Genomic DNA, 72,089 nt, shown 5'->3' on the forward strand with positions numbered 1-72,089 from the left:
AAGTTCAAGGAATCACGATTTAATCGTGATGGGATTATCAAAGTGAAGACTTTGACATAAGCCAAATAAAAGGTGATTTAATATCACAAGTTAATCTCTCTTAACACACATTATGGGATAATGTGTGGTTGGATAAAAATTCAAACGCTATTCGATATGGTTTGGACTTCAATCAAGTTACTTTGAGTTACTTGATCCTTTTGGGGATTTTATCATTTTGTCTAAATTATTTTTCCACTAAATCTAAAACGAGTCATATGAGATATGATATGGTAGGATACCATGCTTGTAAGTTTTCACAAGAAACAAATGCTCATTTTTCTCTTTCAATTATCACGAGTACGACGGGTTTGCGGCTCGTGAAGCTGTCTTTCTAAAATACAAGTTTATTTCTAGAAGACAGAGTGGGAGAAATTATTCAAGAGCCACAAAGAATGTTATGTCGCAAAAAACTGGCCTTTCTTGGCTACATGAGACGTTTTGTGTAAGACATTGTTTCTTTAAAACCTAGGAGGTTAAATTCGTCACTTGTTGAAAATGATGAATTCATGCTACTTTTAAGAAAGTAAAGAGCTTATAACTTATAAAAGAAATTGATTGATTCAAGTTGATTACTTCTGGAAAGTAATGAACATATGACTTACATGAGAGTGTTTAAGTCACAACTCAATACAAGGCTTAGAGCCATGAAAATCCGAAATTAAAAGGCTTGATTGGTGGCAAAGAGTTTTGCACTGGTTGAAATGCTTAAGTCTATTTGGATCTTCTTAGGGATTGTGTTTCATTATTATGAAATACATAGCGAGTGAATCTAAAACCCACTTCTTCAATTAGAAGGAATGTATTCAATACATGTCTTGAGTTTTGTAGATTCTTGCAATCCTAAGATAATGTGAAACTTAAGAGAGAATCTTAAGTAGGACATAAATGAGTTGGAATCAATGTTTTGATCATGTTATAAAACTTTTCTCGATAAGTCGAGAAGTTGTGTTTATACATGGAGTTTAGTGGGAGTTACGGAAATTTTAATTAGTCTTATATGTGGATGACATATTGATCATTGAGAATGATTTAAGACTTTTGGAGTATTATAATACATCTTTAATATCTAGATTTATGTAGATAAATCCACATGATATTAGCGTCAATAAGAAGTCTTATGTTGATAAGATTCATGACTAGTTCAATTAAATTGAACATATTTGATTGATTTCATTTGCTTCCGCTGCCGAATCAATTAAATAGGAAATGATGTATAACACTTCATATACTTTGAGTATGATGAATTATTTCAAAATCGAATTTAAGTAATAAGTTACCAAGTAAGCCATAAAGATTACCCTTAAGTGCTTGCAAAAGCATTAAGGATATAATGCAAAGTGTTTTTGATGCAATTTTGTGTAAGGGTGTTACACAAGTGACAATTGACAATTGAGATTGTGCATGGCTTCCGACAAAGCCATAATCGAAACACATTAGGATGGTTAAGATACCATTGTGGCTATGTTATTTAAGAAATAGATTTTCTAGAATAGTTCTAGGCAATAAAGAACAATGAGAAATATTTATAACGAAGTTGAGTACACTTGCAATCATGGGATGTGCAAGAAAGATGAGTCCCGCACACTGTGAAAACAATGGGAGCTATTCTAAGGCTAGAGGGCCTATGTCTTGATTGGATCTCGACACGTACTCATAAAGTTTTGTAATGCAAATATATACATTACAAAGGAAAACGAGTATGTAGTAAGGTTGAGTAAGGTACAAGAAGTTGATAAAACCTACTAACCAAAGCCTTCTCATGGGCTTAACATGGTGAGTCATGTCATATGTCATTTTAATTGAATTGAGATGAACAACTACATATAAGATGAAAATGGATTATAAAAATATGAAGTAGTAATCAGGTATTTACTATTCATATGAGATAATCACATTTGTCGTTCGAGTTTTTAAATCTGAAAACTCCTTTTATACCTTGTTACATCCAAACGGGTTGTAGAGACAATTGAACCCCGTTAAAGTGAACACGGATTAACATAGTATTCGCCCATAGTCACTTATATGAGGTGACGTCTCGAAGTGACTAGAGTGTGATGCGATTGATGGCAAGTTCAGTGCCATACAGTCATGTGAGATGACTAGTCGATCACATAGGCAGACTGTTAGGAACACTTTGTCGGGCCTTATGACCGCTTATAGAGTTCTGGCAAATTTATATATAGCCTGGTCGTGGCGAGAGCTACTATAGTATTCTAATGAGTCGATTCTTTTGACTAAAGATTGTTCGCCTAAGATGGCACAGTTTCAGATTAACTTTGATTTGTGTTACTACGACCTTCGTAAATGGGGTCAAATGGGCATATTTTGGGTTATGATTGCTGTGGCTAGTCAAAGTGAATAAGTGCGATAGGAATTGTCCACCCCCTTGTCAGGGTTAAAACAATATCTCAGGGCCACTCGAGGAGTAATGAACTGGAAATGCGTGGCCACGCTCGGAATGTATCCATGGTGGATAAATCCGGTCAATCAGTTATTCTCCAGATCGAGGAAACCACTCTCGATATGATCACTTGCAAGTACGACCTGAAAGACACCTTGCATTGAGTGGGAGATAGTAATAGGACAAGAGAATTGGTGACGCATACTTGTCGAGGACAAGTGGGAGATTGTTGGAATATGTGTCCTCCGACAATAATGCGATCACAACTGTCGATTATGATGATCACATGTTTAAGTCTCATTTTAAGAATACATGTGGGATGTAAATATTTTACAGTCAACTGGTCCACACATATCGGTAATGATTGGCTGACTAGAGTTTGACATTACTGTCGTGCGACGGTGGTGATCAGTTGATCCCCTTAGGTCATACCTAATGGGAAATACTCTTAATTGATTATTTAATTAATCGTATACCGATACGAGTTAATTAAATTACTTAAAATTGACGGATGATTTTGTGAGTATAATTTACGTATCTTATTGTAATATGATTAATTGAGATACGGTCTAAGTAATCGAATTGTTTTATTACTTAGATGAAATTATTGTTTACAGAAACAATTGAAACGGAATGAATAAATTATTATAAATACAGAATGTTGTAGTTTATAATTCGGGAACACTTTTGGTACAAGTAATTTCAAATTACTAGTCGATTTTGTAAATGACATATTTTATGAGTATGTTGATTTTTAATATGTTAAAAATACATTACATTGTGACATGTCATGTAACATGTTACATATGACAAAATTGACAAATGACAAAATAAAATGAACCTCCCATTTTATCTACATGTGCCGAAATATGGAGGGTGTTTAGGATAAAAATTGTGTTGATTATTTTAAGTAGAAAACACAATTATTACCTATAGTCTTAGCCATGCATGCCTATCTTTTCTTGGGTAGAAAAACTAGCCCATGCATTGGACACACCTCTCTCACCCAACCGGTTTTACCAAGGCAATTGAGTGTGTTTCCTCTACCATTATTCATTCACATCTTTCATATTTTTCTAGTGTAAGAAAAATGTACACTCTCTACAATCTTACAAAATTCTAGAGATATAAACCTCACAAATGCACTCTCTTGACCGAAATATTCAACAGGTAAAATATAATTTATTTTGTGTCAATTTTATAGTAAAACTAATATTATTACTAGATCTAAATAGTATTGGTTATTATGAGTTTTCCTTGGGTATATGCTTTTGGGAGGGATTCTATTCTTGAATCCTTGTTCTTCCATTTGGAGAGCTCAAGAACAAGTGAGTAGGAGAACTCACTTGTGCCCATAAACCGAAATATCAATGTAAGATAAAGATTTCTTCTTTAAATTATTTATAGTTTGCATGCATAAGATCACCAATTAATTTTATGATTAAATTAACATAAAACATATATGAATATGTTAGTAAAGAGATCTAGATTTCTAACATGAGGAGCGGGAATGCTATCGTCCGGCTCGCAAACTTGAGTGGGCATTCTATAACAATGACTCTTCAAGACTCTGGTTTGATCACGATGATCAGCGGGTAGGCCCATATTTATGGGTTGCAAATGAATCTGACCGTCTCCTACTACTTCTGATTCTGCACCGCCAAGGTCGCATTGCCGAGCAAGGGACAGTGCCGTTGGAATGGGAAAACGACTATGTGGATTGGGCTGAAGGTGAAAGAGACATATATGGTGATATTTTCTCTGAATTCCAGAGGATGGGGTAACAAAAACATACTCCCTCCATTCAACTTCACACTACACATTTGCTTTTTCACGTTTGTCAACGCTTGTTTTACGCGATAAATATCTTTAGCTTGATATTTTAATGTACTCCTAAAAACCTAAGTCATTATAATAAAAGTTACATATTTTTCTGGTGATATTGTCTCTGAATTCCAGAGGATGGGGTAACAAAAAACGTAACAAAAAACATAAATAATTAAACTTTAATTCAAACAACCACTATAATCCAAATACAACTTACAATGCCAGATAATAATTAAAGACTTAATTATTAGAATCTGATGAAGTATTAGGATACTTATCATGAATTTCGGTATAGAGCAAGTCGTAGATCGACTCTTCATTATCACCGGGAAGCGCAAGTGGAATGGCCTCTTTCTCCCATGACATAGGCACGGTGGCAAGAATGTGATGCTTCCTGCAATGTTTCAGCAGATGATGATCAAGATGGGTCGCAACCCATAGATAAGGGCCTTGTTGTTTATCATCCGAATAGAAGTCCTCTTTCCCAGCATCTTCCCCCACAAATCTAGCCCCTAATTTTATTGCCTGACGAAAACTATCATGGTAGTTGGCTTCGTCAAACACGATAAAAGCGAAGCCTACAAAACCTTGCTTGTTTGTAGACACGGGGTACACTTTTTAACCGTGGTGAAACCGGAGTCATGAAGCATTTGCGTCAACCACCCAAAATTAGGGTTTAAACCCTTTCCATTCACACCATAATGAACCGGGAGATTATGGAGAATGCAAGTAAAAGCTGTGCGTAACGAGAATGTGATTGTAGCTCCGATACACCAGCCATATTTTTTTTAGAGAGAAATTAAAGAGTAAATGTTTGATAACTTAGAATTTGACCTAAAACATTATGAAGACATATTTATAGAATTATTTTCGTCAAATTGAATATTATTGGTCAAATTCAATATTTATTAAAGTTCTGATAAAGTTTTGAATGCAGTAGTCAAACTGAAAAATCTAATCAAATACTGACAACGGTTGAACTGAAAAACCGTTATTTCATAATAGAAAATAATAACGGTTACAAAAACTCCGTAGCTATAACATAACAACGGGTAACAAAAACCGTTGCTGGTGTTAATTTAGTAACAGTTTTCGAAATGCCGATTTCTTAAACTGGTAATGGTTTTCTAACAACCGTTGATAAGAGTGATTCTATAACGAGTTTTTGGAAACCGTTAAATATTTTTGACAACGGTTTGTTAAGCAACCGTTGTCAAATTATAATAACAACGGTTTTCGAGGGAAACCGTTATTCCTATTAGCGCGGTCTAGGTTTCCGCCAATATTTGGAAAACGATAATCTAAGTATCGTTATTAAATGCATTATACCGTTGTTATACGCTCCTTATTGATTGCCAGATTTGGCGTAGTGTGTATATGTATATAAATACCCTCTTATAATGGAACTATATAAGACAGTTCTCTCTCTCTCTCTCTCTCTCCTAATTAAGTACGAGACTTTGATCAAATTGAAATGGGAAATCATCTATTATTCAAATCTGATAAACAGAAGGTTCTTATAAGATCTTATTGTATTATTTAGCTGATTCAGGTACATTTTATATAATTTATTTAATAAAATAATGTTTGATTCATAAAATTTTTAAACGACTCTAACCTACTTAAGCAAACGAAAAAATTTCTTCCATTTGAATAATAAAAGTGAATAATAAAAGATCGATTCGTCTACAAAATTATCGTAGCATATATATAATTCGTTGACTAATGTACTTTTCTGTTATAATTGTGTACCGCATAAAAGGTATGGCTAATGCAGCAATTGATTTATAAATTCCAAGATTGTCATCATGAGAAATGCATGTTTCACTACTACATATAGAGGCTATAACAATGGGTAAAAACCGTTGTTAAAACAAAAAGCGGGCGTTGTTAAAGCAGCCGTTGTAACAGGTATTTACAACGGTTAGGTTATTTACTAAAACCGTTGTGAAAATTATTCACAACGGTTAAAAGCCGTTGTTGTTGCGAGTAAGTCGTTGTGGAAAGTTTGACAAAATTTTGGTGGGAAAGATATAACAACGGTTATAATATAAAAAACCGTTGTTGTATCTTTGCCACCAAAATTGTGAAGACTTTTAACTAGGGTTATATTTAAAAAAACCGTTGTTAAAAGTAATAACAACGGTTATATGTTAAAAAAACCGTTGTTAAAATTGACTATTAACAACGGTTTTTTTGGCATATAACTGTTGTTATTGATGTTTATTATTTTTTTTAAAAATTTACAAAATTAGTGCATTAAAAATCCTGTATCAACAACAGCAGCAGTATCAATATACAACAAAAGCTCACTTTAAATTGATTAACCCAAAATTAAACACCTGCAAAGTTTTATGCACTAGCACAACTATTTTCTCAAAATATTAATACCACAATTCAAACATCCATTTACATCCGAGAGTTACGACTCCACTACTACGCATGCACATTTTAGTGAATAAAATATTCAACAATACAACTCCAACAAACTTACATCAATCTCGCATCACATCCAACATAACAATAACATCTTAGTGAATAGACTATTCAATATTACGTATTCCCTAAATAGTTGGTAAGCCTACACCTCATTAACATCCCTCATCTCCTCAATTGACACTCTCAAATTTAAATCTGCAATGATATATTTAAGTTAAGATGATGGAAATAAAAAAGGGAAACCTACGTAGATATGAGAAGTGGATGGAAGCAATAAGTTGAGGAAAAACAAAGGAGGAAGATACCTGAGGAAAATATATGAAAATCACAAAAAAACAAACCTACAAACAACATAAAATGAATGTTTACTAGCAAAAATCAAGGAATAAAGCAGAAATTAAAAATGAAGGAGAAATCAAAAAGAAGAAAGTGAGGTAGCACAACATAGAAATTTCACAACTTTAGCCAAAAATGAGCAGATATTGCATCTTTAGCCATAAAACTAAAAGTCATGAACCCAAACACTTGAAACTGAAGTAACACAAACAACATTGATCCATCTTAACTTCATAAAATTTGGAAGAAAATTCAAACCATAATGGATATTGTGGGTGGACTAAATTACCGAGTCAAATTAGTTATAGTTGAAAGACTTGTTGATATGCAGAAAATAAATTAAACAGTTCTATAACATTCCAAAGACAAAATATTCTGAGTCTTGTGAATCCTTAGCAATTAAAAACTTTGCACTATATGTAAACTATATATGAACAACATAATTTCTAGTGGAAAAAAGTAGTGATAATTACCAAACGAAGTGGCTTTCGTCCTGCTTTGTCAGTCAGAGTTGCTCCGGCAGCAGTGATTACTACCTGCAGGATCAATTTCTCTAAAGAAGCGGTCAATTTAAGATGTTAACCTGAATAAGAGCATATATTACAATCCCAATGCTAGGTAATACCGATGAAATGGGGAAAATAAAGAGGTCACAGGTTAGTATCTTCGTGAAAAGGAAGGAATACATACCATTTCACGCACCTCTGAAATTAATAATCTATAATCGAACAATACTATACAAAGAAGCATCATGTCCACTAAACAATATGATCATTAAATAAGGAGCCCATATATTGAGCAAGATTACCTGACAAGAAAGACGGTAAAAGACCACAATGTACAAACTTCCACCATGTTTGACCTTCTAAATCAGCTGAGCATATTAGCATACTACCTCCAAGACTCCAAGACTACAATGTAAAAATTTCCAAGTATAAGAATAATGCGAGACGGTAAAAAAAGTACAAATATCAAACGAAACCTAAAATTCAACAAGGCACCAGAGATTTTAAAATCAAAATACGCGAAGCAATTATGGTTAGAAAGAATACCTCTAGATCTGAATCCCTTCATGGATACTCTGAAAGATGAGATCCTTATGAAATCAAACAAAACCCTAAAATTTAATAGGGTAATTGATAGTGTAAAATGAATAATTGATAAAGGGGAGAGTGATGTCGATGGTGAGATAAAGAAGGGTTAGTCAAACAACAGTAAAATGGGAAATAAAATAGAGGTGCAATTATTAAGATTTTGTGTTGATAAATAAATCGAGTAGGTTAGTATTTCATACCTAACAATCGAAGTAATAAGGCGAAAATCAAACCAAAAAATCAATTTCTTGCTCTCGTATTTTTAAAACCCTAGGTTTCTAAAAGTCGATTTTGAGTGATTTTGGTAGTTTTTAAGGTTGAAAAATGGGATATAAGTATGTAATAAATTGAGTTAGGGAGAATTTTTGAGTGTTTTGGGGGTGATTTGGTGGGTTTTGGGTGAGTATTGTGTGAGAGGTTTTGTTTTTTTGTGTGAGAGAGATGAAGATGCAAAGGTTGAAGATGAATAAAGAATAGAAAGGGAAAGAAACATAAGGGATCCGGTTTGTCCCACAATGAAAATATTTTGGTGCGAAGGTAATAACAAGGGTTATATGTAAAAAAACCGTTGTTAAAAGTAATAACAACGGTTATATGTAAAAAAACCGTTGTTAAAAGTAATAACAACGGTTATATGTAAAAAACCGTTGTTAAAAGTAATAACAACGGTTATATGTAAAAAACCGTTGTTAAAAGTAATAACAACGGTTATATGCAAAAAAACCGTTGTTAAAAGTAATAACAACGGTTTTAAATAAATAACTGTTGTTATAACTTTTCAACTATTAACAACGGTTCTAAAATGAAAACCGTTGTGATTACAAATAACAACGGTTTTAAAGAAATAACCGTTGTTATTACTTTTCATAGAATTGCGCCAAAATATACTAACCTGATTAACAACGGTATTACATATAATGTGTTAATATGCGTTGTTAATGGGGCATTGTTATTGCCTATATTTGTAGTAGTGTTTGGTATGACGGCTTCTACCAATTTGTTTTTCACAAATTCTCATTTGTGACGGAGATACCCGTCGCAAGCTTAAGACGAGTCAAATATATACCATATTGCTTGTATTTGGTACCGGTTTCATTTGTCAAGTGACTAACAACACAATTAATCTAGACGGCTGATATAGAAGAGTGTGTTGTACTCTTTGTTTTATTTAATGGGCAATACGTACTTGCAACATTAATTAATGCCAATAATTAGCCATAAACTCAATATGCATTTAATACTCTCAAATTTATTATGCCATTCATCATCAACATCATCTCCATGTTTTGCTTCCAAGCTTAAACATCTACTCATATTTTTCATCCATTTTCTACCATTTTGCAATTTAACATTCCCAAAATAAAAAAAAAAATGGCGGATGTTCATCAATCTTTGACGGAAATGGTAGCTGATGGTGCCATAATTGATCAAACAATGGACGTAAATGATGATGGTGGGATAATTCATCAATCTTTGACGGAAAAGACGATGAGTATAGGTATGTATTCTTAGGGCATTTATGTTGTCGAGAACTTAGAGCATATTATATTTCAATCAATGGACGTAAATGAGAATTTGTGATTATCAGTATGATTATTATTATTATTATTACTATTATCATACCTTAACACAAATCAAAGAATAAGATTTTTTATGATATTATTATTGCATGTTATTGATATTTTTTTATGGTATTATTGCATGTTATTGATGTTGTCATCTCATGGAGTATAAAGTTTGATTTGTGTAAAATTTTATCATTGTTAACTTGAATATTGGTGAATAGGTTTTGAGTGTAGTATATATGTTTGAATATACGTATGTATGTTTGAATATAATGGATGTTTATAATTTTTGTGTTAATGTCACCGTGTCAACTATTTTTAGTTACAGATTATTTTAAGACTCATGTTATCGTATATTACATTAATATTTGTACTTTTAGTCCTAATGTCACCCTGTCAACTAGAGTGCAAAAAATTATTTAAAGGCGCATGTTGTTGTATATCTAGTTAAGGTTTACATTTTTCTTCCTAATGTCACTCACTCACCCTGTCAAGTATAAGAGGTCAGATTATTTGAAGGCACATGTTGTATATAGCTAAATGTGTCTACTTTTTGTCATAATGTGACCCCGTAACTAGAGTAGGACATATTATGTAAATGCACAATTGGTGATCTCATCAATGTCTTCACTTTTTGGGTTAATGTCACCCTATAAACTCATGAGGGTACAGATTATTCGAAGTCACTATTGGGAATAAAAGTACAAAAATGGGCACTTATTTACGAGATGTATAAGAAACAATCATATGCTTCTGATTTCAGCATTTGAAAAGCGAGATATTTAACATTTTGACATTTTGCAAACGACGACGCATCATTGTTGCTGCCACTTAGCCATTGGGCTTGGAAACACAACATTACTTTTTGCTTAGCTGAATACATGTGCTCAACTATTTGTCTCTCTCAAATAATTATTTGGCATTTGTAAATAATGTGGCGAGTTCTCATTTGGCATTGTACTTTACAAGTTATGTTGTCATTCTTGAACAATATGTTAGTATTTACAATTTGGTAACATTATTTTAAAAAACGAACTGTTTTCAAACATGTGATAAGAGAGACAATTTGTAATTACTAATATATATGCCCATTATGTTCACATTTTTTAACATAATGCCATTGCCACAATTTCATAGCAGGTTACATTATATCTGTTTACTAACATAAATAATTTGGGGTCATCGCCCTTATACTAAAAGAATAAGAGATCTCCAATATTTTTCCGCCTAAATGAAAACTACTCTATAATTGGGCTTCATTATGTCATATCTAAAATTGGGCCACATTGTTTAATTTCATATACGGAGTAATAAGTATATATTTCTAGCCCATTTAAAAGGGATAATATTTTTCAATTTGATTAGACATATTAATAGAATATTCTTATTCTGTTACATAAATAAAATTGTACTGATGATAAGTATGATGTGAAAATAATATTTTATTATTATTATTTTTAAAACTAAACTTGATGGCTACAATAATTACTTAACGGTTATATTACGCTTTTAGTGGATATAATAATATAATAACAATATTTTTTTAAAATAAAATTAACAAAATAGTTCGAGTAAAACCGACAATCTTATACGGATTAAAAGTGTTGAAACTATTCTTTTCTACCTTTTAATATAAAATATGACTATACTAATTTAAATTTTATAATTAAATGTCAACCGGAGTTAAATACTATTAATATAATTATTATTTTCTCTAATTTGCCCATCTACAAAACCGCGCATTCCCGCGAGATCTACACTAGTAAATGAATATGTGAACAATAGACATGTTATCATTCTTGAACAATATGTTAGCATTTACTATTTCGTAACAATATTGATAAAAATGTGAACAACTTTTTTCAAACATGTCCCAACTTTTTTCAAATATGTAAACGTTATTGATAAAAACGTGAACAACATTTTTGCTAACATAATAAATGAATATGTAAACTTTATTCAAACATGGTAATATTATATTTGTAATTACCTATATAAATGCCCACTATGTTCACATATTTGAATTACCATAAATAATTTGCATTACCAAAAATAATGTGAACAACTTTTTTCAAAAATGTGAACAATGGATATGTTGTCATTCTTGAACAATATGTTACACCATTTACAATTTGGTAACATTATTGATAAAAATGTGAAGAACTTTTGGCTAACATAATAAATGAATATGTAAACTTTTTTTCAAACATTGTAACATTATATTTGTAATTACCAGTATAAATGCCCACTATGTTCCCATTTTATAATAGTATGTTACCATATTTAGAAATGTAAACAACTTTGTACAACATGTGATCACTCAAACCAATTGTAATAACCAATATTCACATTCCATAACCGGTTAAATCTTGGCAGAATGTAGAGAGAATTGTTCAAAAGTACATGCCCAAGGCGATGTCCTAACTACTAATCGATGTAGTGAACACGCCTAACATAAACTAGCAAAGCATGACCTAACTACATAATTGATATCCAAAAGTGAACCATAAGTTTACAGACCACAAATCATGCTCAAAATAAGGCCATAAAAGACATCCAAAAAAAGGCCATACGCAAAGTCCCAAATAAACAGAACATTCACAAGGCTACGATGTCTTGGCAGCGAACCTTTTCCCCATGGTGCGGGTATTGGTCTCGCTGACCTTCGGATAGTCTGCCTCCTTATTTTGAACGCCAATATCATCAAGGCCCAGGTCAAAAAACAGCGGCTGCACCTTCTAACCTACCAACATTTGTAACCTACCTCCTCTTTTGCACCTTCTAACCTACCAACATTTGTAACCAATGTGTGAACATGTTAAATTTAGAAAGATACAAACAATCCACCCAAATTAACTCACTGTGTGACCATTTCACTTTTACAACAATGAACTCTAACATAGGGACATTATGAAATGTATGCAATAAGGTGAAAGATCAGCTTACATCATCATAGGAACACAAAACAAGTACCTATTTTATCAAACTATGTCACCTACCTACATTTTTTTTACCAAATTCACCACATATTAAGTAATGAAACATTTCAAAATTGTAAACAATTAAAGTCAATTTGTGTCCATTTCAATTATAAAACAATGAAGTCTAAAGTGGTTACAAATAACACATTGCCCAAATATATAACAAGCACCTATTTTATCAAACTGTGTTACCTACCTACATTTTAAACAAAATTCACCACATCTTAAGTTATGAAACATACAGACACTGTAAACATTTTAAGTCATTTTGCGACCATCTCACTTATACAACAATGAAGCCAAAAGTGGTTACAAATAACACATTGCCATAAACAGGAATAATCACTGCAAATCAAGAAAAAAATAGACCAACAAAAAGCCTTAACCCGACTCCAACAGGAAAAATAAAATAAAAAGATCAATGAAAATCAAAACATAAACGTGCATGTGTCAATGAAAATGAATTAAAATGACAAAAATAAATGAAAAAACCGCCATAAATATTAATCCAACAAAAATCCATGAATAATCCCACAAAAACCGCCTCAAACATGAATATTAATCCAACAAAAATTAATGAAAAAAAACCAAAAACAAACATGAATAATCCAACAAAACCAAAACAAACATGAAATCACTTGCATGTGTCCATTATACACCTAAATGGTTCACTTGGATGTATCCATTCTTAAACAAAAAACGATAAACTGAAAAAAAAATATATGAAAATGGGAAACTGAAAAAAATATACGAAACCCATTATATAGACCTGGCAAAATCAACCCGATCCGATTACCCCGACCCGAAAAGGCTAACCCGAGACCCGAAATTGACCCGAAATGCCGCACCCGAATGACATCCGAAACCCGAATGGACCCGACCCGAAAATAACCCGAGCTTTCATGGACCTGTAACAGACTCAACTCGAAATGACCCGATCTGAAACCACCCAACCCGAAAATGACCTGATAAAACATAACTTTAATTGGCCCAAAAAGACTTAAAATGCCTTTTTTCTCTTAATCGTTGACCCGAAAATTATGCGATCCGAAACAACCCGACCCGATTGACCCTAAAACTACCCGACAAACATACCCGAAACTGAAGAGTGGCTCAGTATGGTAAGTGTCTCATTAACAGAAGAGTTTAAGGAGTATGTGTCCCATTAACAGATGAGTGGCTCAGTATGGTAAGTGTCTCCCAGATAGCCATTGTGAGATGCTAACTACCCCAGTCACTGGTGCTGAGATTAAAGAAGCCATGTTCTCCATTCTTGAGAACAAGGCTCCTGGCCCAGATGGCTACAATAGCCAGTTTTTTAAAGACAATTGGGAGTTGGTTGGGGTGAGGTGATTGCAGCTGTTCAGAATGTGATTAATTCTGGAAAACTCTTTAAACAATACAACAATACTATCATCACTTTAGTCCCAAAGGTTACAGTTTCTGATACTGTATTACAATTCAGGCCCATTGCCTGTTGTAATACAGTTTACAAGTTCCTATCAGAAGTTTTATTTAATAGAATTGGCAAAGTTTTGCCTGATATTATCAGTCCCTCACAAGGAGCCTTCATTAAGGGAAGAGATATTGTTGGGAACATCTTAATTTGCCAGGATCTGATTAAGCTGTATAAGACGAAGAGTTGCACTCCTAGGGCTATGATGAAGATTGATCTCCAAAAAGCCTATGACTTAGTAGAGTGGGTTTTTGTGGGCAACATGATGGCAGCTCTGGGTTTTCCTTAGCAAATTTGCACTCTTGTAATGGAATGTATAACTACACCATCTTATTCAATTTCTCTCAATGGAGAGACTTTTGGGTTTTTCAAAGGCAAATGGGGCTCAGGCAGGGGGACCCTCTCTCCCCTCTCCTGTTTACTGTTTGTCTTGACTATCTAAGTAGGATGCTCATGGTGGTACAAAAGCACAAAATGTTTAGATTTCATCCTTTATGTAACAGGATCCAGCTCTCTCACCTATATTTTGCTGATGACCTCGTTTTATTTTGCAAAGGTGAGAGGGGCCCCATTGGATTAATGATGAAAGCCTTTGACGTATTTTCAAAAGCTACAGGACTGGTCATGAACATAAGCAAGTCCAGTTTATACTGTAATGGCATGGATGAGCAAATTATAAGGGATGTTGAACAAAACACTGGGATGAAGAGAGGGGTAGTGCCTTTCACATACTTAGGGCTCACTGTGTCTCATAAACGTCTCTCTGTTTTGGACTGTCAATGTCTGGTTGAAAAGGTGGTGGACAGAATTAGAGGACTTGGGTCCAGAAAATTATCCTATGCAGGGAGGATTGTGCTCATTAAGGTAGTGTTGAGCACTCTCCATTGCTACTGGGCAAGAATTTTCATTTTACCTAAGACTGTGATATCAAAAATTGAAGCTATTTGCAGGAAATATCTTTGGCATGGCAATGATCACAAGGAAAGTCCTTCTCTTATTTCCTAGGATCAAATTTGCCAACCCAGGAAGCAAGGAGGGTTGGGAGTCAAAGACTTACATGTTTGGAACATTGCTACTGTTGGAAAGTATGTGTGGTGGATTGCCAATAAAGAATATCACCTGTGGGTGAGGTGGGTGCATGCAGTATACATAAAAACCTCGTCCTGGGGGAATATGAACCTGGTACTGGCTGCAGTTGGACCTGGAGAAAGATATGCCAGGTGAAGCAAACTCTTAAACCTTATTTATTATCTATTCCTAGTCTGGAGCATTAATCTATCACAGCAAGTTATCAGTGGATCAAGCCTGATGGAGCAGTGGTCCCCTGGTATCCTTGGATGCTGAATGAGTGGATTATTCTAAAGCAGAAATTCATTTGTTAGTTGATAGCTCATCAGAGATTATTAACCCAAGATAGATTGATGAGAATGGGAATTGAAAGAGCAACAAGTGTTTTCTGTGTGGGTTGCAGGAGGAAAGCTTGGATCACCTCTTCTTTGCTTGTCCTTTTAGAAGCCAATGCAATAGCTTGGTAGGGGACTGTGTAGGGTACAGCTGCCTCTATAGAACAGTATCAGATGGTGGATTGAGCTCAGGCAGGCAACTGTCTGTAAGAAAAAAGTGATTGCAATGATTCTCGCAGGTTTGATGTACCATGTTTGGCAGTGTAGAAATAGGTGTCGAATTGATGGCTATGTTCTTAGGCCAAAATTTGTGTTAGCAAATGTTAAGAATGATGTAAAATTGCGACTAGCTCAATGTGATGTTAAGAGTAAAAGTGCTCTAGCCTTATCATGGGTGAATTATCTTAGGAGTCATTGAGTCTAGATAGTGAGGTTAGGAGCTTGGCTCTAAATTTGTTTGTATGGGACAATATTGGCTATTTTAATGAGAACTTACATTTTCCCAAAAAAACATACCCGAAACAGCCCGGAAACCCAAAAGGACCCTACCCGATCCGAACTAACCGATAATGTGACAAACCCAAACTGACCCGACCCGAATTGGCCTGACCCGAACCCGACCCGTTAACCCGTCATCATCGATTGTATTTGCCCCTCTTGTATTCTTCTTAGGTACTGCCTTTTTTGTTATTGTTTTCCTCACCACCATGGTACCAATATTTACGGAAATGTTATGGATTTTGGTTTATTTGTATGAAACATTTTAGTTGAGTGAGAGGGAGAGACTTTTGAAATGAGAGAAGTTGAAATGAGAGAGAAACAGAATGACGGTAAATGGTTAAAAAAATGAGAGAGAAGTTGGAAGGAAGTATTAAATCATGTGATTAAAAAACTGCCTTAGGAAAGCAAGAATTAAATATAATTGTTTAATACCAAGGAATCAAGTCACAAATTAATGACTCTAAAAATTCGTCACAATACAAAATAGTGGGCCTCATTTACCATTTTGATTTTATACGGTACTATCCGACTCATCGCAAGCTTGTGACGGATACCTCCGTCACAAGCAAGCCTGTTTGTTTATTTTTTTACATGATTCGGGCACGTTGTCATCATCAAACAATTTCATATACTTCTGAACTTAATTATGATGACCGTGTATTAGTGTATATTATTGTGGTATTACATAAAGAATGTAACAATTTTATAGTCATGTTTCCCATTGTAATATTAATGAGTCTTACCTATATATAATTATATATGAGAAACTTGTTGTGTCCTATGTTACATAATTTATCTGACCAGATATAAAAATTTTAACTTAAGTTTATATGATACAAATATTGTTAACCAGAATATTAGCATGAGAAATATAGTCAGCTAAAAATATGGCATATGATAAGTTAATTTTCGAAACACGGTCAATGCTTATGAAAGATTGCCATGGATTATGGGCAAACTAAGAAAGTTGACATAAAATGGTTAACATGTGATAGTTGAGGCCATTCGGGTCCCTATTATTGTAACACCCCCATCTACCAAGGAGCCTTAACAAGACCTTCCCTAGTAGATAAGGACGTTACCATCTCGGTTGCCCGAGGAACTGTAATAATCAAAAGTCGATAGAAGAACAATTATATTAAATTACAAGTGTTTAACCAAAATAAAAGATACATCTCGTGACAACTGTCAACTATGTGAAACTATCTCTGCCATGACTCGTGGTAGACTCGTCCCTCAAAGCACCCAGCTATGATCCAGACATCAACCTGCTAAGACCGACTGCTCACCATTGTGGATCACGGCAGACACAACACAAGAAGACAACACACCAACACCACACAAGGTCAGTAACTGAAGGAACACAACAAAAGCAGACACAACAAGACACACCAACATACAAACACCACCTCCTCCAATCACCCACACACCTCTGACTGCCCGAAGGTCCAGTCCTACCTGATTACCAATCGCAACTAGTAATCCACACCGCCACTGGGGGGCCGCAACCGTTCCCACCTAAGCCCCGGTCATCTAATCCGAGCGATAACCCATGTTCATTAATGTGCACATCCCCTTATGTGGCGGGTTCCATAGAGGGCGAATCAAGGACGTGAAGCCACTCCCGCAAGTGACTCCACTCAGCTGAGGGCGCACCTCGCGAACCAGAGACACACAAACAACAATGACCAACCACAACCAATCCATACTACCAACAATGATACGAAACCAAACAGACAACACAACCGATACACTAAACAACCAACAGTACTGAGTAGAAGAACCTACCTTTAGCAAACCGCAGCGATTCCGCGCACGATCATAAGACAACAAGCACTCACCATAACCACCTATAACAAACATTATAACCATCTATTACTACTACCATAATCACAACTGAAACCAAGGAAGACGATGATGATGATGACACATACCTATACATAGCATTCCGGTGACAAGACCGCTACCCGACTCAAGCATCCCATCCCCATGGTGTCTCCACCCTCCAAAGCTCCAAAAGGGTGACTTAAGGTGTAGGAGAAATGATATGACGGCATCTAGGTTTAGGAGAAAAGGAAAAGAAATGATTTGGGTTTCACGACATCACGAATTATATTTCCCCGCTGAACTCCCATTACTCGATCGAGTAAGCAACTTACTCGATCAAGTGGCCTCTACTCGATCGAGTGACAAAGCTACTCGATCGAGTAGCCTCCGCTAGATCGAGTTACCAGAACTCAAAGGGTTATAACGTCACAAGGTTAGCTCGTACGGTTTCTGAAGGTCTAGATAGGTGTCTATGGTCAGTCAACGACGGTCAACGGGTCTCTAAAAGGACGGGTATTAAAATTATACCTGTTTTGATAAGCATGAAGTTTATCCTAAGGAAAAAAATGAGTGCTGAAATTCTCTCATGTAGGATTTTATTAAAGGCAAGACATTACGCCGAGATTAAGTATATTTGATATTGGGATCTAACACTACTCGAAGTTGAATAAAGAACTTAAATATTCATGTATGGATTGACACTCTATTGAGTGACTTGTAGGCACATAATCATTTTTCTGAATAGTTTTATGAGTAGAAAATCACAATTTGATTATTATATGAAATCGTTGATTTCCTTAATTAGGCATTCTGATTCATCACATTAAAAATCCAACAACATTACATGTTACTCCCCGAAATGATATCAAAGTCTCATTATGATTTGAGAAATTAATGTCTAAGGTGGATATAATGATCTATTGGCCACAATGTATCTCGTATAGATAGTTTTTACCACCTTAGTGGGAGAATGATAAGGATAAAAGCCGGTAAAAACAAACAAGTATGTTATCCCAAACTGAATCTGAAGTTCAGCAATTAGTTTTCATTATGAAATACATCAAATAGAGGTTTACAGAATTATAAATGATGATATTATTTGATTATGAACATATATTATAATACCAATTTGATTACCTTATCAAAATGTGATATGCTAATAGATTGAAATTATCTATGATTTAATTGTAGACAGATTAACCCTATATGTGGTATAACGAGCTATAAATTAGTCATGGATGTAATACTACGGTTTTCTAAGTCTGTTACTCGGCCGAATATGGCTTACTCGGCCGAGTAATGCGTCGTGTATTTCTGGTCAGGCTACTGTCCAGGAATACTCGGCCGAGTATGGGAATACTCGACCGAGTAGGGGATACTCGGTCGAGTATACTCTATACTCGACCGAGTATATCCGGTCTGACGATGTTTATTTCCGCGGTTTGATTTAGAGGGGATTAGAGTTATATAAATGAGATTTACAGTTCTTAATCACTTTTACCAAAACCTAAACTTGCAACGTAACTCTAATCATCTCCAAATCTCTCTCAAGTTCGTGGATATTTCGTGAGTCTTGTTCATCCTTCTTTCGCATCGATTGTGTCGGTAAGTCTCTAGTTCTATGAGTTTTGTCAATTCGTCTCTTTGGGTTTTGCCCTAGTTTTATTATTTGGGGGAAGGGGTTGTTGTGCATGTTTGTGATTCAATTGTATGATTCTTGTTACGTGGAGACTTCGTAGAGGAGCCGTTTTAGCTTGCTTGATTACCTCGTGTCAGATTTGTGCTAAGGTAGGGTTACCCTAGTCGGTTTACTGTTTAATTGATTTAAGATATGTGTTGTAATTGATTGTACGATTGATATTGTGATTGATTGTTATTGGTGGATTGGAGTATGGGTGTTGGAGTTAAGATGATTGTTGGTGTTTGCGAGGTGAGTCCTCGGCTGAGTTGAGTCACTTGGGGGAGTGGCTTTACGCCCTTGATTCGCCCTGTGTGGAACCTGCCACAGGAGGGGATGTACACATTAATGAAAAGGGTTATCGCTCGTTGATAAGCGGGGCTTAGGTGGGCAAGGCTGTGGTCCCCCACTAGCAGGGCTACACACTTTAGTGTGTAGTCAGTTACGAGATGTGATTGGAAGTTGGAGGTGGATTGTGGAACAGTTGTTTATCTTTATCGTACTTGTCTTATCTTGATTATGCAGTGAACTAACCCCGTTGTTGTTTTGTAAAATCTATGGTGATCCATTCGGGGATGGTGAGCAGATTGTGACAGATGATGATGGTCTATAGCTTTGGGGACGAGATGGGGAGTCATCACTTCGAGTCTAGCTTCCGCTGTCATCATATTTACTGTTTAGATTCAATTGTTTTGAGTACTAGTGAACTTTTGTTTGGGTTTTGATTTTGGAACATGTAATCGTTAACTCTTTATACTTTAATAAACGTTTTGGAATGGTTACTTTTGATATACAAGCCTCGGAAAACCGAGATGGTAACAGTGTCTCATGCTAGGGTCATCCTGGTAGGCACCTTGGTATGTGAGGGTGTTACAAAGTGGTATCAGAGCGACGATTCTGGAACCTAAAACCAATGAACCTAATGAACATAGGAAGTCTAAATCAAATGAACCCGGGGAGAGTTGTTTGGAGCTACCGCAAAGACTTGGGAGATGTCCCGAAGTCGCATTGAGGCCCTTACAACTTTAAGCCGGTCACGACAGGGTGTCAAGGGATCGTTATCAGTTGTATGCCGTTAAGTGTATATTGGATGAAGTATATTTTTGGGTTGAATGGAAGTGATTGGAGTATATGTAATGTGATGTGGGGTATGTCTATATGATCATGATGATGTTAATGTTTGGTTTGTTGGTAGTAGCATGTGATTAAGGTCATGCGTCTATATATATGAATGTTGTGTTTAATTTATATATGGGTATGATAAAAGTTCACCGATGTACTGGTTTTTAGAAGTATTAAGTTGTTATTGTTTGCCTTATTCATATTCAAGTTGTTTGTTAAGAAAAATTGATTTGTATGAAAACCGATTATAGAAGGGCTGTCTTAAAACTGTCATAAGTCGAGTTCTAGAAATGATATTGCTGTAATTCTAATTGGAGGTGATAGCTTGTCCTCTTAATATTCTAACTATAGGTCACACGCCTAAAATGACCAAGTAACGAGTGAGATATGACCGTTTTACGAAAACTGAACGTTGCTGAGAACTGTACCGGTACTTGGCCGAGTAAGCCCTACTCGATCGAGTAACTCTCATTACTCGACCGAGTGTTCTGTTCTCGTCTGAGTACGTCATACACTCGACCGAGTACCTCTTGGGCGGTTTTTTTGAGTCGGCGGCTACGTTCTTTCATATGTTTTGAGTCGTAGGTTATGTGCACACGTATGATTTGGGTCTTAAAGCATTATTTTACATATGTGACGGTCTTGATACGTAAGTTACCAGATGCTATGATAGGGAGAATGCCGGCTTATGATGGATATGTGTTGGGTAGGGAGGAGATGAGTTATATGTGGTGGTGAGAGATAGTGGAAAAGGAAAGGGAAGATTGATGAGCTTATCGAGGCAGGGAGCATGTTGTGTGAGATGTGGTGAGTGATAGTGTTGAGTAATACAAAGTAAGTGTATATGGGCAACGGTGATGTAAGTATAAAGAAACGTGAGAATGCAAAGATTGAGATGAGGGATGCGAATAGTGGCAAATTGAGATGTGTAAGGATTTATGGAGGGAGACGGTTAGGATTGTGTTGGTTAAGGATATATGTGATGGAATATCGTTATAGAGGGATGGGAAAAAATGGTGTATAGTGAGATCGAGTTATGCCGCGATGTGTAGATAGTGGCCGAGTTTGGGAATTTGGATTATTAAGAGGTGAGCCAAGTGTGTAATTCTTTTGGCAATTAACGGTATGAGGTGAATTTTTGGTTTTTTAGGGATATAAGAGGGAGATACAACTAATTGAAGAGTAACTTGGTCGTGTGGACTTAATGATGAGATGTGTGATTGAGTAGCATGATGAGAGAGGATCAATGATAAAAAAGAATGAGAAGATATTGATATGAATTAATGGAATTTGAGTTGTGGTGTAACGAGACGGTAACCAGATTACTAAAGAGTTAGGTAGAAGGATGAAGGAAATGAACTATTAAGTGGTATTGTTGAGTGTAAAGGGAAAAGAAAGATGGAAGTAAGCTGAGAGAATGTTAACCGGAGTTAAGGAACATGAAAGTAAGGAATCGTGGAGATGTACGATAACATCATGAGAGGGTGTGAGTTAATGGTTATATAGGAGTTTCAGGACAACATGTTAGCCATGAGTTATGAGGAATTAAGGAAAGTAAAAATTTGGTAAAATATTTGCATGATATGAGATTTCAGTGCTGAGTTGGGTGATGATACAATTAAGGATAGAATTGGAATGAATGTTCAGGTAAATGTTGTTGACAGATTTGTTGTTTGATAATTGGGATGTTAACTGACATAGAAATGAATTGTTATGTTTATGGGTAAGTGAAAGATATTTGTTATACGAACAGGGGTGGTGTTGTGGTGTTGTCACTGGTGGTTAAGGGTGATGATAAATAGGAAAGACAGCCAATTAAAAGGAGGTTGATTTTGTAGAGTTCGGATTAGTTTGTATGGTTATGAGGGAGTATAAGATGTGATTATAGGAGATGATTGCTAGTAGTTGGGTATTAATGGTATGGTTACATTTGTCAGGAGGTGATAGTTATGTGAATGGGAGAATGTGATATGAGGGGCATACGAGTTAAGCTCGGGCGAGTGGTAACCTTTATTAGGTGGTAACTTACGTGATCAAGATTGGCTAGTTATATTCGATTATGGGTCCATGATATGTGTAAATGTTTGTGTGAGGTTCTGACCTCATGAGTAATGGTATGGCGTGATGGTTATAAGTCGTTATATAAGTGTTCCGCGTCATATGTTGTGTACGATAACCTAATAGGATGATATTCAAAAAGTTGTAATTTGGGTGATCTGGAATGGCTAGTTATACTTGCATGTGTATGTATGATATCTGCAAGTGATAGTCTGAGGTTCCGGCCTCATGAGTAATAGTATGAATGATATTCATAAGGTTATTATCCGTTATTCCATATAATATGTTGCGTTGTGATCTAGTAAAGCGGGTTTAAGGAAGTCTTTTGGTCAAGGAAGTTGTACTGAGTCAGTGTTTATGGGATTGTATAAGTTGCAATGACTATCGATGTGGTTATTGTGCCTCGGATGGCGATCCGGGAGTGGAACTTCGTGTTGTGATACGAGTATTTTTGCGTTGCGGTGCGGCTGTTGGTGGCGGTGTTGCGATGTCATCATCGGTTGTGGTGGAGTAGGCGGGATACTGATGAGACGAACTTTCAAAAGTATATATCAGTTATATAGATTGTTGTTTGTTTATTGTTGTTTCCTGTCAGTGTCGGTCTGGGCATATAGAGTGTTGTTTTGTTTATTAATGTTTCTTACCAGTTTTGGCTTGAGAGTGAGGGTAGAGTATGATATGGAAGAAAGTTGTGTATGTTTCCGTTGTTGTCATGGTATGATGATATTTTGTTTATGGGACACAGGTGTGAGAAGTTGTTAGAGTACTTTCGATCTTCTTTTTGATAAGGCATTGATTGACATAGTTGTGACAAGAGTTTTGTGGAATGTGTGCGCGCTGAGCTAGAAGCGGCAAGTGGTTCGTGATCTTTACTGGGACAGTGAGTATAGGGTGTTCGGAACTAGTATTAAGTTAAGTCATGGATGAGTTTTACGGTAATAAACAGGAGAACTTGAGGATCTAGTGTGAGTGTGTGTAACATTTGTGGATCGTGAGTTATGATTGCGGAGATAAGTGCACGTATAAAGAAGTATGTCGTTTTGCGGTAATGGTTATGCTAAGGATTTTGTGGTATAGGTTAGGTGGGGTGCCGAATGAATTGAGGTATGAGAACGACTAGAGTAAGAGAGCCTTGGATAAAGGAATGGATGTAGGTAGGTGTTGAGGCTATATGCGGTTATCGGTGACATGCGGTGGTGATGAAGATAGTGAGAAGATATAGCTAAGGATCTAGTGTTAGTGAGTTACGAGGACGTAACATTTATCTTAAGAAGAGTAGGATGCGACAAAGAGAGTTTGATGGTTATACATGTTGTAGTATAATTGGAAGTTTGAGAGTTGGTGTAGAATAAAGGATGGATTTGTGTTGTGGTTGATTTTATTACAGGTAATGGCAGTGAGTATGATGTTTATGAGTGTGAGTAAATTTCGATAGTGTTGATGGATTGGGTGATGATGTTTATGTGTATGAGTAAACTTCGAGGACGAAGTTCGTTTTAAGGGTGGTAGAATGTAACATTCCGTTTTGGTGTTGATCTTGTTTGGTGGATTGTCTTGGTATTGAGTTTGCTAGCGAGCGTTATGGAAGTAAGACAGAATTGGCAACACTTATGTTGTGGTTATTCGATAGTATTATGGAGTTAGTATCGAGAGGCTATGCTGTAGTTCAGACGATATTGTGAGCCGTGTTGTGGAAGTAAGCATGTTGGTGGAGTTAGTGTTAGGTGTTCATGTTTTATAGGTTGGGTTGGAACTTCGGAGACGAAGTTCTTTTTAAGGAGGGAAGACTGTAATACTACGGTTTTCTAAGTCTGTTACTCGGCCGAATACGGCTTACTCGACCGAGTAATGCGTCGTGTATTTCTGGTCAGGCTACTGTCCAGGAATACTGAGCTGAGTATAGGAATACTCGACCGAGTAAGGGATAATCGGCCAAGTATACTCTATACTCGACCGAGTATCCGGTCTGACGGTGTTTATTTCCGCGGTTTAATTTAGAGAGGATTAGAGTTATATAAACGAGATTTACAGTTCTTAATCACTTTTACCAAAACCTAAACTTGCAACGTAACTCTAATCATCTCCAAATATCTCTCAAGTTCGTGCATCTTTCATGAGTCTGGTTCATCCTTCTTTCGCATCGATTGTGTCGGTAAGCCTCTAGTTCTATGAGTTTTGTCAATTCGTCTCTTAGGGTTTTGCCATAGTTTTATGATTTGGGGGAAAGGGGATGTTGTGCATGCTTTTGATTCAATTGTATGATTGTTGTTAGGTGGAGACTTCGTAGAGGAGCCGTTTTAGCTTGCTTGATTGCCTCGTGTCAGATTTGTGCTAAGGTAGGGTTTTCCTACTCGGTTTACTGTTTAATTGATTTAAGATATGTGTTGTAATTGATTGTACGATTGATATTGTGATTATTGTTGTTGGTGGATTGGAGTATGGTGTTGGTGTTTAGATGGTTGATGATGTTCGCGAGGTGCGTCCTCGGCTGAGTGGAGTCACTTGCGGGAGTGGCTTCACGCCCTTGATTCGCCCTCTGTGAAACCCGTCACAAGAGGGGATGTGCACATTAATAAACAGGGTTATCGCTCGTTGATGTGCGGGGACTTAGGTGGGCAACGCTGCGGTCCCCCACTGGCAGGGCTACACACTTTAGTGTGTAGTCAGTTACGAGATGTGATTGAAAGTTGGAGGTGGATTGTGGAACAGCTGTTTATCTTTATCGTACTTGTCTTATTTTGATTATGCAGTGAACTGACCCCGTTGTTGTTTTGTAAAATTTGTGGTGATCCGTTCGAGGATGGTGAGCAGATTGTGACAGGTGATGATGGTCTATAGATTTGGGGACAAGAAGGGGAGTCATCACTTCGAGTTTAGCTTCCGCTATCATGAGATTTACTGTTTAGATTCAGTTGTTTTGAGTACTAGTGAACTTTTGTTTGGGTTTTGATTTTGGAACATGTAATCGTTAACTCTTTATACTTTAATAAATGTTTTGGAATGGTTACTTTTGATATTCTAGCTTCGGGAAACCGAGATGGTAACTGTAACATCCCCATACTCCAAGTGTCCTTACCAGGACCACTTAAGGCATGGAAGTGCTACCATCTCGGTTACCCGAGGCAATGATAATCATAAGAGAATAAAGAAACGTACTTTAAAAGTAAATATAGTTTAAGTGATTACATGATCAAAACCAAAACTGATAAACTGAAATACAACATTCTCAGACGGTCTATTGCTAAAACTATCAAAGCTATAAAACATCGTCTGACACAGCGGAAGACTTCTAACTGCCACGTGATGACTCATCCCAGCTATCCCATACGCGTCATATCATACCTGCTCAATAACTGCTCACCACCCCCGAATGGATCACCACAGTTTTTAAAACATTTAAACGGGGTCAGTACTAATCACACAATTTATATAAACCACCAACACAGTAAACAAACAGCTCAAACGGTCACACACACACAATCACACCCACTCCAATCAATCTCTGTCACCGACTGTCCACTGGATCAGCCCTGCCAGTGGGGGACCGCAGCCGTTCCCACCTAAGCCCCGCTCATCATACCGAGCGATAACCCTGTCCCATTAATGTGAATATCCCCTCCCGTGGCGGGTTCCACGGAGGGCGAAACTAGGGCGTGAAGCCACTCCCGCAAGTGACTCCACTCAGTCGAGAACGCATCTCGAGAACCAGAGACAAACAATCACAACCACTAAACAGCAATCAACACCAACAACCGTCACAATACGAATACGATAATATTCAACAATCACAAACACCAACAATGCATCATGGGACTAATACTGAGTAGGGAAACCCTACCTGTAATGCAACACAAACATCAGACGATCTAGCAGCTGTCTCAAAACCTTTCCTCTACGAACCTTTCTCCTATACACATAATCATACAATCACTACCACATCAACATAAACATAGAAAACCCCCAATCCCAAAATTAGGTTTTAACGAAACTTAATTAAATATAACAAATTCGGTACGTAGATCTTACCCTCGACGCAAGGATCACAAAGATGTAAAGAACGACAGGATCCGACACTTCTAGCTCCGGGATTTGCTAATAATGCGGCGAGGATGATTCAACGTAACTTCTAATCTTATCTTGAAGGTTTTTAGATTGTAAAAGTGTCTTGAGAAAAGTGACGAAAGCCTTATATATCATTCCCGCATTATTAATAAAACCCGTCAAAACATTACCCGTAAACCGGGCTACTCGATCGAGTAGCTGAGGTACTCGATCGAGTGCCCCCTTACTCGATCGAGTATCAAGGTTACTCGATCGAGTACCCAACAAGTCAGAAACTATTTTAAAACGCAACACACCCTTACTCGACAGAGTAAGGCCCACTCGATAGAGTACCCAGAGACTCATAAAACCGTAGTATTACAGTAACAGTCTCTCATACTAGAGTGGTCCTGGTAAGGCACCTTGGTATGTGGGGGTGTTATAATGGAAACTATACGTAATGAAAATTGAGATTCTTGCCAAATTAAATAATAACCACAATAAAAGGTAGTGTGAAAGTCATATCGGTTTACATATTTCAAGTAATAAGAAAATGGCCAGCATGGGCAGTTCGTACTTGTAATACTCCAAATTTCTAGCTTGTCTACTTGATCGAGAGGGGAAAAATACTCGATCGAGTGTGCCCTACTCGTTCGAGTGGTCGTGGACCGAGTATGATATGTCTTTGACCTGAGTCTACCGAGGTGGTGCTCGGTCGAGTAGGTAATATACTCGACCGAGTGGGGGCTACTCGTGTTTACATGGGAGGTTTTTATGACGCGTGAACAGTCCCTAAATGCCATTAACAACCATAAACACTCTCTAAGCCCTTTCTAATCATCTAAGCAAGGAGATTAAGCAATCGGTCCGGGTTTTCGCTCCGTCTCTATTTGAGTGTTATCAATCATCCTTCGTAAGTCTTAATTTATGTCATTAATTTGGTTATATTGATCTAAACCCTAGAAACTAGGGGGCTTATTTTGATGATTCATTTATTGATTGATTTAGGTGACTGTTTCATAAAAGAGGAATTTTAAAAATTCTAGTGCTTTGTGGATTTGCTTATGAGGTAGGGTTTCCCTACGCAGTTTCGATAATATAGATGATTACTTGTATTCGTTGTGATTACGTTATTTTATTGTTTGATGATTGGTATTGCATATTTATACTTATTGAGATGTGGTTCTGTGGAGGTAGTGGTGGTGGTGGTGGTGGTGGTGGTAGTGGTGGAGCAGTTGTGGGAGACTGACTTCACCCCGAAATCACTCGTTGTGGCTCCCGACGTAAGGAGGATGTGCACATTAAGGATCTGGGTTTAGTTTTCATGTTGCAATGCGAACATGGCTGTTGTGTACCGACTTGCGATTCGGACATGGTGCTTGGTGTTGCGATGCGGGAATCCGTACTCGCTACGGTGAGGACTGTTAGTGTCTGTGTTTTGATGCATACACAAGTGGAGGTGGAGGAGATGAGAGTTTGTGTGATAGGCTTGTGCATATGGATGTGTAAATTCCATTGTGATCATTTGTACTTTTCGATACTAACCTTCATATTGTTTTCAACTCTGCTGTGACCCATCTGATATTTCTAGCAAATGGTGAGTAGTGAGTTCAGACAGGTTGTGATTTTTAGCACTTGCTTGCGGGGTTGGAGGAACGCGTGGGCGAGATTCATCACCTAGCTTTCACTGTTGATAAGATTATGAGACGTTGTTACTGTTTTGAGTTACTTCTTTTGGGATTTTGGAATTTAATTTGTAATCGTACCTACTTCATTATTTATTGACTAAACTATTTTGTTTCATTATGGTTAGTTTGATATGTACTGCCTCGGGCAACCGAGATGGTTACGCGCTCATTTACTAGGGAAGGTCTCGCTAAAGGCTCTTTGGTAAATAAGGTTATTACAAAGTGGTATCAAAGTGAAGATTTTGGAACCTTAAACCAATGAATCAAATGAACTTAGGTGTTTCGATAAAATGAATTCGAGTAGAGGTTGTTAGGAGCCAACCTTGCTAAGAAACGGGAAACGTCCCTAAATCGCACTATGGCCCTATAAATCTTTAACCGGTCACAACGTGGTGAGTAGAGAGAGAAGGTAGCATGAATGCTATTTGATATGTAAATGTGGTGGTAGTTGCATATGTGTAGTGATCAAACATGAATGGACTAATCTATGTGGATAAAGATGATGTTGACGGCCTGAAATAGGGCAAGATGTATTGTGGTTATGGTAGTTTACGTTTGTAGTGCTATTGTACGCTGTAGAAAGGTGTTTATCTTACGATTATGCAAATAGAAGCATATGAAATAGGTTGTTTATGAGTTTTGTAGAGTCGGGATTACATAAGGCTTATCTTGCATGACTCGATCAAGTAAGATCAGGGGCTCGACCGAGTGGTCCGGGGGCTCGACCGAGTGGTCCATGACCCTTGACCGAGTGGGGTATGTGTGCTTTGAGGGTGACCTCTGGAAGTGAGGCACTCGGACGAGTAGGAGGAGTACTCGACCGAGTGGCCACTACTTGGTCGAGTGACTCGATTGTACTCGACCGAGTACACTGGTTGATCAGTCGTGATTATTTGCTTTGAGTCGTAGGCCATGTGCTTACGTTTGCCTTGTTATTAAAGATTAAAATGTTGCCAAAGAAATCATCAGTTGCGTCGAGAGCCGCCAATATGTCTAGTGAGGAGGTGGAACGTTTGATTGAGCTAAATGAGGCGCTCACTAACGCCCTCAAAAACGTGGGGAAGGGGGAGAGCGGTGGTAGTTGATGCATCCACCATTAGCACTTCTATCGCCCGCCATTATCCCACTAAGTACGAGGGAACGGGGTGCACCGAATCTGCTTGATGACTAGATCAGGGAAATAAAAAACATATTCGAGGTGGTCAACTGTCCGGAGGATTTGAAGGTGGATCAGGCTACTTTCTACCTTAGTGATCAGGCTGGGTTGTGGTGGTACCGGGAACGAGGGGGCGATAAAGGACTACTATAAGGAGATAAGGGAACTAGCTATACCATGGTTGAGTTTCAAAGGAGAGCTTCGTGATGAGGTTATTCTTGAGCACATCAAGAGTAAGTTAAGGGCGTATTTTGATAGCTTTGTCATGACTGATGTAACACCCCCTTCTTACCCGGCCAAGGTAATTGGGAGATGTTACCTTCTCGGTTTCCCAAGGTAGTGAAATCGGAGTCGCAATTGAGAAACAATTAGCATAAATGAAATATTTAGTGGATCACATAAACATAAGTGAATAACTTGAAATGAATAATACAACTCATGACTACTAAACTAGTCTAATCAACTATTATCGACTCGAATGTCATCACGGCTCGTCCCTTCACCCGCATGCTACCAAGGCTAACCTATAAACAAATGCTCCCCATATGATCGGAAATATCATATGGATCGACACAGGCCACCCCGGAAATAGGTGACATTTACACGGACACAACAAATGTCAGTTTCAATACACAAACATAAGACATGACTCGATAAGTGCAGACGCGACATAATTATGTGAATGAGACTCGATTATGCAATCACCATACCGGGACACGTCCAGACGTACCCACAACCTTCGGTGCCAGGGACACGCTCACGGCACCACACCTCACACAAAGGTACAGGGACACGCCTAGACGTACCGGGTCCGGAAGCCAACTGGATCCCCTGCCAGACGTCGTGCTTCAACCACACGAGTCCCTCCGTGACTCAAGCCATTAATGTGCACATCCTCCTTGGAGTGGGAAGCTCCAAGGGGCAACCCGAGCGCAAGACGGTTTCCCAACCATCTTATGTCTTCTCAACAATCAAGTACCACCATCCAAGACCTCCAACACAACACAATTACAACCATACATGACAAATGGAAGAACAACATTTAACATATGACTAATTCATGAATCCAATCCCGCATGTTATGACTAACAACCCTTCGACTATTCACATGGCATACCAACCGACTCATGAACACACTAACAAGAAAAGACACCCAAATATACAAAACACAACATTGAAACCGAGTAGGATAACCTACCTTTTCGCATAATCCATAAGCTAATCGAAATCACCAAGTATCCATCTCATAAAACCGTCTCATCCTACATAAATCATATAATAACTATCACAAACCACTCTATATTATAATAAAACATAAAATCCCTTATTATTAGTCAATAATTACTCATTTGACATAACCAAATACTAATTAATCTCTCTTAGTAAACCCTAACTCGAGATTACTCATAAGACAAAGAGGAAAAGGTGAGATTTCGATTTACAAAGGTAGATCAGGAATTAGGAGAGGTGTTCCACCATTAATCCAAGCTTGAAGGCCAAGGGAAAGGCATATGGAGCATTTTAGTGAGATGGGAGAGTGTTTTAGAGTAAGAAAGGAGAAGAAGGAGAATGAAGGGGATAGAGTTTGGATAGGATGAAATCCCGAAATTTCATTCCTCGGGTACAACACAGCACCACTCGACCGAGTGACCGGTTCACTCGACCGAGTGGCACTCACTCGGTCAAGTATACTCCTACTCGACCGAGTGCCAACTCACTTGGTCCAGTTAGGGTTCTACTCGTTCCACTGGGAGTCTACTAGATCTAGTTTAGGTCTTACTTGGTCTCGTCGAAGGGATCATCCTTTACTTCCGAATATATGTGCGGTCCCTCACGTGTCCCTAGGTCCTTTTTGGGTCCCAAATTATCCGAGTATTACAACTGATGAGATGACGGTACATGAATACTATATCAATTTTAATGAGTTATCCACCTGCGTCGAAGAACTGCACTTGAGTCAGCAAATCCCTGGTGTCCGATTTGAGAAAGGGTTGACATTGAAAATCTTTGAGAAACTAAAGGCGGGTGTGCTTACTGATTTGAAGGAGGTGTATGGGAGAGTATGTAAGGCATGCGGAGAGATTGATCAACATGGCCAACGAAGCTAAAGAGAAAGTGATGAGTGAAAAGAGAAAGCTGAAAGCGGGGGTGGTGTTAGTCCAACCACAAGAGCGCTAGCCACACCCAAGCTAGATCATATTCTGAAGGGTCCAACTATGGCGGAGGTTCGAGGTATGGTGGAAATTCGAGTCGGGCTACTAGTGATGGCAAACGGCCGCAATGCTTTAATTGTGGTTAAGTAGGCCACAAAAAGTTCGAGTGTATAAGTTATGGAGGAGGATCTTACTAGAGGATGAACCAGGGGAATTCTTATCAAACCCCGACACAAAGTATGGCTAGCAATCACATGTCCGGGTCTTAGAGCAACCACTGGAGTCAGAATTTCAACAATAATGGCTACAACGACATGGTGGTGCAACGTCTTAGCAACAGAACACCAGAGGGAACCGGACTTATGAGACTATGCTGATAGCTTCAGCCAATATTGTGCAAGGAGGGCAAAAGAGCAGCGGTAAATTGTTCATGATGGACAAGCACATAGCCGAGGAGGATACGCATGTAGTCACTAGTACTTTTCTAGTCAATCACAAACCTACTTTTGTTTTATTTGATTCGGGTGCTACCCATTCTTTTGTGTCTAAGAGTTATGTGTCAACCTTAAGATTGGGGACCTTTTATTTGGTGGAAGATGAGGTAGTAGTACCGTCGGAGAGTCTGTATTCTTCTCTAAGTTGTTTAAAGATGTGTCTGTAATTGTTGGGGAAGTATAATTTCCAGTTAATTTATTTGAATTTCCATTGGAGGGGTTTGAGGTTATATTGGGGATGGATTGGCTCGGGAGGTATAAAGCCAACATTGATTGTTATTAGTAGAAGGTGTCTTTAAGGGGTCCAAAGGGAGTAAGGGTGTCATATCGAGGTTTTGTGGTGAAACCAAAAGTCAAAATCATCGCCGTAATAACCTTGAAGTCGTGTCTGAGGAAGGGATGTCCTATGATATTGTGTCATATGAGAAATACCCGAGTAGAGGAGTCTAAAGCCATTGATATACCGGTGTTGGTGAATTCGAGGATGTATTCCCGGATGAGATACCGGAATTACCTCCAAAGAGGGACATTAATTTCAACGTGGAGCTTAAATCGAGAATGAGACCTATATCTAAGGCCCCATACCGGATGAGACCGAAGGAATTGGAAGAGCTGAAGAAGCAGTTGAGTGAAATTTTGTGCAAGGGTTACATCAGACCTAGTGTGTCACCTTGGGGCGCACCAATCCTATTTGAAAATAAGAAGGATTGCAGTTTGAGATTGTGTATCGACTATGGGGAACTGAACCATGTTACTATCAAGAATCAGTATCCATTGACGAGAATTGATGATTTATTCGATAATTTGAGTGGGGCATACGATTGGAGATTTGACGATGTAGCTTGAACTGAACGATGAGATTAGGAAGAAGCAACTAGTAGATCCTAAGATCCGAGAGTGACGAGAGGCCTTAGAGAAGGGTGAAACATCGAGGTTTGCGGTGCGTTCGGATGGTAGCATTAAATTTGATGGGAGATGGTGTATGCTTGGCGATGAGGAGCTTAAGAGGAAAATTATGACTGAGGCTCATTGCACACCTTATTTTGTGCATCCGAGTGGTGACAAATTATATAAAGATTTAAAGAAGACATTTTATGGCCCGGTGTGAAGAAGGAGGTGGCAGAGTTCGTTAATAGCTGTCTAACGTGTCAGAGGGTCAAATGAGAACATAGAAGGCTGCAAGGTAAAGTACAATATTTAGAGGTGCCTCAGTGGATGTGGGAGTCGATTTCTATTGACTTCATTGTGGGGTTACCAAGGACATAGAAGGGTAATGATATGAAATGGTTAATCGTTGATCACCTTATCAATCAACTCATTTCATACCGATGAAGTAAAGGTGATCAAACGGCCCAAGCCTATTGGCACGGCCCGCTTTTTTGAATGGCTTGGGCCTTTTATTTTGGCCCAAAAAACCCTATGAGCCAGCCCAAAAAAGTTCAATGTACTTTTGGGCCAGATTTGGGCCAAGCGTTTGACCCAAATTTTGGCCTGACCCGGCCCATATTTATTAATTAAGGTTTTCATTTTCTTATAAAGTTTTTTTAAGTAGCGTTAATCCTTTAACGTTATAAATAATTCTTAATAAACTCATGTTTATATTTATTGAGATTTAAAACCGATGTTTACGTACCAAAATCATATCTACTAGACATGATTAAGCATTCTAATGTGTCAATGGTTGGCTTTATTATGATGTTGGAGATTAATTTCTATGCATTTCATCATACTTTGTACGATTTTTTTATACTAAGTGTGTTTTAAAGTACTAGTTTAACGTATTATGAAACTTATCTCGTTCGGTAAGTCGATCGTAAATTTTAGGGCTCTAAAAGCCCATTTAGACCTGAAAGCCGGATTTAGCTCATAAGGGTCGGGCTTGGTCTCGCTAAATAGGCCCTCTCATTTGGCCCGGCCTAGCCCACACATATGGGCTACTTTTGTCATCCTGGCCCGGCCCATGAACAACTCTACGATGAGGACACTTGGAGTAAAGTTGAGTTGGCCAATGGATATAGGAAGCACATGGTGATATTACATGGGGTACTGAAAAATATTGTGTCTGATTGAGATGCGAGAATTATATCCAGCTTTTGGCAAGAGTTGCAGGATTCGTTAGGGACTAAACTGAAGATGAGCACCGCATTTCACCCAGCGACGGATGGACAAACTGAAAGGACCATTCAAACCTTGGAAGATATGTTGAGAGCGTGTGTCATGGAATTTGGGGGTACTTGGGAGGATCGACTGGATCTGATTGAGTACTCATACAATAACAGCTATCACGCAAGTATTGGAATGGCACCATTCGAAACTTTGTTTCGAAGGAGGTGTCGGAGCCCTGTTATGCTAGGACCGCAGATGATACAAGATATGTAGTACATGTGATTTAACAGAAAATAAAAGCCGCACAAGAGATTAAGCAACTTTAAGTTAATATAATATTACATATATAGCAAAATAAAGAGTACACTAATAGCGACACTCCATAATAAATAATTAATTTGAACAATATTCTTTGTTACTTACATTAGTACTAATTAAGGTAATGACCCGCCCGTAAATAACCTGACTCAATGTGACTCGACAACTTGGCATCCGAAATTGACCAATAACCAAAATGATCTGATCTGATCCGACCCAAAATGTGTGGCAGACTCGAAACAGCACAACCCAAATTGACCCGACCCAAACCCAAACCTAAACCTAAACCTAAACCTAAACCTAAACCTAAGCCTAAGCCTAAGCCTAAGCCTAAGCCTAAACCTAAACCTAAACCTGGCCCAATTGACCCATTTCCACCTGTAGGTGAAATTAGACCTGGCAAAGCTGATCCGACCTGAATGACCTGACCCGATAACACTCACCCGAGACCCGAAAATGACCCGAAATGCATCACCCGAAAGTGACCCGACCCAAAGTGACCCGACCGAAAATGACCCGATTTAAGTGACCGAAAATGCCCCGATTGACCCAAAATGACACGAAATGACCTAACTAAGGCAAAATCATGACCCGAAATGACCCAATCGACCTAGATTGACCAAATCCGAAGTGACCCGACCCAAAAAATGACCCGACCCGAAAGTGACCCGATAAGTTATTGACTCGAAAATGACCCGACCCAACCGGCCCCGACCCGAATGACCCATTTGCCAGGGCTAGGTGAAATCATAGTGCCATAGGGAGCCTCTACAATATGATCCTCTTCTTCATAGTGGATTTCTCCATTCCGCTCTTGTGGCGTCTGCATTTTCCTATTGCCCTGCTCGACAAGGTGATGACAACTTCAGCGACATAGTTTTCAAAACAGGAATTATAAAACCAAACAACGGTTATTTACATGTACAAGTCATCAGGGATCGGACTTGGCTGGGAGACCGAGTACGCATCCCACTTTCTAACCAAGAGTCACGTGTTCGAATTTCGTCGACTACCATGTGGGAGGATTCCCTTGCCTCCAGTCCTCCACGCAGAGCTTACAAATAATTAACAACATTTTACCATAATGTCAGAGTCTTCTGTTTATGGCTAACTAGAGCGGTGTCTAAAGTACGTGGTCTTACACCGAGGATCAACAAGGGTTAACAATTCAAGCCAAAGTCAGTGAGTACTTTTTCGGCTCCATTTAAAATGGAAATCAACAAGGGTTAACAATTACGGAGTACCTGATCCTGGACAAGCCACTTGACCAATACTATTAACTAAGCTCCCCAAAGGTGGCTTTGCAATCAAATCCTGTAATTCATGAATGAACGTGGTATGATTAGCATCGATCACATCCTCTTCATTTTCCTGGCATATCACATCATTTTCCATTAGCTTTTCCCACATTATGTAGTTTCCAGATAACAAGTCAGGGTTACTAGTTCCCGATGTCACGCATGAAGAACTCTCTGGCATAAAGTGAGTGCCTAAATCAACCAGATCATCCTCGTGGCAACAATCTACGTTTGGGTTTACGCTTATCAAAAGCGGGTCATCATCGAGGCTGTCACCCGAGGCTAATTTACGCCTCTTAAAGGCGTGTCCATTTTCCAAACATATCTTTTGCTTGTATTTCTGCAGCTGCTGCAGAAACAAAGGAGTATTTTTCATTGCCTTTGCTATAAACAGTAGGGACTCCTTTTGCTTCCTTTCGACGCATTTCAGTCTCTCCTCCGTGATTGCCAAAGACTGTTTCGAGCTAAGTACTTGCTGCTTCAGACCATGAATCGTGGCCTTTAACTCCTCATGCTCTAGCTTAAGCTTTTCAATTTCAGTCTCTCTTTGGAACTTTGACCTTGAGTTATCGTTCGTGATACAGTGGTTTCTCCTCTTTATGGCCTTCAGCAAGTGTTTCTTGTCTTTCCGAAAAGCTGCATTTGCAAACTCCCATTTGTCGAAATGGACTTTTGTGAATCCCTATACGAAATCAAAACAAACACGAACGAATGGATATCAACACTTTCTAATTTTTCACTTGGAAATTGAGGAACAAAGACTCGCTAGCTAATTAGATGAAAATGATATCCATATATACAAGGAATTTAACCAATCATACCAAGACTGAAACTGAAGCGCGCGTTCAGTTAGAGCATCAATGACAGAAGAAAAAGCAAATTATCCGTCACAATTGGTTCGACCTGGCAAAGCTGACTCGAGACCCAAAATTGCCTGGCCCATTTATGGCCCGGAACACAAATTGACCTGACCCAAACTGGCCAAACTTTAATTGACCCAATGTTGACGTGTCCGGCCTAAAACCACTCGTCTTGTAATTGACCCGTCCCGAAATGATTCGAAATGACCCGAAATTACAAGTTTTAGCTCATATCTATCTATACAATAATATAAAGGGTTATTTAACAGGATTAATCCAACCTATGCCTCTCCTTCTCAAACTACTCCAACCTATTCTTTATCCCATATTAATCTCATCTTTACACTCATTTTTCTCGTATTACACTATGGGAAGGGCAACCTGCTGAATAGGTTTCCCTCTATCCTTACTCATCTTTTTTTCTTTTTCTATTTTTGCAATTAGTTCATCTTCACCAATCAGTTCAATTAAACAACAGCAAATTACCAATACACAAATGCCCTTTTCAATTAACCTACGACCAAATTGATCATCATCAATGTCATGCTGTATAGATCATCACCTCATTAAAACACTGAAAACCCCAATTCAAAAACCCGGTACTCGGAAACATCATTGATAAATTAAATGAAATGGAATAAAAAAAGGAAACCATAATCATTATGCGAATGCCGAACATCAAAGATCTTCAATTTATTATCAGCTGCATCCAATTCATTCCCTTTATAAGTAACCACGCATCCTTGTTTCCGAGCTCCACCATCCACATCATTGAACTCAGTCTTATCATATAGATCCTTTGTAGTAGTATCCACAGCGGCGGCAACTGAAGAGGCGTTGGAGGATACGAGGGGGTTTAATTCCTAAGAGCGGGTTTTCAGAGGCAGGTGGTGGAGCGAATTGAAGAGGAATTAAAGTAATCAGTTAAAGTAACAAGAAGAAAGGGGAAGAAGGTTAGTAGAGGGAGAAGAATAATTAACCTTAAATTAAGAAAGAAACAAGTTGATTAATAACTTCACCTGTTATAACAGGTAAAATTTAGGTCTGGTCTAATACGAGAAAAATGAGTGACAAGATGAGATTAATATGAGATAAAACGTAGGTTGGGGTAATTTGAGAAGGGGAGGCATAGGTTGGATTAATCACATTAAATAACCCTAATATAAAAAGGTAAACTTGAGCAATAACTTGAATGACACGTGGAACAACACACACTCTTCCAGATGGTTGTTATTTCGGTAGGCCACGCCGTCTACTCCCAAAATGCTTCATATTTAATTGTTGATTGTTGTTCTTATAATTAATGTTTTAAGTAGGGGTGAGCAAATTTAGGTCCGGACCGGAAAAATGGACCGGACCGGACCATTTGGTCTGGACCAAACCCGGACCGAATTATTTTGGTCCGGTCCTCGGTCCTCATTTTTTCAAGGTTTGTCTTGGTCCGATCCGGTCAAGAGCAGGTTAATTAAGTCGGGACCGAATGGACCAAATTTCATGTTTTTAATGACGCAACATTAAAATATTAGGAATCAAATTAATATTTTATCTTTAAAAGACATTATAAATTAGTATTCTCAATAATTTTCATAAAACGAGTCGTCTAATTATTTAAATACATTTTCTTTAGCGGAATTAAAATGTAATTATCCTATACAAAATAGTGCAAAAACTAATTTTAGGTCCATTTCGGTCCAAGACCGGACCGGACCAAATATTTCGGGTTTGGTGTCCAAGACCGAAAAATTTAGGTCCGGTCTTCGGTCCACTAAATTTTTATTGTCGGTCTTTGGTCTGGTCCGTTTTGGTTTTGGTCCGGTTTGGTCCGGTCTTGGACCGATTCTCAGCCCTAGTTTTAAGCATTTATCTGGTAGAATTTAAAACGATGACACTATTTTTAAAATGTTGAGGATCATGGCTTTGAGGTTTATCATCCCCAAACTCTTATTAGTTATTTTGTGTTGTTTACTGCATGGGGTTGAGTCTATCTAACTGCATGTGTTGTTTAAGCAGTTTTTGTGTGTTATATGGCCTAATGGTCATAGATGACATTTGTCTTCTTTTGAAGCATTACTGAATGTGCCAACTGTCAACTTAGTTGATATATATGCATGGATGGAAATTCCTTTTTGGAGTTTTACTTATATTATCCCTAAAATGGGTCGATTGTTGTCGCTTTGGTTTTTTGCGCAAAGCCACAAAAAAAGAAGAGGACCAATAACTAAATGACAAGTGGAACAAATTGAATGAGAATGATCAAATTACTCATCAAGTTCATTCTTAAAATAGAAAGGACAACAAATGACTGAAACACCTAAAAATGGAAAAGGACAACAAATGACCGGGACGGAGGGAGTAACTCAATAATTGGTTCTTCGATATGATTTTCTATGGCATTCTTGCTGATTTTATATATAGTCGCTTTTTTTTTCCCTATTTTTCCCAGATCAGAAAGTTCTGATTAACTGTGTGCTATATAAAAGGTATGTTATCTTGCTTCGTTATATCTTAAGGATTATATATGTATATATTTCACATATTTTACGGTTTTTTTATTCATAATAATTAATACCTCCATCCCATTCATTTATTTACTACTCCCTCCTATTTATCATTTTGTTCCCCTTTGTTGTGGGCACAAGGTTTTAAGAGGGGATTAAAGTATGAATTGTGAGTTGGGTAGGGTTTGGTGATAGAAGAAAGCAATGAATAATTATGAATTAAATAAGGAATTGTGAGTTAGGTGGAGTTTGGTGATATAAGAGATGGATGAATAATTATGAATTAAATAAGGAATTGTGAGTTGGGTGGGGTTTGGTGATAGGAAAGATAAATGAATAAAATAAGAGTAAAAATTTCCAAAAAAGGAAATGGTAGGAAAACCTGAATAATTCGTTTAAGAAAATAGGGAAGAAAATGGTGAGCAGGAGGGAGTATTATTTTTTTTTTGCTTGAGGGTCATTTTGATAAATGGTAAGCAAATATGGAGGGAGTAGAAGTTCTTTGCGTTTACATGTTCATTAAGATTGCTTTTAGGATAATGTTTTGTTCTTTAACAATCCAGATTGCAGAAAAGTAGTAATTTGAATAATTCAGAATTACTGTTGTTTAATGAGGTTCACTATACGAAAAAAAACTACCCATTTATAAAAGTGTTGGAGTATAAAATCCACTTGTGAGTCCCACATCGGTGAAAAAGAGAGAGATTGTCTATCTTATAACGCCTAGGGGTGTTTCTCCCATTGCCAATTGGTTTTGGGAGATAAGAGTATTCTTGGCTTGTGAGTTAGACTTCTCTCCTCCACCGCGGGTAAGGTCAGACCCATCTCGTGTTTATTAAAAAGTAGTATTGAAGATTATCGTGACCATGATTTATGGGAAGCGATATATTAGATGCGACATTTAAATAAGAGGTTCTTCATCAATTCAGGTTTGCTAGAAAGAGAAGTACTTCATTGTTCATATGTAACGAGGCATGGACAATTTGAGCATGTTTGACACACAACACAGAGACCGAAAGACAGTCGATATCAACTGAACAAGGAGCGGACAGATGCAATAGAAGCGACAAGTTACAAGGCCAACCTTTAGAGGTCATAAAACTTAACCCAACCAAATTAAATGACTCATTTTGAACAATTAGAACACAAATTTGCAGCCCTTCACATGACGTTGAAACGTCTGAAATATTGAGGACAATGTCTATTGGATCTTGTGTGGGTAAAAGTGAGTCCTATTTATTGTTGTTGAGATTTTTAATGAGTTTGAGGGATAAAGTGGAAGAAACACAAGAGTCTGAGTTGAGTCTTTAGGATAAAATAATACTCCCTCCTATTCTGAATAACTGTCTCATTTGCCATTTTCGTCTATTCACATAACTGTCACATTTGCCATATTTGGACATGATTTTTTACTTTTCTACCCTTAGCTCTTTTTTTTATTTACCACCTCAACCACCCATAACCCATCATATTTAATACTTTTCATTATTTAACTCATATATTCTTACCCCTATACAATAATTTTCATTATTTTAACTATATTCCTTAATTTTCGTGCCATTGTCCAAATGAGACACTTATTCGGAATAGGAGGGAGTAATATTTTACTGTTGTTAAGACTTATATTGAGTCTGTGGATAAACATAGGGGTCGTTTGGTTCACAATGGGAAATTGCAATGCCTAGGAAGATCCAATTACTATGCTATTCTATTTCATGTGAATTTAGAAAAGTTGTTTGGTTGGATGTGGGAACTCCAATTCCATAGGAACTTCCACTTACCTAGGGGGGCCTAGGTAAGCAACTTCCTCCACTATGGAGGAATTAGAGTTCCTAGGAAGTTACAATTCATGTGAATTTGGGCAACCAAACAACTAGCTATATTTACACTTCCCATGAATTACAATTCATGTGTTTTTGAATGGCAACCAAACAAGTCCATAGTCTTAAGCATTAACCCGAAATGACCTAACCTAAAGTTATCCAAACCGCCAAACACGAAATGACCCCACAATTTGACGTCCGAAATTGGCCCAAAACCTGAAACGACCCAACCCAAAACGAAAAACGAAATGTGGGAGAGGGATCTGAAATAACCCAACCCGATTGACCCATTTGCCACCTCTACAATTGATCCACATCTGACGGTCAAAATATACATACTCCAGTATATTAGTAAACCGTGAAAGCTTGGTTGATGTTTTTCTACGGTCTATAGTTTTCTCTCATAATCCATACAATTGACCGTCAAATTTATAAGACGGTTTTACTTAAAGCAATTAGCCACTTAGAAAAGAACAAAGTAGAATGAAATGAATATATGGAGTAAAGGGTAAAAAGAGTGGATGAAATGTTACATAGGTGTTAAGCTGCCTGACAAAACTGGAGAAATTACTGTGCTTGAAATACTTAGGAAGCAAAAGAGTGGCAAATTTATGAGGATCCCAGACTACAAAAGTAACACCATTATTACCCCATGAAATGATATCATCTATTTCTGGGTTTTCCACCATTTCATAGGTCTTTGCCAAAAACGGAGGCGGACCCACATCGAGTAGCTTGTCAAACGGCTTTGGCGAAACGGAAACACCACCGCCATTTTTACCGAATACAAACAACTCTTGGAGTTCTACTTCATCTTCATTATTCTCCTCCTCTTTGATTGAGATTAGATTGATGTTGTTAGTGAGGCCCGTCAATTCCATGGCGGAATTAGATAAGAGAGAAAAACAAGGAGAGAGATATGGGTGTGATGCAGTGATGGTGAAAGAGTGGAGTGGAGAGGTGGGGAAGAAGACAAAGAGTGTTGTACAAGTATGACTTAAAAAGGAAGCGGAACGATAACAACGGTTTGTCATTGTTGGAAGTTGTGACAACTTGCCATTTGTAGCGCTACTGCTGCCCTGTGCATTTTTGGTACTCATGATTTAATAGAGGTGGACAACGGGCCGGGCTAGGTTGTAGCGGGTTGGGTTGGTGGGGAGGAAGCCCGAGCCCACACCACGAGCTTAGAGTGTGTAGGCTAGGGGCGGGTCGGGTTGGGAGGTGATGGCCCTGAACTGGCCCGGTTGGGCAAAATGGACAAAAATGGGGGCGGGCTAGGCAGGCTGGGCGGGTTGGGGTAAAGGGAGCCCGGTACCGGCCTGGGCATAGGGGCGGGCTTGGCGGGACATGGGAGCGGGTCATCGGGCTGAGGAATTGTTGATCCGGTTGGACGGGCCGGGCCAACCCACATTGTTGTCCACCTCTACTCATGTGTAATCAAAACCACCCATATTTATGAATGGCAGTGTCACTCCTGAGTCCTGATCATGTGGATATTCAATCACTCGAAATTAAATGGGTGGGAAATGGATGACGATTTTTTTTTGAATTTAGGGTGGAATATGGATATTCACATCTTTATTGTTCCCTTCCCTTTCAATTTTATCCCACAATTATTGTGTCCTTTCTAAATTTAGTAAAGAAAAATTTTAATCATCTAATATCGCCCTAGATAACTAACTACCATAACCTCCATAAAATCAATATCTCAACTTTTCTTTAATTTTATGGGGTAAAGTTGGTTGTTCATTATTTTCCTTAAATCTTCCAAATATAAAAAGGGGGGCAATAAAAATGGGATAAAAGGAGTAATAATTATTTAGATTGAAATTAACTTGTAATATGAATTTTATACGATAACTCAATGAATCTTCACAGAGGTTGTTACTGCTACTGTCCAGCCAACACTTTGGTCTCTAAACGACCCTAAACCACTGTAAAACTCACCCTTAACAGTGGTTGTTACTGCTACTGGTGAATCTTCGTTTGTGTGCTTGAGTAGATTTGGACGGGAAAGGTGGTGTTAATAGGCACGATTTGCTCACTACTCGAAATTACCTAATCCCAACCCTACAAGTTCTTTAATTTCTCTTGTTTTGAATTAAGTCTCCACTGTTGTGAAATAAATACAAGAGATAATTGTGGAGAGGAGGTAGAGAGGAGAGAAGAGAGACATAACCGTATATTATTTCATTATGAGGGGTATATATACATACAATGAGGGTAGAGTTTCCATAAGATAATACACTATAAAATATTCTAAGATATGGACATCCATATAATAATATTTCATAACACTCCCCCTTGGATGTCCATTACTAAAGAACATGCCTCGTTAAAAACCTTCCTAGAAAATATCGTGGGAAAACACTAATGAAGGAAAAGAGTACACTAATCTTCAAGCACGCATAACAAGCTGACTCGTTAAAACCTTTCCATTGAAAACCCAGTGGGACAAAACCATGGCTAAGGAAAAAGAGTACAGCGCGTGCTACTCCCCCTGATGATTACATAGCTTGATCTTATCTTAAAATGATCCATGCTTTGACATAACTTCTCGATTGTTGAAATATAATCCATTTTCGTTGATAACTTGATATCTTCAATTAGTAGAAATTCTTGATAACTTCAATCATCATAATTTATCGGAACTCACAATCTCGATATGACCATTTCAGAATAGCTCTTGGATCTTCATTTCAAATAATACCTCCATAATTATGATGGAGTTTCTCCTCAATATATAACATAACATTATATGTCGAAAATAATTGTCATCTCAATAATAATGACGTTCATGACTATAGCGTAATAATGCGCTTATAGTGTTACCTCATTAAAACCCTTGCTAGGAAAAACCCCTTGGGACAAAAAATCTAGTCGAAGGGAAAAACAGTGTAGCCATCATTCCTTAATCCTTGTCTTAAGGAGAACAATCCGATAATTATTGAATAAATCATTCAATACCTTTGAGCGGTTTTCTTTGCTAAACCACATATATGTATGAATTGACATTCTCATTGTAGACTTTAAATACATTATTTTCCCATCATTATGGTACTTCTGAACCATAAGCTAATTTCACATGTTTAACAACAAGCTCATTTAAATCTGAATTCTCATATTGTAACACCCCCATACTCCAAGTGCTTTACCAGGACCACTCAGGTATGAAGACATTACCATCTCGGTTGCCCGAGGTATGATAATCAAACAACAATAAAGAAACAACGTTTATTATAAATGATTAACGAATAGTTACAATCCTCAAAACCAAACTGAAAGTACGATACATGTTCTCAAATGACTGTTCTAACTGAAATGTAAATAAACTAAAAGCTACAGCGGAAGACTCCTATCATCATGTCGTGGCATCCCGGCTATCCCAGTACTCATCTCAATACCGCTCAATATCTCGCTCACCATCCCGAATGGATCACCGCAGGTTTATAAAACAACACGGGGTCGTACTAATCACACAATCCAATACATATAAGCAATAAGATAAAAGCATGCCTTAATCGTCACACACACACACAATCTGCCAAACCAACCGTCTCAATCACTGACCGTCCACTGGACCAGCCCTGCCAGTGGGGGACCGCAGCCGTACCCACCAAACCCCCGCTCCACATAACAGTGAGCGATAACCCTGTCTATTAATGTGCACATCCCTTCTGTGGCGGGTTCCACAGAAGGCGAAACTAGGGCGTGAAGCCACTCCCGCAAGTGACCCCACTCAGCCGAGGCCACGCCTCGCGAACCATCAACACGATCACAACCACAAACACAATACAATTATATATCAAACAACCAAACACAATACATCAACCAATCATCCCATTATGGGATTAATGCGAGTAGAAATCCTACCGGTATGCACACAATCAGACGGTCTCTACAGCTGAGTCAAAAAGCCTCTTCTATGAACCCTCCTCCTATCATACAACACATAGAGACTACCAATCACATACTACACATAAAAACCCCCAATCTCTAAATTAGGGTTTAACCAAATAGAAGGAAATACCATAAAAAGGGTACATAGATCTTACCCTCGACGCAAGGAACTCAACGGTATGAACAATGACAAGAACTGACCGTCTGAACTCCGGGAATTGCTAAGAATGCGATTAGGAAGACGAACTAGTTTGCTTTCTCTCTTAAACAGGAATTTAGGTTTTTGAAAAGTGATTTAGAACAATGACGGTGAAGCTTAAATACCTTAATCGCATAATTAACAAAACCCGAGAAACTTCCCGATAAATAGGCTACTCGATCGAGTACCCAAGGATACTCGATCGAGTACCCCCTACTCGATCGAGTACCCCCTACTCGATCGAGTACCCAACAGGTCAGAAACTATTTTATTTCGCAACTTACCCTTACTCGACAGAGTAAGGGCTACTCGATAGAGTACCCCAAGACTTATAAATACGGAGTATTACAGTCTTCCCTCCTTAAAAGGAACTTCGTCCCCGAAGTTCAAACCACTACTAAACAAAGGTACTCCCATATCTTCCCGACTCAACAATCAAACAAAATTCAACATAAAACATGTTACTAACCCAACTCATCCCGACAACCATACTGACACAACATACTAAGAAAGGTATAAAAACTCTTAAAAACTGCTCGCGATCATCTCCTACCCCCCTAAAAGAAACAAGGTTACGTCCCCGTAACCATACATACCTGATCAAAAAGGAAAGGGTAACGCTCTTTCATGATATCCTCTGCCTCCCATGTGGCTTCCTCAGTCTCGTGGTTAGACCAAAGGATCTTGAGCAGAACTGTCTCACCACTCCTAGTCTTTCTAACCTTTCGGTCTAGGATCTGTTTAGGCACCTCAAGATATGATAAGGACTCATCTAGCTCTAAGCTCTCTGCCTCTAACACATGTGACGGGTCACTCACATACTTCCGCAGCTGCGACACATGAAACACATTATGCACTCTCTCCAACGCAGCAGGTAAAGCCAGACGATAAGCAACCTCTCCAACTCGCTCTAAGATCTCATAAGGACCGATGAACTTTTGACTCAGCTTGCCCTTTTTCCAAAATCTCATAACCCCACGCATAAGAGACACTTTCAGAAGAACCTTATCCCCAACCTGAAACTCTATATCCCGGCGATGTAGATCTGCATAACTCTTTTGTTGATCCTGAGCTGCTCTCATCCGTTCCCTGATCATCTTAATCTGTTCCACCATCTCATGCACCATCTCTGGTCCTAAAGCCCTTTGCCAAAGACTATCGTCCCAACAGATTGGACTCCTACATCTCCTCCCATACAAAGCCTCAAACGGTGCCATACCAATACTTGTGTGATAGCTGTTGTTGTATGAAAACTCTATCAAATCCAACCTATGTTCCCAGCTACCACCAAAATCCATCACACAAGCTCGCAACATATCTTCAAGAGTCTTGATTGTTCTCTCAGTCTGCCCGTCTGTCGCAGGATGAAAAGCTGTACTCATCTTCAAAGTTGTTCCCAAAGATTCCTGCAACTCTTTCCAAAACCTCGATATAAACCTCGCATCTCTGTCAGACACTATGTCCTTAGGGACTCCATGTAACTTAAGCACGTTCTTTCGATAGGCCATAGCCAATTGTGCCTTAGTCCATGTATCTTTCATTGGAACAAAGTGAGCTGACTTGGTCAGTCGATCCACTATTACCCAAATCATGTTGTTATTCTGTTGACTCTTTGGCAAACCCACAATAAAATCCATGGAGATGGATTCCCACTTCCACTCACGTACCTCTAAAGACTGAATCTTACCTTGTGGTCATCGCTGTTCCTCTTTCACTCTCTGGCATGTCAAACAACGGGACACAAACTCAGCTGTCTCCTTCTTCATCCCAGGCCACCAAAACGTTTTCTTCAAATCCTTGTATAGCTTGTCTCCACCTGGATGAACTGAATATGGTGTGCAATGCGCCTCTGTCATGATAGTCTTTTTCAACTCCTCATCGTTAGGAACACACCACCTACCATCAAACCTCAAACTACCATCTGTATGAATAGAAAACCGGGACACCGTCCCTTTCTCTACTCCAGCTCTCCACTCAACTATCTTAGGATCCAAAGCCTGCTTACCTCGAATATCATCATAAAACTCAAGATGTACTGTCATATCACCCATGGCATCTCCTTTCTGCATCATATGTATCCCAAAACTCGCTACCTCATCTCTCAGCCTCATCAAAGATAGAGCTGTACACAGAGAATGTACACTCTTCCTACTCAAAGCATCAGCTAAAAAATTGGCCTTCCCTTCATGGTAGATGATTTCCATGTCATAATCGCCAATCAACTCCATCCACCTCCTCTGTCTCATGTTCAACTCCTTCTGCGTGAAGATGTACTTGAGACTCTTGTGATCAGAAAATACCTTAAAGATTACTCCATAAAGGTAATGTCTCCAAATCTTGAGGGCAAACACTACTGCACCCAACTCCAGATCATGAGTAGGGTAATTCTCCTCATAAGGCTTCAATTGCCTAGAAGCATAGGCAATCACTTTACCATTCTGCATCAACACACATCCCAGCCCATTCTTCGAGGCATCTGTATAAACCTCAAAGTTCTCGCTCCCTTCAGGCAATGCTAAGACAGGAGCTGTGGTCAAACGCTTCTTTAATGTTTGGAACGCCGTCTCACAACTCTGATCTCATCCCAACGAAACCTGTTCTCTTTCCTCATCAACGCTGTCATAGGTCTAGCTATCTTGGAGAAATCTTTCACGAACCGTCTGTAGTATCCAGCTAAACCCAAGAAACTCCTAACCTCAGCAACATTCTTTGGTGCTTCCCACTTTGTCACTGCCTCTATCTTCGTCGGATCCACAGCCACTCCTTCCTTAGAGATCACATGCCCCAGAAAAGCAACTTTCTCTAACCAGAACTCACACTTGGACAGCTTAGCATACAACTCATGATCCCTCAAAGTTTGCAACACTATCCTCAGATGCTCCTCATGCTCCTCTTTAGTCTTAGAATAGACTAAGATATCATCGATAAACACCACCACAAACTGGTCCAAGAACTGTCTAAAGATTCTATTCATCAAATCCATAAACACTGTCGGTGCATTAGACAACCCAAACGGCATCACCACATACTCATAATGGCCATACCTTGACGTGAAAGCTGTCTTTGGTATGTCCACCTCTCTAATCTTCTCCTGATGGTACCCCGACCTCAAATCAATCTTAGAAAAGACTGATGCACCACTCAACTGATCAAACAGGTCATCTATCCTTGGCAAAGGATACTTATTCTTTATCGTCACTCGGTTCAGCTCCCTGTAATCTATGCATAACCTCAAAGTTCCATCCTTCTTCTTCACAAAAAGAACTGGTGCTCCCCACGGCGATACACTTGGTCTAATGTATCCCTTCTCTATCAAATCATCCAACTGTTTCCTAAGCTCCTCCATCTCCTTAGGACCCATACGATACGGTGCCTTAGAGATTGGCCCCGTCCCTGGTTTCAACTCAACGGTGAAATCTATCTCTCTTCCCGGCAACCCGGAATCTCCTGCGGGAAAACATCGGCAAACTCTCCCCACTACCGGTATCTCATCAATCGTCGGACTCTCTATCCGGTCATCTCTCACATGGCATAAGATCAAAGGACACCCCTTCCTCAGATAAGACTTCAAGGTGACAGCTGCAATCAACTTGACTTTGGGTTTGACTAGAAACCCACGATAAGATACACTAACACCCTTAGGACCTCTCAAAGACACTTTCTTTTGATGACAGTCTATCTTGGCTTTATACTTTCCTAACCAATCCATCCCAACTATCACCTCAAAACCGTCAAAAGGAAACTCTAGCAAGTCTACAGGTAGATCAACTTGCCCCACTATCATAGATACATCTCTAAACACTCTACCACAGGATACAGACTCACCAGAAGGTATAAAAACTCGCTCACTAACAGACTCATATACCCTCAAACCCAACTGTTTAACATGACTCGAAGACACAAACGACTGAGAAGCCCCCGAATCAAACAAAACAAAGGTAGGAATACCATTAACAAGGAATGTACCGGTGATAACGTGCGCATCTTCCTCAGCTGCTTTCTTCTCCATCATGAATAACTTTCCACTGGTCTTCTGTCCACCTCCCTGGACAGTACTGGCTGATGCGGTCGGCTTAACACCCGACCCTTGATTGTTGTTGTTGTTCGTCGGTGTTTTCTGATAAGAATTTCCGCCGTTGCGGTTGCCTCCACTCTGGTAACTCGACTTCCCGGTTTGGCCATGATCCTGCCCGGTTTGTTGCTCGCAAAGCTCGCGCAGGTCTCGGAAAGATCCGGTGCACTTGTGCACTCATGTCTCTTGTGGCCTACACCACCACAACCATAGCAGGTCACTCCCCAACTATTACTCACACTTCCACGGCCACGCCCAAAGGAAGCCCCAGATCGAACCCCGACCCGGAAGAAAACCCCTTTGATCGATTGTGGTTGCCTTTCTTGTAGTTAGATTGGCCACCACCCTCGCTCTCATACTTCCTCTTCTCACCACCGGACCTCTCCGAGCCATCTCCACCAACCTCTCACCGCCTCTCATAAGCTTCCTTAACATCGGTAAGGATTCCCACGGGTAACTTATCCATAATCTTGGTAGTCAACCCTCTCTCAAACCTCAATGCCAGGTTCTCCTCACTCAAACCCATATCCTCAGCATACCTGGACTTCTCATTGAACTGTCTGTAGTACTCGGCTACAGACATTTAAGCGGTCATCTTAAAACTATCAAACTCTTCCCTCAACTTACTCCTCACATGCTCCGGTACGAACTCCTTCCTCACAGCCCTACGAAACTCCTCCCAAGGTATAGCAGATAGACCTTGGTTTGTATATATCTCCTTGGCACTCACTTTCACTGTATCCCACCACTTGCCAGCTGCCTCCCTCAGATAGAATGCAGCCCGTTCCACTCTCATATCATCAGGACAGTGAACCAAATCTAATATGTTCTCCATCTCTCTCAGCCAACTATCAAGAAGGTTAGGCTCCCCAACTCCCTTGTATTCTTTCGGGTTAAACCTCGCTATGTAGAGGCTGATTTTAGAATGATCAACCTCCTTCTCCTTATCCTTGTCCTTATCCTCATTCACTTTCTTTAGGGTCTCTATAAGAGCATCTTGGTGCTCCAACATCTTAACAATGTCATCCATGGTCATAAGCTCAGCTCTCGCATACAAAGCAGTCTTCTTGGGCGGCATCTTGAAACTATATATATATATATAAGAAAGGGTAGATATAAACACACGTACTAAACCTCAAAACACGAAAACACGCTGCCCAGACCCTACTCGATCGAGTGCCCAAACCTACTCGATCGAGTAACGGGCTACTCGATCGAGTGCCCCTCCATACTCGATCGAGTACCCAAACATCAGACCCAAACAGACCTTCTGATCTCTAACATACTCGACCGAGTAGGCTACTCGATCGAGTGACCCCCTACTCGATCGAGTACCCCTAGTTACTCGATCGAGTACCCCAAAACGTGATTCTGAACCCAAAAATCGTCCAAAACCTACCCGCATGCTACGAGATATGCTAACATGCTAAACTTTATAAACCACATTACATCATAATAAATATGCTACGCATCTTTTCTACTATCTACGAGATCAATTCATCATGTTATTAAATGCCACGTTGTAAAACATTCAACATGCTATCATTCCATCAACAAGTTTCTATATACCATCACTTTTCTTTCACATTCTCAACTTTCAACTTCGAAACTCCAACAATCACACACACTTCATCACATTCTTACACAAGTTAACCAAACACACATACGACTCGACAAACACTTTCCCATGTGACCGGTTCAAAGTTGTAGGGCGACCCCCGCGACTTTAGGACGTCTCCCAAGCCTTTGCACTAGCTCCTACAACTTTTACCCCGGGTTCATTTTAATTGACTCCTTATGTTCATTAGGTTCATTAGTTACAGGTTTCAGGATCGTCGCTCTGATACCATTTGTAACACCCCCATACTCAAAGTGCCTTACCAGGACCACTCAGGTATGAAGACATTACCATCTCGGTTGCCCGAGGTATGATAATCAAACAACAATAAAGAAACAACGTTTATTATAAATGATTAACGAATAGTTACAATCCTCAAAACCAAACTGAAAGTACGATACATGTTCTCAAATGATTGTTCTAACTGAAATGTAAATAAACTAAAAGTTACAGCGGAAGACTCCTATCATCATGTCGTGGCATCCCAGCTATCCCAGTACTCATCTCAATACCTGCTCAATATCTGCTCACCATCCCCGAATGGATCACCGCAGGTTTACAAAACAACACCGGGGTCAGTACTAATCACACAATCCAATACATATAAGCAATAAGATAAACAGACAGCTTAATTGTCACACACACACAATCCTGCCAAACCAACCGTCTCAATCACTGACCGTCCACTGGACCAGCCCTGCCAGTGGGGGACCGCAGCCGTACCCACCAAATCCCCGCTCCACATAACAGTGAGCGATAACCCTGTCCATTAATAATGTACATCCCTTCGTGGCGGGTTCCGCGGAAAGGCGAAACTAGGGCGTGAAGCCACTCCCGCAAGTGACCCCACTCGGCCCGAGGCCACGCCCGCGAACCATCAACACGATCACAACCACAAACACAATACAATTATATATCAAACAACCAAACACAATACATCAACCAATCATCCCATTATGGGATTAATACTGAGTAGGAAATCCTACCTGGTATGCACACAATCAGACGGTCTCTACAGCTGAGTCAAAAAGCCTCTTCTATGAACCCTCCTCCTATCATACAACACATAGAGACTACCAATCACATACTACACATAAAAACCCCCAATCTTTAAATTAGGGTTTAACCAAATAGAAGGAAATACCATAAAAAGGGTACATAGATCTTACCCTCGACGCAAGGAACTCAACGGTATGAACAATGACAAGAACTGACCGTCTGAACTCCGGGAATTGCTAAGAATGCGATTAGGAAGACGAACTAGTTTGCTTTCTCTCTTAAACAGGAATTTAGGTTTTTGAAAAGTGATTTAGAACAATGACGGTGAAGCTTAAATACCTTAATCGCATAATTAACAAAACCCGAGAAACTTCCCCGATAAACCGGCTACTCGATCGAGTACCCAAGGATACTCGATCGAGTACCCCCCTACTCGATCGAGTACCCCAGCTACTCGATCGAGTACCCAACAGGTCAGAAACTATTTTATTTCGCAACTTACCCTTACTCGACAGAGTAAGGGCTACTCGATAGAGTACCCCAAGACTTATAAATACGGAGTATTACACATATGCTCAAACTTCAGGTTGAGACAATAACTTTTCATATAAACTCTATAGGAGTTTTAATGTTCCATTTTGGAACTAGTCACAATATCTTTCAATCTTATTGTAGAGGTTTATATATTTCATCAAGAGTTTCAATAACTCAATTGATCAATCATTAACAATTGATGATCATTTATAAGAGGCTCCTACAGGGAGTTATCCTCAAAGGAGTAGATCATAATATATTTCTCCTTTTCAACATTATCCATTCAAAAATATATTATGAAACATGTGCATGCATATGATATGAAACTAAGTTCTAAATAACATATCCTAAAATAATACAATAATAATGTATATAGTAAAACTAAATGCAATGATAAACTTACTATCTATATGCATATGATGATAACTCGATAATGTAAACTGTACAGTTTCCTTTTCCAATATCTATAATTTAAATTGACTCCAAGTCAATAACTGGACATCTAGTCCATGAGCTCATTTATAATCATATATTATATGTCGACAATCAAAATGGACTTAAATTTACGATCCTCATTTATAAAGTCCATAAAATATTGCGCGCAAATATACGTAGGTTCCATAAATATATCGATATAATTTCATCACCTCTTGATGATATCAGTACTGTTTAATGAAATCTGAATCTGAATATGTATGTGGTACCATTATATTCATTTAAGTCATCTATTATCTTTCAGATATCATGTCACTTCAGGAACACTTCAAATATAGCAATTATATGTCACACCAACTGCTTGAACTTGCTATTTCACATTCATTGGAACCGTCAATTCATCTTGACTTTTATTATAATACACTTCAAGTGTATATACTTGTATTATTCTGGTAAAACATATGGTTATATCAAATTCAAAAACGTCTACTCAATGAATTTAACGTATAACCTTCTCTGAACTTTTGGTTCATTATGGGATCAATTTTGTTTTCACCAGCTTTTAACTCACATTTCTCCCCCTAAGGTGGTAAAAACTATAATCAATTTATAGTCCAAAATTTATCATAACCACCTTAGACATCAATTTCTCATATCATTGATGAAAATTTATATGGGCATCTTTGTACAATAACAAAATATTTCTGGAAGAAATGTGTAATGCAGTTGGATTTTTAATGTGCTGATTCACAATGCCAGTTAAGAGATCAACGATTTTATATAAAAATCCGAATGTGGTTTTAATCGAAGGAACTACTCTGAAAAATCATATGTGACTACAAGTCACACAATATAGTGTCAATCTATACACGAACATTTAAGTTCTTTATTCTATATCAAGTAGTTTAGATCTCCAACATCATATATACTCAATCACAGTGTAGTGTCTTGCCTTTAATAAAATTTCTACATGAGAGAATTTCAGCACTTATCTTTTCTTGAATATAAACTCAAGGTTTATCAAAACGGGTATAGTAAGAACCCGGATGGCTTTAATTTGTCACATCTGAATCATTTCATGTCAACTTTCTTAGTTTGCCAAAAATATACGGCAATCTTTAATCGGAATTGGATGAATCTCAATAATTTCACTTATCACATGTCATATTTTTTGTTGACTATATTCATCATGCTAATCTTATGGTTAGTAATACTTTATCCAACCGGAAAAATGATGTGACATATGACACAATAGGTGTCTCATGTAGGCAAGACTCGACAATATTCCAATATGGAATATCTTACTCTTTGAGTATTTTCATATGACCAACAATTATAATCATCAACATATACAATGATGACATATGCATGCTTATCACAACACATGTTTCAATGTGCTATATAGAATGATAATACATGTAAGTTGATCACAATTCAACTTACGAATCAAATTATTCCCTTTAAGGATTAGAGATGATTTAACAACTTTCAAATTAGTTGTATTTTTCGACCAATTACTTCACAATATATTATATGTTGGTCTCATTATCACTCTTATTTCAAATGTGAACTAATGTCCACTTATGGTGGAAATACCAGTGTTTTAAAATAAACACATAACTCATGAAAATATAAACATTCTCATACTTAACCACTGCTGGTGGTATACTTTCATACTTTTATTATATCAGTAAAGCAATATCATATTATTCTCAAGAAATAATGGCCTATAATCAAATTTATTATGTAATGTGTCAATAGGACTACATTACTTGTATGAAAGATAAAATAATTTCATCCACAAAACATAATATCTCATTCGCTTCAGGGAATGATTTGAATCGGTTTGATATGATTATGAATTTTCAAAAGTGTCGCATAATTTGCAGACATCGTCCATGTATAAACACCGAGATCATTCTTAATATTGATACTCAAAATAATACTCAATATATGAAATGTGAGAATTTTTAAACACTGTAAACTTCAGGTCACAGTTTCAATATCTGCAAACATTATGAACTCCATGTCATAATTCAGTATGTGTAAACACTATGAATTTTCGTCATAGTATGAATATCAAAATTTCAGCTCGTATATCATTTTTTTCCATATCAAACTCTTGCATATACGAGTCTCATATTTGCACATGACTTTTCATGAGATATTCACTTTCATGAGATATTTTCATTTCTTTCAATGAACGAATTTGGCTCAATAAGGCCACCTCATTAAGTTCAATTAAGGCTTCTTTACTTGGCTCATCAAATGCCACATTATTAGGCTCAATTAAGGCCGCAATATTAGGCTTATCTTAACGTCATATTCTCGATCTCTGTTACAGACAGAGTTTTTTTGAGATGTCACATTCACTTAAAGGAATGGATCAAATTTCATATCTCATTATAGTGTTCAACTTCAGGTGAACAAGAAACAATTCGCAAATAAATTTGCCTTTCATAAAGAGCGCTTTAAACTCATTTGCGGTTCAAAAACGCAGCTGTGAACTTCTAGTCACTAGCCTTTACACGTGGACTTCTGGCCACTTATACTTATACAATATGAATATATTGTATTGATGAGAGGGTGTTAAATTATACACACCTTAAAAACTTTGAACTTCAGGTCAAAGTTATAATATGGACATATATCTCATCTTTATAAAATAGATCTTTTGGAACTTCAGGTCCAAAAATCGTATAATATGTCTATTGTCAATACTTGTTGACCACATATTTGAAAGTTCAGGTTCAATGATATGTAAATTTACCAGACTTATAAATTTCTTATATATACCATGATAAATTCATAAAGAAAATTCAATACTGGTAATATATATATATTCACCAAAGCCAAAAAAAAACATGAATTACATGAAAATTTGCCACATAGGTGGACAATTAAGTAGGGAAAGACTCAACCGAAAACGGCTGCTTGTTTGGTAAATTTAGTTAGATGGCAAATTTAGTTAGAGATTGCCACATACTTGATTCAAGAGGACGCTTCAATCTTACGGAGTAGTTAACAAATACGGAGTAGTTTTCAATGTTCAATCACCCATATATATAGACACAAAGCATTACGTGACAAAACATGTGTTGAGTTTATGGATTCAAATACCTAAGAGGGGGAGGGGGTGAATTAGGTACTATTTAAAAATTTTAACTTCAACTTTATTGACTTAAAGTAAGTTGTGGGATGAAAAGAGATAGAAGAATACTTCGAATGATATTGAGAAATTAAACGAGTATTAAGATGGACGTTTGCTTAAGTATGAAGGTAACAATTGTTCTGACTGTAGCTATTTGTCTCAGTTCATGAAGTACAGAATGCAGACCAAATGTGACAGTATGTGGAACTGTTACTTCAAAAGCTAAGCAAAAGAAATACAAACGAAATAAAGAGCAGCGGAATAAAACAAATAAAATCAAACACGAGATTTTTGAATTGGTTCGGCAAGAACTCAAGTGCCTACGTCCAATCTACTTTTTATTGATTAATTTTAGTGATCTACTCCGACTACTAAAAACCCGTACAATAAAAAGACAACAACCACTCCGGTTGTGACACAAGTTCAAGAACTACTCCGTTCTAGAACAAGTTAACTCGCAACCTACTCCGGTTGCCAAAGAGTTAAAGACTACTCCGTCCTAAACTCTACACACAAACTTAGAACTTTAAAAGGATCAAGTTTCCACTAGCTTATTCTTAACAAGAATTGAGATGGACAACATTACAAGATCAAAGGTTCATAAGTGAGAGAGTTTAGTATGTTAAAGTAACAGTAGCTATGATTGTAACACTTGAAGACTTTTAAAAGCTTTGCAAAATAAAGACTCGGTTTTTAAGCTTTGAAAACAATTTGCAAACTTAAATGAAATCTCAGAAAAAGTCTTGAGGATTTGAGGGGATAAGGCACGCCTTTTATAGGGAGAGCAAGCAAGGTGGGTTGTTAGGGTTTTAAGGATCAAGGACCATCACATGTGATGAGGTTCAACCCATTCCCAAACTTGCACAAAAGAGGGTTCTTATTCAAAAGGCAAAGGAGAGAAAGAGTGTTTGAAATTATCCAAAAGAGATCATAAGTTTTCAGAAAACAAAGGGTGGAAAACAAGTCTTTTTTTTTTTTTTGGCAACGGTACAAAAAGATTCCTTACATAGTGCCTATCCGATTCGCTGAATCGGAATTTATTCTTACATTATCTGCAAAGGAAATTAAACTAAGGACGGGGTTAGTAAAAAGAAAAGACTTCTTGAGGGGACGATCTGAGCTTGGCAATTGAGCGAAAACTTCTTTTCTCTTCTTTGTCAATTGAGCTTCCTGGGAGTACCTGCAACAAGACACACTTACGCCGCGAGGACGTAGAAATTTACGGGAGAAAGACCTACTTACACACGGTGGAAAACAAGTCACATGATGACAAGCTTTCACAAAAATGGCAAAAAGCAATCCTTATTTTATGAAAGACCAAAGAGTCAAATTTGCACAAAGAGGAAACAATTTGAAATGATAATTACTCAAACCACTTTTTCTAGAAGGCCAAATCCTTGCAAAAATCTGAAAGTCATCTTTAAAAATTCAAGACACGTAAATGACTTTTGAAAGATAAGAAGAAGTTCCAAGTGTTACGAATTAAGGCAACGGTCCAGTCATTACATTACTTGAAAAAGTGAAGTGGTCTTGATTATTTGTTTCTTTAAAATACTCTACTTTCTAACTTGTACATTAGATGACGCCTAGGACTCAATACATTGGGTGATCCAACAATTCAACACTTCTTAATCCAAGCTTGATTTAATCATAAATCCTGAAAAGGTAAACTAAGATAGCACACATTAAATGGGCATGTTATCATCAATCAAAGGAACCCAACAACATGCCGTTAGCTTCAATTATTCAAGCAATAGAAACAACACGCAATTACTAATTAATTTCAATATTCAATTACCGAATTTCGAACCAGATTTTAGTCGGTTCATTAACATACCACCATAAAACCAATGTATCAAGATACACTTAAGCATGTTAGTCATATGTTCAAAAACAACGCATCGATCAATAAATAATTTTCAACAAATTAGATAAGGACATGCTTGTTAAACTAAATTAACAAATTAAATTAGATGCGTATCATGTGTGTTTATTACCATTACCAAAACAACAAATCATATCTCTAAATAAAATATCATACCAAATAACCTAGTTCTTTAATAATTACTCCATATAATGCAACGGACTAGTAGAATTCATCATGACAAACAATTAGCATGATAGAGTACAACATACAGGAGCAATTATCAATAACAAACTTTTAGCAATTCTACTTGTATGCATTGAAACAATAATTGAGCAAAATCAATCGTACACTCTGTATGAATTATATGAAACGTACCTGATCGGTGAATAATATAATATATAATAAGATCTGATATTAACCTCCTGGCTACAGGGGCGGACGCAGGAATTTTTAGTAAGGGGGGCACCCAAAAAAAAAAAATTAATCTGATAAATAAATATTTTCGATTTTTTCCTCTTAAACTAATGTTGTATAGTGTAAAAGTGAAAAGTAATTGATCCGGGGTTATTTTATAATCAGATAAATAATATACAGTATTATTTTGAATTTAAAATAAATGTAGTTATAGTTAATGATAAATAAGATCTTGTGTTATAAGTTATATTACTTTCTAGTACAAATATAAACAATAAACACAAATGCATCAATGGTTAATAAGTTAATCATCTACCTTGAGGTCTAAGGTTCAAATCCCATAACTAACAATTTTTGCCTACAGATTTGTAACTGACGATGAGATGGGCTAAAGCCTACAGAACTAACGATGAGATGGGCTTGGCCCAATAACAAAAAAAATTATTTCTCAAAAAAACAAGACACCAGGAATCGAACCTGGCAGCTATTCTTTGCAACTCAGAATCTTAACCAACTGAGCCATATTGTCAATATGATTATGTACGCACTCATAAATATTTGTTTCTGAAATTTCATGGTGGGCACGTGCCCACCCGGGGCCCCCCCTGGATCCGCCCCTGCCTGGCTATCAGATTTCAATAATAGATAAACAAATTAAGATTATAAATTCCTTTGCTCAAACGGTAAAGATTCGTGCTGATAACGTATTGTGAAATAAATACAAGAGATAATTGTGGAGAGGAGATAAGAGAGACAGAACCGTATATTATTTCATTATGAGGGATATATATATATATATACAATGAGGGTAGAGTTTCCATAAGATAATACACTATAAAATATTCTAAGATATGGAAATCCATATAATAATATTTCATAACATCCACTTAATACTCAATTTTTATGTAAGAAATTTCATGACCAAACCTTTGACTCTAAAGGTGATGTTTATTCCTATTATGTCTATTACCTAAACCCGTATTAGCAAACATGGTAACCCAACAAATCACACAATATATATGCCTGCAAGATATTATTACGATACATTATATTATTACGCTAATACTTCCCACTACAGTACTATTGTGTCTACTATTACTTCTCGCTAATTTCTCTCTGCTGCTACTCTTCATGTTGTTCCGCTAATCCTTCATGTCGTCCCTAAGCTTTCGGCAACTCTTTAATTAGACTGTAAAGTTTCTCTTATTGAATATCTTCTTCATGGTCGCCTTCACTTTTGCATTGTGCTCGAGTTATTTGAAACAGGCTGATTAGTCGTTGGGTTCTGTCATCAGTCATCAGAGTTAAATAATGTCATGACGATGAAGTGCAAGAACTAAAACACTTGCAACTTGGAAAGGAAAACCGCAAACTAAAACACTTGTACCAGGTAAGAAAGATACGGTGGATGTGGATTCGCCGTGTTTGTGATTTCCGTCATTCCAGGAATCTGAACGCCATATTGATTAGCTGTAGAATCTGCTGCAGTGTTTGGTTGAACACCAGGTAGGGCATAAGGCAGAATGGGTAATCTTGGTATAGCAGGCGGATATGGCATTGACATTACTGGGCGGCTCATGCCCATATCCGTACCCGTCCCCATTAGTGGCGCGTACTGCTGTTGCATTCCAGCGTACATCATTCCACATCCCATTAACATCATCTGAAAGCCACAGTTTTATCAGAATGATGATTCTCGTTAGTAAGAGAATAGTTCAAATTTAAGCTTCATCTGATGGTCGACCGTTATTTGCATACCTGTATTTCCGTTCGCAATGATTTCATGTACTCAATTGCCTCATCCAGCGTGGAAGCTTCATCCGACTGTAATCAAGGATAAAAGAAAAGAAAATGAGCAACCGATTAACGGATATAGAGCAACAATAAATTGAGTTCTGTTGGATGATATGAGCAGCCCGGGCCCATAGACAATTCATCGCAACCATCGTTTATGCATTGGAACACCTTGTTACAGACCGCAATGATTACATGCATACCTTGTTACAATGAGGAATGAGTTCCTGCAATGCCTTCATTTTCTCATTTATCCTATCTCGATGCCTCTGAAATTGAACAATTGAACTAGTTAAATCGTACAACGGCGTACAATAAATGTCGTGAAATAATAGGATACACAAATACACACCCTTTCCGATGGATTGTGAACATCTGCAGCTCGAGTTCTCTTAGTAGCACTTGAACCACCAGAATGTTTCTTCTCGTCATCAGACTCAAAATCCTTGTGGAAACAAGCATGTGCCCCAGTTACAATTTTTAATAGAGTTGATAATAAGGATATTACTAATATCTTAACAAATATATTATCTTAATAATAATATATTTTACCGAACATGTTTTAGGCCCTGTTCTTTTGGACTGAATTGTCTGAACTGAAGTGAACTGAACTGATCTTAATGGAGCTGAACTGAACTGAATTGAACTGAAGTGAAATAATAATAAAAAAGATTATACTAATAATAATAACAATAATAATAATAATAAATATTATAACAATATTATTCATTAATAATAATAATAATATAATAATAATAATCTAATAAGATATATAAAAAATAAAATACTAATATAATAATAAATATAGTAATAATAATAATAATAATAATAATAATATATTAGTAATACAAATGATAATATTATTATTAATAATATAATATATCAATAATAATAACTAAAAAAATAAATAATATAAATAATAATAATAGGTCTAATATAATAACTTATTAATATAATAATATTAAATATAATAATAAAAATAAATATGTGATTAATAATATTATTAATAATGAATATATTAATAAAATAATAAATATAATATAAAAATAATAATAATAATAAAAATGTAAATATAGTAATATAATTAAGACGAACTAATTATTAATAAATAAAATAGTAATATAATAAATATAAAAATAATATTATAATAATAATAATAAAAATAATAATAATAATAATAACATTAGTAAATAATTTAATATAATAATAATGATATGAATAAGAATATAAAATAAGAATAATAATATTAATGTTGAAATAAACTAATATGAACTGAACTGAACTGATCTGATCTGAACTTAACTGAACTGAACTGAATGGAGCTGAACTGAAATTAATGGACCTGAACTGAACTAAACTGAACTTATTAGAATTGAAATTAAGTCCAAAAGAACAGGGGCTTAGCCTAGTGGTTAAGATAAAGGTTTCAGGTTCAAATGCCCCTTTCCCCGATTGAAAACAAAAATAATATATTTTGCTAATATAGGCCTAATATAATATTCTCTAATACTAACCTCAGTTTCTTCAATCTCTCTCTTTCGACATATCGCCCCGGTGGTAGTGTCAGTTCCGGTGGTAGTTGTGGTGGTGGAGCTGCTCGACGGCGATGTCGTTTCACTCGACTCTTCCTTGTCTTCGTCACCCGGAACCACCGCCACCGTCATTGAATACGTCACATCCGCCGCCACCAGAGCAGTCTCAATGGGTCCCACTGTTGTCATACTTCCACTTGTTATCGACGTGTCGTTGGAATCCACCACGGTAAACCCTGACATCCTCCTCTCAAGTGGCCCCACCATCGTAGAAACTAGCGAAAACCGAATCCTGAACCCTTTGTTCTGCTTTGTTTTTGTTTTTTTTTTTACTATTCAGAAAAAGATACAGTCAATTTATGGACAACTTGAATCAATCAGATAAAAACGGCGATAAAATGACGACCCTACAGCCTTCTTAATTTAGATGGTTTTAAGTTGTTAATCTTTTACTAACCGATGTTACTTGGGCTACTATCACAACTGCGCGTGAATTCTAAAATAATTTAGATTTAGCTAATATTGAATACAATAGCCCAATATTCATGAAGAATAAGGACGCATTCGCACTTTCGCAGTAGTGTTCCGCTTATACGGAGTATCATATAATTTTCGCATTAATGTAAGAAAAAATGTAGTACGGAGTATATTATGTTAAAATAAGTGACTAAAATGAGGGAAAGGAGATACATGTGTGCTGTACTGCTGAATGAGGGTAAAGACAAGTTTCAGTTGAAAGATATTGTATATAATATGTATATGTAAAAATATATGTATATTGCAGACTTCGGAGGGTATATATATACACATATATTGACTATGAACGATGATAGCATGATCCTATCAGTTACGTAATGTTTATTCCTTTGATTAATATATAGAGCTAAAAATATTAGGATCAAGAAATTTAGAGTGCTTGTTTGTCTGTTGTCAGGAGGAAATTGCCACATACCGACTAAGCATCTTCTTACGTAGGATAGCCCCCTTTTGCATCCTCTGTTCGAGCAAGCTAGGTTCTTGGGCAACCACCATGTTACTCCCTCCTTTCAAGTCCAAATACTCCATTTCTGAAAAGAATCTTCACAATTCTTAGCAATATCTAAAAGAGAATATAATCATGCGAAATGATTTCCTTATAGGTTGTTAATCTAACCAAAGGTTACCATAAGGTGCTTGGTATAGTGTTGGTAATGTGACGAGATATCTCGTGAGCAACTTGAGATCGGCTCGGTCAAAGGCTCGTGCGAAATCGGCTCGATCTCGAATTTTGGTTCTCGAGCACAAGGCCAAACTCGGGCTTGACTCGACTCGTTAGCACCCCTATCTTAGCTTGGCATGCTTCTCTCTTATATTTTGAGGCGGGAGAGAAGAGCAAAGAAGAATGTCTAACGGGATATCAACATCCTAAAATCGGCATTCTGGCACACACGAAACAAAATGAGCTCATCTATGAGTTACACTATTAAATTGTCCACGAACAAAAGCAAAGGAAACAGACTCAAACCAATTACAAGCAACAAAAATATCCTTGTAAACTAAAGATATATCACTTCTATCTCGCCTTTTAATATTGTTGCAACCTGACAATCATTTTCAATAATAATCTCCTGCTCTCCATGTCTTCGTCCCCCCCCTTCATTGCATGTAATATTGTTGCAACCTCCGCAACCGTTGGTTCCCATTCCTCCTATTTCACCACGCTATCATCACCACGGTATATCGACCCCCTGCATCAAACCCGCATCAACATTTATCTTGACCCGACAATTGGTCTTCTTCGTCCCACCCTCTCAATCTCCCCTCGCCCTTCTGTGCCAACTTCACCACTCACATGACAAGTCGTCATCATTCGAGCCCCACCACCGAGGCTCCTCGGCTTCTCCCTTGCTCTCTTAACAACCAAATTAGTTCGCCACTCACTGTCATCAAAAATTGCCTTATATCAAATTGTAATATTTGCAGTTAATACATCCTACAACCAGTTGTACCTAGTTGTATGCTCTAGAACCCGAGCTATATAATAAAATTTTCGAGTTTTATTTTAAAGAAGTCGACCTATACCATAAAATTTCTGAACTCACCCACATAAACATAAAAAAAAATTAACTTTAAGAAAGCTCAAAAAAATTACACATGAGCTCGATAAGATATAACTTGGTTGTATGATGCTATTGTACCATTGGAGGTATAATGTTATTTGTGTAATATTTGTTACACTATAAACTATAATCTTTTGATTAAATTAAAATAAATGGTATAACACTATAAATTACAAATTGCTAAGTCTGTCATTAGTGCAATTCTTAGTGTTCCGGGTGTAATTCCGAAGCAGATTTTGTGACCACCTGAGCTTGTGGAATGATGTCTTTGATTGTCTCTTCCTTTCGCTCTCTCCTGTAAAAATGAACAAACTGGGAGCTCGGCTTGGAGCCGAACGTACTCACTCCGACGCTCAAGTCAGTGAACTTAGAGGGATAAGTTGTATGTTAACTTGGCAAAGTATATTGTAGAGAGATAAGGGAGTTTATACCAGATTATCGTGTTATGAGATGTTGTGAGATTATTAGCTGATATTCGGATCCTTTTCTCAATGAGAGAAGTGGAGTATTTATAGACTTTCACCTTTTGTCACGTAGTGGCCAAGTGGCGTAGCAGGTGGAAAGACCATCTTACCCTCGGCCGAGGGACCCATGGCGGCCGCGGCAGCTGGTTGACTCCATGCCGAGGGGACCGGATGTGAGTACGCGGATATGTCTTTCGGCCGGCTAGTTACCGAGCCGAGACCCAGTGACAGCCGACGAATGTGCTCTGTCGGTTAGCCCGTTCTTCTGTTGACTTGTTGTCTTTTAGCTTTGACCTTGGTCAAGATGTTGACTCGGTCAGCGGGTGCAGAATATGCTCCATCAATTTGCCCCCAGCGTAGTCTATGCCGTGGTATGGACCTTCAATGAGTGTTGAGCGTATTCTGCGCATGTCAAACTTCTTTCTCGGCTTGGTTCTGTTCAGGCCGTACCATATCCCCCCTCCACATGGTTGTGTAATGGACATCGAATGTGGAAAAGGAAATGGCGCTGGCCGAGACCAAGGTTGAGAGTGCCGTGTGCTTTTGATTGCCCCCCGGTCTTTGCCAAGCTTGGTTGATCAGCTGGCCGTTGGAAAGTAGATACCAAGGAGCGTGTCAAAGAAGATTGGTTACTGTTATGTCGATTGACATTTCGTGGCTGCATGCTTGACACGTGGCCTGGTATCGATTGGTGGACGCTTCATGGGCTTTGCTCTGATTGGTCCACTGAATGGGCTTTGCTCTATAAATAGAGCAGTGTGCCCCTCATTTTGACCATCAAACTTCATTTTCTTCAAAAATTTTCTCTCTCTAGTTTTTTCGAAGAGTTTCTCTCTCTCTCTAATTTTTCGAAGCGTTACTCGGCGTAACACTTTCTTTCAAGGTAAACAAACAAATTCTTCCCCAATCTTTTATTTGTTGAGTAATTGTTGCTATCATGTCTGCTGCTGATGTACCTAGTACCTCAGCCCCGGGAGGCGAACCGTCGCATCCTGTTGAAGAGGAGCCACTGGTTGTCTCCCCGGTAGGGTTCGGGGGCCGTAAGTCGTCTTCTCCCGAAATCGACGAGAAATATCTCGAGGGTTTTGATGATGAAGAGGAGGAGGGGACCGAATCTGACTCAGAGAGGCCGCATATCTTGTGGCACGGCGAAGCCTGTTCAATAAACCCTGATCGCGCTTGGACGAACAAGTTCGCTTCCATCTCCGGGCCTGAACTTTTTGAAGATCATTACAACTTCGGCAGGGGGTATAGAATCATTGTCCCTGAGGGTGATCAGGCAGTCTGTTGCCCTCCTGAAGGCTGTATAGGTGTATACATTTGGCATCTGGAGTATGGGCTCCGTTTTCCTCTTCATCCACACGTCGCGGCCATAATCAAAGCTATGAATGTCGCCGTGGCCCAACTGCACCCGTTGGCCATCAGGACGATTATTGGCTTCGTGTGGTTATGTGTCTTTAAGGGGGAGACCCCAACGGTGAATCTCTTCCGCCGGCTCCACCATCTGCGGCTGTCCACTCAAGGCGCCAATTGTTCCGGGTGTAATTCCGAAGCAGATTTTGTGACCACCTGAGCTTGTGGAATGATGTCTTTGATTGTCTCTTCCTTTCGCTCTCTCCTGTAAAAATGAACAAACTGAGGGCTCGGCTTGGGGCCGAACGTACTCACTCCGACGCTCAAGTCAGTGAACTTAGAGGGATAAGTTGTATGTTAACTTGGCAAAGTATATTGTAGAGAGATAAGGGAGTTTATACCAGATTATCGTGTTATGAGATGTTGTGAGATTATTAGCTGATATTCGGATCCTTTTCTCAATGAGAGAAGTGGAGTATTTATAGACTTTCACCTTTTGTCACGTAGTGGCCAAGTGGCGTAGCAGGTGGAAAGACCATCTTACCCTCGGCCGAGGGACCCATGGCAGGCCGGCAGGCCTGGTTGACTAAATGCCGAGGGGACTGGATGTGAGTACGCGGATATGTCTTTCGGCCGGCTAGTTACCGAGCCGAGACCCAAGTGACAGGCCGACAGGCTCTGTCGGTTAGCCCGTTCTTCTGTTGACTTGTTGTCTTTTAGCTTTGACCTTGGTCAAGATGTTGACTCGGTCAGCGGGTGCAGAATATGCCCCATCACTTAGAGAATGATTTGACGCATACTTATTCTGTAAAAAATAAAAAGTATAAACTGCTATTATTAGCTACGTGACCAAAAAAATATTCATAAAAATAAATTGAGAGTATTTATAATATGAAATCATTAGCTTTGCATTAAAAAAATATATATTTTCACTAATATACATATTTCATAACATTACTCAATTGTCTTGATTAGATTTGCGATTAATTTTTTTTTTTCTCAAATCAAATAGAATGAGGTAAAAATAAAGAGTTATGCGGGATCTAAGCTAGTATTCGGATTAAATCGATGAGAAATAGGTGATAACAAAACAAATAAATAATACACAAATTCTCATTAAAGACGGGACATTATCCGTCACAAACTGAAGACGGATAGTGCCCCTCTCACAATAAGCAAGTGGCAAATCATGTGAGAATTAAATGGAGCATCCCACTTGCCCTCCCACTTGTAATATTATGAGAGGATATTATCCGTCTTCAGCTAATAACGAATAATATCCATCTTTAATAAGACAAGCTATAAATAATACTCCCTCCTATTCTCCATATTCTTCCCCTTTGTTGGGGGCACAAGAATTAAGGAGGGGAATAAAGTATGAATTGTGAGTTGGGTGGGGTTTGGTGATAGGAGAGAGGAATGAATAAAATAAGGAATTGTGAGTTGGGTGGGGTTTGGTGATAAGAGAGATAAATGAATAATTAGGAATTAAATAAGGAATTGTGAGTTGGGTGGAGTTTGGTGATGGGAGAGATGAATGAATAAAATAAGATTAAAAGTTTCCAAAAAAGAAAAGGGGAAAAAAACCTTAATAATTCGTTTTAGGAAAGAGAGAAGAAAATGGAGAATAGGAGGGAGTATAATTTTTCATCGTGTGGACCCATAAAATTATAATGTGTGAAGTTAAAGGAAGTGACAATGTGACACGAAAATGGGCCGCACATAAAAATAAGAATGGTTGAATTTGTGAAATATAGTTGGTATTTCTTAAGACGGTCATATCAATACTATATATTAATTCCAGAAACCAAGGGACTTCAATGTAATTAAAGAAAGTTATACAAATTAATTATACTATATAGTTTTAAATCACTAGCACCGTGTGATGGACCCGATTAAGGGATCTCAATGCAAATATTATATAACTTGGGTTAAAATTAAATTATATAGAAGCTTGGTAACTTTCCTAAACATTTATAAGAGACTAAAACATGGTCAATTTCCTTAAAATAAAATAATTAATTAGTATAAACATGCACACTTATGGTATTAATTATTATCATCATAAAATTATATATTAAATTTAAAATCTATGCAATTTTATAAAACTTTATAATTTATTAGATGTATAGAGATGTTAATTATTTAACATACAAAAATATAATATAAGTAGGTTATAAATAATTCAAGTTAGATTCCATAATCAATCGGTTCCGGGTGTGATTTCGGAGCAGTGTTATGATCACGTAAGCTTTGTTGAATGATGACTTTGCTTGACTCTTCCTTTCGGCCTCTCCTGAAACAATGAACAAACTGAGGGCTCGGCTTGGTACCGAGCGTACTCACTCCGACGCTCAAGTCAGTAAACTTAAAGGGATTAAGTTGTGTGTTACTTGACAAAGTATATTGTAGAGAGATAAGGGAGTTTATACCAGATTAATAGTGAGTTTTATGGGTTATTCGATTATTTTCGGATCCTTTTCTCAATGAGAGAAGTGGAGTATTTATAGACTTTCACCTTTTGTCACGTAGTGGCCAAGTGGCAGAGCAGGAGGAAAAGACTGTTCTACCCTCGGCCGAGGGACCCATGGCAGGCCGGCTGGCCTGGTTGACTCCATGCCGAGGGGTCTTGGATATGAGTACGCGGATATGTCTCCCGGCTGGATGGTTGCCTAGCCGAGACCCAAGTGACAGGCCGATAGGCTGCGTCGGTTAGGCTGTCTAATATGTTGACTTGCTGTGGATGTCTTTGACCTTACTCAACATGTTGACTCGGTCAGCGGGTGCAGAATATGCCCCATCAATTTGCCCCCAGCGTAGTCTATGCCGTGGTATGGACCTTCGATGAGTGTTGAGCGTATTCTGCACAAGTTGAATTTCTTCCCCGACTTCTTCTTCCTCGGCTTGGTTCTGCTTAGAGGCCGTATCATATCCCCCCTCCACATGGATGTGTAATGGACATCAGATGTGGAAAAGAAAATGGCGCTGGCTGAGACCGAGGTTGAGAGTGCCGGAGCTTTTGATTGCCCCGGTAAGTCTTTGCCAAGCTTGGTTGAACAGCGGGCCGTTTGGCAAGTAGATACCAAGGAGCGTGTTGAAGAAGATACGTCGATTGGCATTCTGTCAAGGAGCGTGTTGAAGAAGATACGTCGATTGGCATTCTGTGGCTGCATGTTTGACACGTGGCTCGGTGTTGATTGGTTGACGCTTCATGGGTTTTGCCCTGATTGGTCCGTTTCATGGGCTTCGCTCTATAAATAGAGCAGTTACCCCCTGATTTTGGCCACCAAAAATTCATTTTCTCAAAAACAATTTCTTCTCTCTAGCTTTCTTCGACGAAACTTCTCTCTAGTCTTCAAAGCGTTACTCGGTGTAACACTTTTCCAAGGTAAACAAACAAATTTTTTCAACTTTTATTTGTTAAGTATTTGTTGTCATGTCTTCTCGCCGATCTTGGACCTAGTACCGCGGCGGGGGCTCCCGTCGCGTCCTGATGAAGAGGAGGCACTGGTTGTCACCCCGTTAACCGTTGGGGGTCCCAAGCCGCTTTCTCCTGAGATTGATCCAAAATTTTTGGAGGGTTTCGAGGATGATGATGATGATGTTGATGATGATGATGATGATGATGATGATGATGATGAGGAAAGGACTCATTCTGATGAGAGGAGGCCGCATCTCTTGGATCACGGCGACATTTGTTCGATCAATCCTGATCGTGCCTGGACGAATAAGTTCGCTAGTTGTTCCGGTCCTGATCTTTTCGAGGACCATTACTCCTTCGGCAGGGGATATAAAATTGTTATCCCTGAGGAGGGTCAGGCGGTCTGTTGCCCTCCCAAGGGTCAGATTTATCGGCGTGTACATCGGACACACTGGAGTATGGGCTCCGGTTTCCTCGAATGCATACGTTGCGGCCATCATTAAAGCCATGAATGTCGCCGTGGCTCAACTGCATCCGTTGGCCATTAGGACTATAGTTGGCTTTGTGTGGCTCTGTCTCTTTAAGGGGGAGGCCCCAACGGTTAACTTGTTCCGCCGGCTTCATCATCTTCGGCCTTCAACCCCCGGTGGCACGGGGTGGTATAGCGTGCAGACAGAGCCAGGTTACGTTACCGTGTCCAAAATTACATCTTGTAAGGACTGGAAGGGGCGGTGGGTATACGTCGAGGTGCCGGAGGACTATCCGCTGCCCCGGTCCTTCCAAAGTCGCGTTAATTTGCGGTGCGAGAGTAAGGGGGAGCACGACAAATATGTCTCCCGGAGTAAGCTCAAGATGGACGCCAGCAGGGTCTATCTCAATGAGGATGAGAAGCAGGCAATGCAGCTGTTTGAGGCTGAAAAGGATGGCACGCCGAAGGGATGGATGCCCCCGACGCAGATCATTCTTCAGAATGAGCCGCTCTGCCACGTCGGCCTCATACCGGCCCTCAGCCAGGGTGAGTGGGGTCGGTGTGAGGCCCATCGTTGCTTTTTATGTTTCTATATCTTGGCCTTGGTTTATATTCTTTTGTTTAACTCTTGCTTTATTTCTTTTACAGACCGTTTTGGCCCGGATCTGTCTGCGGATATCCTCAAGAGGTTGGGACTTGGCGAGGACGGAAAAATTGTTGATTTGCATCCTAAAGCCTTGCCGCGTAATCGCAGACCGGCTCCTACCGAACTCATGGACCAGTTGTTGAAGGTACTGGATGTGACGGCGGCTCAAGCGCGGATAGCTGGTAACGTGCCGCGCCGGAAACCAAAGTTAACGTCTACGGCGGCAACGGCGTCAACTCCAGCTCAGTCTTCAATCCCTGTGGTCCAGAAGCAGCAGGTGGTCATCGATGTTGAGGAGGAGGTAACTGTTGCGGAGGCTCCTCCTTCTTTGAATAAGAGAAAAGAGACCGAGTGCTCCGCCCGCTGCGTTATTCGAGGCCGTCAAAGAAAAGGGTCCTCCAACCAAGAAAGCCAAGGCTGGTACGGATCTAACCTATGGTTCAGATTTAGCTGGTTCATTAGGCATTCCTGATGACAGACTTTCTGACAATTCAATGAATGTTGACATGGATGCTTTGTCTAAATTTTTTGTAGATCAACCGCCGCCGGCTGTCCCTCTCACTGAACGGCAATCAGAGAAGCGGCCAGTGCAGACGGGCAATCAAAATGTCATCGTCGACTACTCCTCTCTGAAGCCTTCCGCCGCTCAGCTAGTGGCGGAAGGCACAAGGTTGTGCAAGAAGCTGGCGAAGTGGAATGAACTGGCCGGCGCTCATATTATGGAGCAAGAAACGGTCATGGTTCAAGCTGCTCCTGCGTTTGAACGGCTTAGGCTCGATCTTGATGCCGCTAAGCAAGAGGCCGAGAAGGCGAAGAAGGACCTCCAGGCCGCCGAAAATGATTTTCTCGCTGAGCGAAAACTCGGGGAGGATGATGAGAAGGCGGTCCTAGCCGAGAGGGCCAAGGTTGAGGCTGTACTGGCTGATGCCGCTAAGCTGCGGAGCGGTTGGTAAGAGGGAAGAATGAAAGTCTCTGTATTCGGCTCAGGCGAAGGGACATAGGAACACAAGGGCTATCCTCGCCCAGAGGGAGAAAGACATTGAGACGCTCCAAACTGAGGTCATCCCTAACATGTGCGCCCAATACCGGGACCAGGCCGAAGAAGCCACCAGGGAAGTAATCAGAGAGCTCTTTCCTGAAGGCTCCTTCCCGTGGCAAAAATTTGACCAGCTGCTTGATGATAAGGCGGCTGCTGCGGAGGAGGCAGAGGCGAAGAAGGCCGCTAAGGAGGCTGCGGAGAAGGCGGCCCATCTTTGAAAAAGGTGAAGGCGGCGGGGAGGAAGCTGCGAGGGCAAAGCGGCTAAAGCCGCCAAGTCGGCTCTCGGGTCGCCCACCGATGATGATCTTTGCTACCGTTCCGATGGCGAGCGCGAGCGGCATAGGGAGAGGGCGGTCGTCACCCGATTCACCCGCCCTTCGAGACGGTTTCATTTGTTCGGGGGCCAACTATTGAGCCTTTCCTCCCGCCATCTTTTTTGGCGCTTTCAATTCTTATGTACGTAACCTTTTTTTGTACCTTTCTTTTTTTGTTGAACTTTGGTAGGTAGTGTTTAGGCTATCCCTATGGGGACGGCCGTCGACTTCTTTCTTGTATTACCTGTGAACATTTTTAATAAGAGTTTGTTTATTGGCCCTCGGCTTGGCCGGGGCTTTGATCACAATCCTTCATTCAGTTGTCTTCTTTCGTTATTAATTGAGCGCTTTTTTTTTCTGTTTTTACCTTCGGCTTGGCCGAGGCAGTTAGAATGCGTATCTGTTTGTACTTAACGTTTTTAAACATGTTGGCATGTCGGTCGCTTCCTCCTTCACTCTCGGTCTGGCCGAGGCGTCATATTTGCGCTTCCCAACCGCCGTTGTGAACATGCTAGCGTATCGGTCGTTGTGTCCCCGTCACTCTCGGTCTGGCCGAGGCAATCGGGGTTACGGCTCGACAAAGCGTTCAGTATCAGTAGACGTG

General features: G+C 38.7%; 1 protein-coding gene and 1 long non-coding RNA gene across 4 annotated transcripts; both read right to left on the reverse strand.

The window, feature by feature from the left end:
• Positions 1-34,752: 34,752 nt before the first annotated feature.
• On the reverse strand, positions 34,753-37,961 carry LOC141591031 (heat stress transcription factor A-2b-like). Of its 3 annotated transcripts, none has more exons than XR_012520607.1 (3): positions 36,806-37,961; positions 35,931-36,666; positions 34,753-35,527 (listed from the first exon to the last, which is right to left on the reverse strand). XR_012520607.1 is itself a non-coding variant. In XM_074411500.1 (3 exons), the coding sequence occupies exons 1-3, from the start codon at positions 37,521-37,523 to the stop codon at positions 35,520-35,522; spliced, it is 771 nt and encodes a 256-aa protein (XP_074267601.1). In that variant the 5' UTR covers positions 37,524-37,961; the 3' UTR covers positions 34,753-35,519. The 3 variants fall into 3 exon arrangements, 2 of the variants coding, with proteins under 2 accessions (XP_074267601.1, XP_074267600.1); XM_074411500.1 differs by having other exon boundaries at positions 37,497-37,961; XM_074411499.1 differs by having other exon boundaries at positions 34,753-36,666; positions 37,497-37,961.
• A 22,151-nt stretch (positions 37,962-60,112) lies between these two features.
• On the reverse strand, positions 60,113-60,590 carry LOC141591032 (uncharacterized). The gene is made up of 3 exons (XR_012520608.1): positions 60,501-60,590; positions 60,352-60,417; positions 60,113-60,178 (listed from the first exon to the last, which is right to left on the reverse strand). It is a non-coding gene; the product is annotated as an uncharacterized LOC141591032 (long non-coding RNA).
• Positions 60,591-72,089: the final 11,499 nt, after the last annotated feature.

The sequence above is a fragment of the Silene latifolia genome, chromosome 7 (assembly GCF_048544455.1).
Source record: "Silene latifolia isolate original U9 population chromosome 7, ASM4854445v1, whole genome shotgun sequence".
NCBI lineage: Eukaryota > Viridiplantae > Streptophyta > Magnoliopsida > Caryophyllales > Caryophyllaceae > Silene > Silene latifolia.

Excerpts from the sequence above, each read along its gene's own strand:
- LOC141591031 (XM_074411499.1), bottom strand. The coding sequence starts at position 37,523 with ATGTTCGGCATTCGCATAATGATTATG. Across the intron at positions 36,667-37,496 it reads GCATTCGCATAATGATTATG|GGATTCACAAAAGTCCATTT; the intron begins GTTTCCTTTTTT and ends GATTTCGTATAG.